The sequence below is a fragment of the Bidens hawaiensis genome, unplaced genomic scaffold, assembly GCF_021521415.1.
Source record: "Bidens hawaiensis isolate Kalapana, Puna unplaced genomic scaffold, B.hawaiensis_p1.1 tig00037132_1, whole genome shotgun sequence".
NCBI lineage: Eukaryota > Viridiplantae > Streptophyta > Magnoliopsida > Asterales > Asteraceae > Bidens > Bidens hawaiensis.
In genome coordinates, this window is record NW_027496466.1 from 126303 (window position 1) to 187439 (window position 61137).

The following is a 61137-nucleotide window of genomic DNA, read 5'->3' on the forward strand; positions in this document are numbered from 1 at the left end:
ATTTAGTACTCAACTGGGAAAAATGCCACTTTATGGTCAAAGAAGGCATCGTTCTAGGTCATAAGATATCCCAAGCAGGACTAGAAGTTGATAGAGCAAAAATAGAAACCATATCCAAACTTCCACCACCAACTTCAGTTAGAGCCATTAGAAGTTTTCTAGGTCACGCAGGATTCTACCGCCGTTTCATAAAAGACTTTTTCAAAATTTATAGACCTATGACCAAACTTCTGGAGAAAGACGCACCCTTCTTCTTCTCCAAAGAAGGTGTTGAACCATTCAACATATTAAAAGACAAACTTGTCAATGCACCAATCATGACTACACCCGATTGGACCCTTCCATTCGAAATCATGTGCGATGCGAGTGACTTTGCAGTTGGAGCCGTACTCGGACAATGCAAAGAAAAACATTTTCACCCAATTCACTATGCTAGTAAAACTCTTAATGATGCACAAGAAAATTACACCACAACTAGAAAAAGAGTTACTAGCAGTAGTCTTTGCCTTTGAGAAATTTAGATCATACCTCGTTCTTTCCAAAACTATAATTTACACCGACCATGCCGCCATACGTTACCCCTTCAACAAGCAGGATGCCATACCCAGACTTATCAGATGGATTCTACTACTCCAAGAATTCGACATAGAAGTCAAAGACAAAAAAGGAGCAGTCTATATAGCCGCAGACCATCTCTCACGCTTAGAATGCCCAGATTCAGAGGAACTTCACAAAGAAATTATCGATGATAATTTTCCACACGAAATTCTCATGCATATCCAAGCAATCATGCAGGAAAAGGATGAAAGTCCTTGGTTTGCTGACTTCACAAACTATCTGGCTTGTAGAATCCTAAGAAAAGGGCTAACTCATCAACAACGGAAGAAATTCTTCTCCGACCTTAAGTTCTACTTCTGGGAAGATCCATACTTGTTTAGGATAGGGGCCGATCAGGTTATTCGTAGGTGTGTATCAGGAAAGGAAGCCTTAGATATTCTCAAACACTGCCATGAAGGACCTACTCACGGTACCGCCACTACGGTAAGAAAAGTGTTTGATGTAGGATTTTTCTAGCCCACCATATATAAAGACACACATGCTTTGATCCAAGCATGCGATGCTTGTCAAAGAGCCGGAAACATCTCAGCCAAAAATGAGATGTCTCAAAAAGGCATTCAATTTTTTGAGGTTTTTGATGTATGGGGAATAGATTTCATCGGCCCATTTCCTAACTCGTTCGGAAATAAGTACATCCTAGTAGCAGTCGAATACGTGTCTAAATGGGTAGAGGCTCAAGCTCTTCCCACTAATGATGCTCGGGTTGTAGTAAGATATCTGAAAAAGTTATTTTCACGATTCGGTACTCCGAAAGCCCTAATCAGCGACATAGGTACCCACTTCTGTAACGCTCTGATGGATAAAGTCTTAGCACGATATGGGGTTCACCACCGACTGGCAACACCATATCACCCTCAGACCAGTGGGCAAGTAGAGGTCTCGAATTGAGGAATTAAAAGGATTTTAGAAAGAACTATAGGAATGAATCGCAAAAATTATACAGAAAAGATAGATGACGCTTTGTGGGGACCTCAGGACGGCTTACAAAACCCCCATAGGAACAACACCATTCAAACTTGTTTATGGGAAGGCATGTCATCTACCCGTAGAATTAAAACACAAAGCTTATTAGGCTCTGAGAGCAGTGAATTTTGATCTAATGCCCGCCGGTAAAAACCGAGAAGATCAAATTAACGTGCTCGAAGAACTAAGAGCACTGGCGTATGAAAATTCCTAGTCTTACAAAGAAAAGACTAAACGTTTACACGACGCCCATTTAAAAGGAACCAAGAAATTTCAAGTTGGCGACCGTGTACTGTTATATAACACACGTTTACGTCTTTTCCCAGGAAAGTTGAAATCTAGTTGGACAGGTCCACACATAGTTGAATCAGTTTTTGATTATGGGGCAGTCGAGATTTCAAATTCTGAAGGCCAGAAGTTCAAAATTAATGGACATCGATTGAAACCATACATCGATGGACCATTCGAGACCGTCTCGGAGGTACTAATCCTCCACCCAGATCAATGAACATTTTGGAAGTAGGGTCTGGCCAAGACCCTGACTAAACTAGGCATTGAAATAAGGTTAAAAATATATAATAAATGAATAAAATAATAATAATAATAATAATAATAATAATAATAGTAATAATTTTAAGTATTATTATGCTTGTTGGTCGTACGCAGTTTTTTATATAGGTACACTACAGGAAAACGGACGAACAACAGGGGACGCTCTGTCAAAATTTCGTTGGCCCGTAGGGAAGTTGTTTCCATTTTGCCCTCCATACTTCATATGAATCTTATTATTAATCTTTTATGAATCTTTTCACATTGAGGACAATGTGAGATTCAAGTGTGGGGAGGGGAATTACTTGACCAATTGCTTGTTCAACTAATTATAAGAGTCTCTAATAAACAAAATTTTTGTAGCAAACAAAGACTATTTTTATAACAAAACCAAAAGCATATCCAGGAAATGTTTTTGCAAATAACCAACTACAAATCTATTATAACAAAAAAAAGTGAAAAAGTAAAAAGAAGTTTTGTAATATTGAGAAAAAATTTATGCAAAATATGTCGTTTATACCCAATTCCTCCGTTACTGTGAGATAAACCTCATGCCATATAAATATTTTTTCGGAAGCTTTGAGTGAGTCGCATGTTTCGTGTGATTTAGAACTTGTCGCATTTATTCATTTCAAGACCGCATGAAGCGTTGTATAAGGAAGAAGGTAACATTGTCACAATCCCATTAAACCATTCTTCAAATCACAAAACCAAAAACCTTACAAAACCTTACCATACCACTTTATCCCTCTCACCGGTAAAATACAACACTGGTCTTTTACCGGCAGACCCTAATGAACTGGAAATGCATTCTTTCGATTTCAATTTCCTTTGCTGCATACATTTCACAAAACCTAGGTGGCCTCGAGAACTTAGGAAGAGAATCTTTTTCTTTAGCAATGAGGTGACGAAAAAGTGGCGCCAAGACGAACAGAGGCCATCATTTTGTGGAGTTTCCAAAAGCTCATTAAAAGAAGAGCAAAAATATATAAACGATGCTTAGGATACGGAAACTGATCCCACGAAGGAAGATGTAGAAAAAGTAAAACTCAGTCTCACATGAATATACCGAACTAATAAGGATGGGGGCTATTAGGCTCAAAGACGAACGATCCATTAGAGTTGGGAGTTATGTTCATAGCAGGATTGAGGAAGAACTGATCCACATCCTCGATAAAACTGGTCTTTACAATCTGACATTAAAAGAGTCACTAAAAAAAATGGCAATCGGGAGGAGGGAGCTAATCGTTGAAGACATCTTAAGACTCCCGACAATCAGCAGAAGTTGTATTTACCGTCCTCATCCTCATTAACCTAAAACCTTGAACCACCACGAAATACCAAATCCCTACTCAAAACCAACCCATATTACCTTCTAATCTATGTAACCCTTCACAAAGGTGGAGATTTGAAATTGCTACAAGCTTATTTTTCACATGTTGCATTTTTACTAAGAGTGTTCACATACATACATCACAGGTATGATCATATATAAAACCGAGTGTGAGTGAACATTGTGAGAACGTGACGTTTTGCATAAACGGAAACTCATAAAAACAAAATCACCTTTTTATATATCACTACATATATTCCTATGATTTAAGGTTGGTTATTTTGTTCCCATTTTCTTGGAACTCTTTTGGGGATGTTTAAGCTATGGTCCTAAATTGCTATTTTTAGAGAATATTTATAAGTAGCTTGCTTGAGGACAAGCAAGGTTCAAGTGTGGGGATGTTTGATCTACAATCCAAATGAACATAAACTGTTTATAGCTCGCAAGGCTAAGTTCTTGGAAAGAAGGTTCCTTATGGAAGGAACTGATAGAACTATGGAACTCGAGAAGGATCGAGAACCACAAGCTGATACATGTTTGGTTGACACTAGCAATCTACAAGAGGTTGTTGATGATGATCAATTGGTTGATCTAAACACACAAAGCGTTCACAAGTCTGGTAGAATTAGCACCCCACCTGAAAGATATGGATTTTTCATGGATGGATGCTACGTGGTAGAATGAACCCACCACATACCGAGATGCAATGTCGCAATCTGATTGTGATAAATGGCTGGAAGCCATGAACGTTGAGATGCAATTGATGTATATAAAAATATACATCTTTTTAGCATCAAGTAATCTCTAAAAACTGCAACTTCTATCGTATAATATAGTTAAAATAACTACTTATCATGTTAAAATATATTTTCAGGTGAATCCAATCCTCAAACGAAGAAATGAATGAAAAGCCAAAGAAAAACCAAAGAAAACAGCAAAACATGGGGCTGTGCTTCAGGAAACATGGGGCTGTGCTTTTAGGAAACACGGAGCCGTGCTTTTGGAAGCACGGGGCCGTGCTCACCTTTCAGAAATGACAAAAAGAATTAGCACATGTCACTAAAAAGCACGGGGGCGTGCCTCAAGAAGCACGGGGCCATGCTTACCTTCCAGAAACGACAAAAAGAATTAGCACATGTCACTAAAAAGCACGGAGGCGTTCTCATCAAGCACGGGGCCGTGCTTCACACTCCAGATTGCCTATAAATAGTGGCTCTTTTGCCATTTGAAGAGTGTGCCTTGAAAAGAGTTCTATCCGGTTTTCAATTATAAAAACACACACTAACACTCACATAGAAGGTTTAGTGAAGAGTTTGAAGGCTTGGAGATCACCACCATCATCAACAATCATCACCATCATTAAGAAGGAAGATTCATCTACATTTGGTTAGATCATTCCAAGTTTAATCATGTATTTGTTATCATCATTCATCTTAATGTTTATTATTATGCTCATTATGAGCTAAACTCCTTTTACCAACTAAAATCTATGAAGAAGCATTGTTTTACTTGATAATTATATAAAACATGTGGTGTAGTCTAGTAAAGTACATGGTTATATTACAATTATCTTTTGATGAGAAAGGTTTCACCACCTTAAATCACTAATTCAAAGTTGGTGGTTGTCAATTCCATTGGCAATTGTTCATGATCGATTCATGTTCTTGAAAGATAGAAATACTTTGATACATTATCGAAACATGGATCCTTATATTGTACTTAGAAATGATGAGATATAAGTTATGATGTATTTTTCTAAACCTTGGTAATCCGAAAATGGCATTGCTTAGGATATCAAATTAGTTAAAGAAATCATATGTTAATGGAATGTGTAATTATAACCAACATAAATCAACCAAGGGGAGGTTGTGTGACTAAACTACAACCACCCGAAGTTGTTAGTATTTATGACAAACTGAAAATTTTTCTTACTTTTTCAGACACTCATCACGACTTGACTCAAATTTTCGGGACGAAAATTCTTTAACATGGGAATGATGTGACAATCGTCAATTTCAGGTTAACTCCGTTAACGCAACTCCGTCAATTCAAACTTTAGATTTATTGAATCTATAACGCAAACTTCATTACATTTAAACTAGGGTTTAAATGACGCTTAACACTTACTACATGTGTAGTAGTCTTTCGGGATTTGCACCGAAACGCAAACGATTGATGAATAAATGAAACACACTAAAACACTAATGTTGTGATAATTATGTGTTAGGATTATGTGTTATGTGATAATATTATTGTCATGTTAATTTAATGTGCAAGTTATGATAGAATGTTCTTGAAAAAAGGAAATACTTAATGTTAACTTAATGTGCAAGTTATGATTGAATGTTCTAGAAAAAGTAATACTTAGGAGTTGAGGGGCCAAGGTGTAACATATTAGTCTATAAATACATGATAAACCTAAACCCTAACTCCCATCCCTTTTCCCTAACCCCAAATCGGCCAGCCATCCCCTCTCCCTCTCCTTGTGATCGATCAATATACACACACACACACTCAAGATCTTTCAAGTTTGATTGAAGAATAAGGTGCTAGGAAGGTATAAACAACTATTCTATGCATCCTCTATGTTTAATTGTTAGTTTTATTGGGTGTAATTGATATGCATGGATATTGTTTATGGAGTCTAGAGTGTTATGTGAATGCATGATAGTTCATAGATTGTTAAATTGTTGAGTTTGGATGCAAACAGTTTCTGGACAGATTGTGTTGTTGATGTTTGAATGACTGTAACGGGATGTTAAAGTGGAATTTGATTGAGATAATTGATATTACAGTAAACTAGGTTGAGTCTACTTTCTAAAGAATATAAATTTGTAATTTTTCGACGTGTGAAAGTTAACTTTTATGATTTTACAAAAACGTGGTGCAAAGCTGAATTGTTAGACCTGCTGTTAGGTTGTTTTGTAAATGTTATATCTCATAATCTACGAGGCCAATTGGGTTGGTTCCACTTCTGGAAGTTGACTTATTGAGTTAGAAACCTAACCCAAGTGGTCTTGCATTTATTGGATTTTTCGTTTAACGGGAATTGGAAATAACATTCTGTTGCGCATGAATCTGACTGATATGAGTTTGCTGTAGTGTTTTGATTATTATGAGAAATCTATGTGGAATAAAAATAAAATAAAATATGTTCTGGAAACTTAAGACATGTATGCTTCAGTGATGATTTTTGGTGAATTAATTGAGATGTTTAGATCGGTGAAATAGTACAATCTTTCAAGTAGAAAATTCTGTCTCGATGAAATTAGCTGCTGATTGTTGTGAAATTGCATGAAATATGATAGTTGTTAATTGATTGTCATAAATTGACCAAGATGCCCTTGTGGGGAGTAATTGCTAATTAATTGTCGTATTTTGACTAAATTGCCCTTACGGGGAGTATTTGCTGGTGATGTACATTGTTTATACATGACACGAAAGTAATTGCTCACACACGTATTGTATCACAAGTGTACTTGTTTAAGTCACACACGATCCACAAAACGAAACACGACACATGTTATGTGCATAGGTATTATGTGCCGAGTCTAGAGACTCGTTAAACGTTCCGACACTTAGAAAATCTCTTTGTTAATTTAGAACGCTAGAGAGAGTTCTACGACGCGCATCACTTGGTGATCTAATTTGGGAAATTCTTCGCAAACAGTGAGTTTCACTAACCCCGCTCTTTGAACTGTTTTCAAACGCTTTTCACTTGGGGGAGATAACATACTCCGATAAACGCATTTTTGAGATAAACGCATTTTTGAGATTTTGTTAATAAATTATATATCACTTGTAAAGGCTAAGCGGCAAACGTAACACTTGAAGTCCCACACATCGAACCGGTTAATATTGGATAATAGCGAGTCACTGTTGAGTAGTACTACTGGGTTTGACAAACCCCACCCGACGCTAAGCTCAACTGGAGGTTGAATGGGTGTAATTTTGGCTAACACTTACCATGGTCTGGATTGACCTGGTGACGGGCACTTGATAAACAGTCAGCTTCGGTTTCGAACCACTTAGTAATACTTGTTGTATAGATTAGCTACCTATCGATATATAATTTGACATAACACTATCTGGTAATGCAAAACGCTTAAACGCCGTAACGTGGTTACGCAAAACGCTTAAACGCCGTAACGTGGTTACGCAAAACGCTTAAACGCCGTAACGTGGTTACGCAAAACGCTTAAACGCCGTAACGTGGTTACGCAAGACCCTTAACGTAAAACGCTGAACGCAAACGCTAAACGATTTATTTTTATATAACTTGTGAACTCACCAACCTCGTGTTGACCCTTTTAGTATGTTATTCTCAGGTAGCCGAGGCGGGCGCGCGGTCTAGGAACATGCATTGTTTGAATCATCTTTATTTATATGGTTTACGCTTCCGCACTTATTTGCATTTAAACGTTTTTATGGTTTGATTATAACTAATGATTCCGATCCTGTTAGTTCACACCCTCTGACGGTAAAACTCCGTTAGTGGATTTTGAGGGTGTGACAGATTGGTATCAGAGCCATTGGTTATAGCGAACTAGAAGCTGCATGCATACTAGACTATAACCGCGACGACCCATTAGTTATAATGATACGCACTGCATAGGTTTGTGTAGTCTTTGTTGTCTTATCTCTTTACCTCTTTCACTCATACGCGCGCATACACGGCATACCTGTAGAGATGTCGACGCCATCCTCATCATCGTCCGATCCGATGACTCATGCTCACGGGAAGGAACCGCAATTACCTACCGCATTGCCACCCCGAGTAGTCCCGGAACTCGAAACACCCGCACCAAAGAGGTACCGCCTATCCGGAGGCATTTATGAAAACGACGTTAGCTGGGATTGGTACCCTAACATGATCAGACGTATGGTCTATCGCGAACAAGTTCCCCCGTTACCTCACCCGAACCACCCTGCTTATCCCAACACCCTACCACCCATAATCGAACCTGTAGAGAGAGTTCTCGCAGTTGTTGTCTCATACTTGGAACGTGACGTGGGTTACATGCGCTATACGAGGGAGAACGTTTCCAGAATGTTAAAAGACGAAACCGAGACTAAGGAGGAGATTTCCCGCATGGCAGCGGCAATGAAGGAAATGCGAGAGGCTAGTGATCAGCAAACGAAGGTTATGATGAAGATGCAAGCCGAGATGATAGACTTGCAAGAGCAACTCCAAGAAGCAAGGACCCGAACCGAGATATCTCGAGAGCGTTGCGATGTCTTACAAATGCAAATTGCTCAGAACGCAGCCGAACCTGAGGCAGAGCCTGAGGCCGAGCCTGAGGCAGATCCCGAAGAGGAGCCTGAGGAGGAACCTGAGGAAGATCCCGAGGAGGAACCCGAAGAGGAACCGGAGGAAGAACCGGATGAGCCAGAGGCACACTCAGAGGTGTCCCCAGACGATGTGCAGATGTGCAAATTCTTGGATTGGAACTGGCTAACGCGATGAACTGGGAGGAGTTCAAGAACATGATGCGAGAGGAGTACTGTCCGAGAGAGGAGATGTCGAAGTTGGAGTCAGAATTTTGGTCGTTGAAGATGGTGGGTTCGGAAATCGAAGCCTACACTACTCGTTCGCACGGGTTAGCTGTGATGTGTCCGCGGATGGTGGATCCGCCGAGCAAGAGAATAGAAATGTACATTGATGGATTAGCACCGCAGATTCAGGGCATGGTGACGTCTTCCAGGCCAGCCACGATCCAACAAGCGATCCGTTTAGCTCACAAACTGACGGATCAAGCTGTGACCCAAGGTGCGTTACCACCTAGGGGTTCAACCACTAAAGCCCGTGACAACCCGAGTACTGATAGCAACAACAACAGCAACCCGAGCAGCGGAAAGAGAAAGTTCGACAACACCAGATCCTCATTCTAGAACCCCCCACAGCAGCAACACTACCGAAAGCCCGATTTCACCCGGAGCTTCAACAATCAAGGTCACAACAACAATAACAACGGTAGCGGGCAGGGTTCGAACGGCTATGCTGGGAAGCACCCGAAGTGCAACAAGTGCAACTATCATCATGCTGACCCGTGTGACCGAGTCAAGTGTCTAAAATGCGGAAAGAGGGGTCACCAAGCAAAGGAATGTAGAGGAGACCTTGTGGCAAAGGATGCTCCTAAACCACCTGCGACGACTAAGGGATGTTAGGAATGTGGTCAAGAGGGACATTTTATGAAAGACTGCCCTAAGCTGAAACAGAATAACAACAATGGAGGTAATGGAAATGGCAGTGATGGTGCAAATAATGGGGAAGGAAGAGCTTTTGTGATTGGGTCAGGTCAAGCCCGCAATAAGTAGCTTTTGAACTTGTTTAAACTTGTTTAATACCATAAAAACATGTCTTGGTTAATAAAAATCATTCCTTACACGGTAAGGAACCTGTTAAGTTCCCTGTAAACGATTGTTTTGCTTCTGTGTGGTTTGATACTAGAGCTAATAGGAGTTTTGTGTCGAAAGCCTTTAGCCAACTCTTAGACCTAACTCCAACCCCGTTAGACGCTAAGTTTCCTGTTGAACTAGCTAACGGTAAAACTATAGTAACGACTCATGTACTTGCGGGATGTAAGTTAAAACTGTCAGGTCATGTCTTTGATATCGACCTTATTCCTTTTACGCTTAGTAGTTTCGATGTCGTCGTCGGCATGGACTAGTTATCCGAGAACCGAGCGGAGATTATATGCCACGATAAGATAGTCCATATTTCCACCCCTTCCGGTGAGAACATTTCGGTCCGAGGCGAGAGAAGCGGCATGACCACAAGCGTCATTACCCTTATGAAGGCGCAAAAGTATCTACGAAAGGGTCATACGGCAATTTTGGCGCATATTACTGAGAAACCCGCAGATGAGAAGCGAATCGAAGATATACCGGTTGTGCGAGATTTTCCGGAAGTTTTCCCGGAGGATTCGCCCGGACTCCCTCCTATTCGTCAAGTCGAATTTCAAATCGAGTTGACACCCGGTGCAGCACCCATAGCCCGAGCCCCGTATCGGCTCGCACCGGCGGAGCTTCAGGAACTGTCCACGCAGTTGCAAGATTTGTTGGATAAGGGTTTTATCCGACCTAGCTCATCGCCATGGGGAGCCCCTGTCTTGTTTGTCCGAAAGAAGGACGGGACTTTCCGAATGTGTATCGACTACCGGGAGTTGAACAAGGTGACGGTCAAGAACCGTTATCCTTTACCCCGAATCGATGATTTGTTTGACCAGCTTTAAGGATCGAGTTACTACTCGAAGATCGATCTACGATCTGGTTACCATCAGCTAAGAGTGCACGAAGAAGATATCTCTAAGACGGCTTTCAGAACACGGTATGGTCACTACGAGTTTTCGGTTATGCCTTTTGGCCTAACCAACGCACCAGCCGTATTTATGGATCTCATGAATCGAGTATGCAAGGCGTACCTCGACAAGTTTGTGATTGTTTTCATCGATGATATTCTCGTCTACTACAAGAACGAGACTAACCACGAAGATCACTTAAGGGTAATTTTGGAACTATTGAAGAAGGAACAACTGTATGCTAAACTCTCGAAATGTGAATTTTGGCTTCGCGAGGTTCACTTTTTAGGACATGTGATCAACGAGAATGGTATCCATGTCGATCCCGGTAAGGTAGAGGCCATCAAAAACTGGGAAGCACCTAAGACTCCGACTGAGGTGCGGCAATTCCTAGGACTGGCCGGCTACTACCGGCGTTTCATCGAGGGATTTTCAAAGATTGCTCAACCCCTCACTGCTTTGACTCACAAAAGGCACTAAGTACAATTGGGGTGACACGCAAAAATCCGCTTTTCAACTGTTGCAAACCAAACTCTGTAGCGTCCCCATTCTAGCCCTCCCCGAGGGAACGGAAAATTTTGAGGTACACTGTGACGCATCTATACAAGGTCTCGGTTGTGTGCTGATGCAACTCGAGAAGGTTATAGCCTATGCCTCTCGACAACTACGGATTCACGAGAAGAACTACACGACTCATGATTTGGAACTTGGAGCTGTGGTGTTTGCCCTTAAGATATGGAGGCATTACTTGTACGGTACCAAGTTTACCATATACACCGACCACAAGAGTCTCCAGCATATCTTCGATCAAAGGGAGCTGAACATGCGACAGCGTCGTTGGGTCGAGTTGCTTAAGGATTATGATTGTGCCATCAAGTACCACCCTGGCAAGGCCAATGTAGTGGCCGACATTCTCAGTAGAAAAGAAACCGATAAACCCAGACGAGTGTGAGCATTGCAACTCACAATTCATGCTAGCTTACCCGACCAGATTCGCGATGCACAACTTGAAACTTTGAAAGATGATAATCTTCCATCAGAACTCATGCGGGGCATGGACAAACAACTTGAAACCAAATCGGACGGCGTCCGATATTTTGAGAACCGGATTTGGGTTCCACAATACGGAGAGTTGAGAACTCTAGTGATGGACGAAGCACACAAGTCTCGACATTCTATCCACCCTGGCTCAGATAAAATGTACCACGACATAAAGGCACTTTACTGGTGGCCGAACATGAAAGCCGACATCGCCACCTACGTGAGCAAATGCTTGACTTGCGCCCAAGTCAAGATAGAATATCAGAAACCATCTGGTTTGCTGCAACAACCAGAACTTCCCATGTGGAAATGGGAAAAAATTTCAATGGATTTTTATCACGGGATTACCTAAGACACCAACGGGATGCGATACCATCTGGGTGATCGTTGACCGGTTGACTAAGTCCGCGCACTTCCTAGCGATTAAGGATTCGGACAAAATGGAAATACTGACTCGCGTTTACATGAAAGAAGTAGTGTCTAGACACGGAGTGCCTGTCTTAATCATTTCTGATCGAGATTCTCGTTTCACTTCGCACTTTTGGAAGTCACTACAAAGTGCCCTAGGCACACGCCTTGATATGAGCACAGCCTACCATCCTCAGACGGATGGGCAAAGTGAACGAACTATTCAGACCTTAGAGGACATGTTGCGTGCATGCGTGTTGGATTTCGGAAAAAGTTGGGAACCCCACTTACCTTTGTTAGAGTTTTCGTATAATAACAGCTACCACGCAAGTATTAAAGCAGCGCCGTTAGAAGCACTGTACGGATGGAAGTGTCGATCACCACTCTGCTGGGCAGAGGTGGGTGACAGCCAAATCACTGGTCCAGAACTGGTACTCGAAACTTCGGAAAAGATTGTTCAAATCCGAAATCGCATGGCAGCAGCACGAGATCGCCAAAAGAGTTACGCTGACAAGCGCCGAAAACCTCTCGAATTTCAAGTAAACGATCGAGTGTTACTCAAAGTCTCACCTTGGAAAGGTGTGGTTCGCTTTGGAAAGCGAAACAAACTCAACCCACGATATGTTGGTCCTTATCGGATAACGGAACGCATTGGTCCAGTGGCGTACCGACTAGACTTACCAGCAGAACTCAGCGGTGTACACAACATTTTTCACGTATCGAATTTAAAGAAATGCCTATCCGATGAAACTCAAGTATTCCCTTTGAAGGAACTGCGAGTTGATGAACATTTACGCTTCATTGAAGAACCAGTTGAGGTTTTGGATTGGGAAACCAAAACGCTCAAGCACAGCAAAATTCCAATTGTTAAAGTTCATTGGAACTCAAGACGTGGACCGGAGTTCACGTGGGAACGCCAGAATCTAATGATGAAAAAGTATCCTCACCTTTTTGAAGGGCTGACCAAACACAGAAAACCGCGAAACCCGGCAAACCGTCAGAAATCACCGGAAGTATGAATTAAATTTCGGGACGAAATTTCTTTCTACTAGGGGATGATATGACAAACTGAAAATTTTTCTTACTTTTTCAGACACTCATCACGACTTGACTCAAATTTTCGGGACAAAAATTCTTTAACATGGGAATGATGTGACAATCGTCAAGTTCAGGTTAACTCCGTTAACGCAACTCCGTCAATTCAAACTTTAGATTTATTGAATCTATAACGCAAACTTCATTACATTTAAACTAGGGTTTAAATGACGCTTAACAGTTACTACATGTGTAGTAGTCTTTCGGGATTTGCACCGAAACGCAAACGATTGATGAATAAATGAAACACACTAAAACACTAATGATGTGATAATTATGTGTTAGGATTATGTGTTATGTGATAATATTATTGTCATGTTAATTTAATGTGCAAGTTATGATAGAATGTTCTAGAAAAAGGAAATACTTAATGTGCAAGTTATGATAGAATGTTCTAGAAAAAGTAATACTTAGGAGTTGAGGGGCCAAGGTGTAACATATTAGTCTATAAATACATGATAAACCTAAACCCTAACTCCCATCCCTTTTCCCTAACCCCAAATCGGCCAGCCATCCCCTCTCCCCTCTCCTTGTGATCGATCAATTTACACACACACACACTCAAGATCTTTCAAGTTTGATTGAAGATTAAGGTGCTAGGAAGATATAAACAACTATTCTATGCATCCTCTATGTTTAATTGTTAGTTTTATTGGGTGTAATTGATATGCATGGATATTGTTTATGGAGTCTAGAGTGTTATGTGAATGCATGATAGTTCATAGATTGTTAAATTGTTGAGTTTGGATGCAAACAGTTTCTAGACAGATTGTGTTGTTGATGTTTGAATGACTGTAACGGGATGTTAATGTGGAATTTGATTGAGATAATTGATATTACAGTAAACTAGGTTGAGTCTACTTTCTAAAGAATATAAATTTGTAATTTTTTGACGTGTGAAAGTTAACTCTTATGATTTTAAAAAAACATGGTGCAAAGCTGAATTGTTAGACCTTCTGTTAGGTTGTTTTGTAAATGTTATATCTCATAATCTACGAGGCCAATTGGATTGGTTCCACTTCTGGAAGTTGACTTATTGAGTTAGAAACCTAACCCAAGTGGTCTTGCATTTATTGGATTTTTCGTTTAACGGGAATTGCAAATAACATTCTGTTGCGCATGAATCTGACTGATATGAGTTTGCTGTAGTGTTTTGATCATTATGAGAAATCTATGTGGAATAAAAATAAAATAAAATATGTTCTGGAAACCTAAGACATGTATGCTTCAGTGATGATTTTTGGTGAATTAATTGAGATGTTATGATCGGTGAAATAGTACAATCTTTCAAGTAGAAATTCTGTCTCGATGAAATTAGCTGCTGATTGTTGTGAAATTGCATGAAATATGATAGTTGTTAATTGATTGTCATAAATTGACCAAGATGCCCTTGTGGGGAGTAATTGCTAATTAATTGTCGTATTTTGACTAAATTGCCCTTACGGGGAGTATTTTCTAGTGATGTACATTGTTTATACATGACACGAAAGTAATTGCTCACACACGTATTGTATCACAAGTGTACTTGTTTAAGTCACACACGATCCACAAAACGAAACACGACACATGTTATGTGCATAGGTATTATGTGCCGAGTCTAGAGACTCGTTAAACGTTCCGACACTTATAAAATCTCTTTGTTAATTTAGAACGCTAGAGAGAGTTCTACGAATCGCATCACTTGGTGATCTAATTTGGGAAATTCTTCGCAAACAGTGAGTTTCACTTACCCCGCTCTTTGAACTGTTTTCAAACGCTTTTCACTTGGGGGAGATAACATACTCCGATAAACGCATTTTTGAGATAAACGCATTTTTGAGATTTTGTTAATAAATTATATATCACTTGTAAAGGCTAAGCGGCAAACGTAACACTTGAAGTCCCACACATCGAACCGGTTAATATTGGATAATAGCGAGTCACTGTTGAGTAGTACTACTGGGTTTGACAAACCCCACCCGACGCTAAGCTCAACTGGAGGTTGAATGAGTGTAATTTTGGCTAACACTTACCATGGTCTGGATTGACCTGGTGACGGGCACTTGATAAACAGTCAGCTTCGGTTTCGAACCACTTAGTAATACTTGTTGTATAGATTAGCTACCTATCGATATATAATTTGACATAACACTATCTGGTAATGCAAAACGCTTAAACGCCGTAACGTGGTTACGCAAAACGCTTAAACGCCGTAACGTGGTTACGCAAAACGCTTAAACGCCGTAACGTGGTTACGCAAAACGCTTAAACGCCGTAACGTGGTTACGTAAGACACTTAACGTAAAACGCTGAACGCAAACGCTAAACGATTTATTTTTATATAACTTGTGAACTCACCAACCTCGTGTTGACCCTTTTAGTATGTTATTCTCAGGTAGCCGAGGCGGGCGCGCGGTGTAGGAACATGCATTGTTTGAATCATCTTTATTTATATGGTTTACGCTTCCGCATTTATTTGCATTTAAACATTTTTATGGTTTGATTATAACTAATGATTCCGATCCTGTTAGTTCACACCCTCTGACGGTAAAACTCCGTTAGTGGATTTTGAGGGTGTGACAGTATTGGTATTTGAGATTCGTGAACTTTGTTCTTCGCTAAGCTAGTTCGTGTATGCTCTTAATGAATTGAACACGAAACAGTTTCAATTCTCTAAGGATAACGAATGGTCTAATAATCAGACTTAATCTTTGACTCGCCTTGTCAAGGTTAAAATTAAGGTGAACATCAATAGTCAACAATATAAACCCGAAATCAACTTGTCCATAACTATCGTTGAATCATCAGAATAATGAGCGTATTGAACTTGGAAACATTCTCGTAGGCTTATGGTGCTGAGATTGAGGCTCAACACCCAGATACACTTAGGTTAACCGAGGCAAACGCAACCACCGAGACCAAACATATATAATCAACCCGGTAAACTATAATCAAACATCGATTAAAGTCCACCAAGGGTATCGGAATCTCATTCCGATTTCATTGAAACATAAATAATAAAGTTTAGCAATACAAATCATACATAAAATGAGTTTGTTAAACTCGGAAAACCCTTAAACTACAGAAAAAATCTAGAATTTATCTATGAAAGCACAATCATTTTTTATGAAAATCACATCGCCTTAATCGTCTATACCTTAGACACACAGAGATATCTTTGAAATGTCAAAATGTGAAGGCCGAAATTTTCACAGAAAATTTGAATAGGGTATCTTTAGTGTGAAGGAAAAGAAGAACAGTGAAGGACTGTTCGCTTTCCTGTCTTAAATAGCGAGACAAGCAACCCGAGGTACAAGTTGTACGAATCAAGCGATTCGTATGGATTATAAATAAACGAATTAGATCATTCGCTAACTTAGTTCGTTACCTTAAGGGTAGCGAACAAGACATGATTCGTGTCTTGATTCGTTAAATATGTATAACGAAGAGGGATGATTCGTTACAGAGTGCGGAAGTGAATTAGGTGAGCGAACTGGAAGTCAGTTCGCTAAAGAATCACCTAGTTCGTTATCCATAATTAACGAAAAAATATTTTTTTTAACGAATTAAAACTTTATTTAATTTTAACTTAAATAAATAAATGAATTAAATAATCTTTTAACTTAAAAACATTACCAAGAACCGTTTTATCCCGATAACTAAACACCTTAAAAATTATTTAAATAATATATAAAACAAGAGAAAAAAATAAAAAAATAAAATAAAATCTATTTGGTATTTTTGTAAAAATTTTAAAGAATGTATGTACAAAGAAATATCCGAGCATTTAAAAAAAATCTGAACAATCTTTTTGTGTTTTTCTATGATTTTAATAAAAGCAATACATATTTTTGTGTTTTTGTTGAGTTTGAGCAAAGAATCATATTGACCAAATTGCCCTTCCATCACAGTTTTATATTTCAGCGATATTATGACTGGCGTTAAGTCGGTCATTGGTATTGTTGTCCACTTAAATCTAGTAACAAATTTTCAAGTGTTTTTGTGATATGATTAATTGGTTGAATTATAGCACATAATATCATAAACTATCAGCCTCTAATCTCGGTTCAAGCTTAATTTGATTTTTGCCAAACCACCCCAACTTGACTTAAACCATTATAGTGTTGATCAAAATTTTTGATACCAATTATTGAAATTTGGAGCAATGCATCAAGTTTATTTTACTATGAGTGAGTATGCACGAGTTCATCTGTCGGCTTACATACATTGTATCCCCTAGGGTCCGTTTCTTAATGGTATTAAGACGCGCGCAAGGGAGGAAAAAATGTATGACTAACAGCGGATTTTGATCAAGTCAGTAATTTGGAAGTTTGTACGAGGTACAACAGTGATCAAGTTTAATGACTTTGGGTTTGCTCTAAAAGCGAGTGAAATATTCATGCATATGAATATCCAGATGATTAAGCCGCATAAAGACTCACAGTGTCAAGAATCCTAACGCTTGTTATTTTCATTATTATATTTTTGTTGATCAACAACTATAAGGCTTGAGTATGTCTGGTTATACATTTCTGTCATCCTCACCGAGGCTTTTGCTAGAGACTAACACCCCTTTCAATTTGGCGTTTCTTTATGTTTATATCACATACTTTACTCTACTAGGTTGTTTTAAGACCTACCAATGCACCAATACAATTAAGCACACAGTCTTTTAAGCTTACTTCTTGCTGGACTTGGAGTCAAGATAATCAATGTATTATCATTTTCTATTTTTGCTTCAAAAACTCAAAATTTTGAGGAGCATAAAACGAAATAAAGATAAATTTAATCGCCCCAGTTAACTTAAGTCTATAATTAAATGGCTATTCTATCAATTCAACAAGTGAATAATAGGACCAAGACATGCAAGCATGCTTCACAAACATAAATACCGACATAATTTTCAGCGAGAAAATAATCTAAAAACATATAACGAACGCCCAAACTATTTTCCATTATCAGGTAAATGGCTAACCTGAACATTTACAAGTAAATGTCAGAAAAAAACATATACACGTACATGTCATTCAAATGTAGATAATTGACATAATTTTCAGCGAACGTATGCAAAAATCTTTTTGGTTTTTCTCTTTACATACTTTAAAAACACAATATTTTTGTCTTTTTCAATATTCTTATAAACAAAATAAACTTCACATTCTTTTTGGATTTTCGGATTTTTCTGTACAAACTGAAAAGTACATTCTTTTTGGTTTTTCAAATTTTAACGGAAAACAATAAAGAAAAGAAAAACAATCTTAACATTAAAGAAAAGAAAAGTAATCTTTTTGTATGTTTAGGAATTTTTTAATGTTTTTGGATTTTATCTATACAAACGAGAATCACAATCTTTTTGTATTTTCTAGATTTTCACCCCCTAAAACCAAAATAAATTTTAAAAGAAAAATTAAAAGAAAATAAAAATAGTCATCCTTGTTTAAGGATATCAGCGAGGGTCTTCAATCCGTTTAAACCAAGCAAAAATTTAAAACGTGTTTTGTCAAAAGCTTTGGTAAACAGATCGGCTTTCTGAAAGTCAGTATGTACTTTCTCAAAGTCAATCAACTTCTTCTCAAAGCAATCCCGTATAAAGTGATATTGAATTTTGATATGTTTTGTTTTCGAATGCTGTACGGGATTCTTTGTGATAGAAATTGCAGCAGAATTACCAATCAGAATAGGAGTAGTAAGAAACTTCAAACCGTAGTTGCGGAGATGTTGTTGTATCCACAAAACCTGGGAACAGCAACTTGAGGCTGCAACATACTCAGCTTCGGCGGTTGAAGTGGAGACCGTTGTCTGCTTCTTACACTGCCAGGAAACAATCCGGTTTCCTAAAAATTGACATCCTGCAGTCGTTGATTTGAACTTGATCTTGCAACCTCCATAGTCCGAGTCTGAATAAGCAGTAAGATCAAAAATATCATCCTTGGGATACCACAACCCGATGTCTGGATTTCCCCTCAAATACTGAAAAATTCTCTTGACCGCAGCTAGGTGAGTCACTCGTGGACTTGCTTGGTACCTAGCACAAAGACAATCAGCAAACATAATATCAGGGCGATAAGCCGATAGATACATCAACGAACCGATCATGGCACGATAGAGGGTAGGATCAACGGTATCCTCCAATTCATCCGGTGATAAATTGTGACCCACGGGGAAAGGAGTAGAAGGGATTTTTTCGACATAAATCTTGAATCGGCTCAAGACGTCGTTCACATACTTAGTCTGATGAATGAATATTCCGTTTGCAGACTGGTGAACCTGCAGCCCTAAAAAGAAATTCATCTCTCCCATCGAACTCATCTCGAACTTTGTTTGCATGGACTTCTCGAACTCCTTACATAATGTGTCGTTAGTAGACCCAAAAATAATATAATCAACATAAATCTGGACTAGGAGAAGATCATCACCAACAGTTTTATGAAATAGAGTGCAGTCGACAGTCCCTCTTTTGAAGCCAGTATCAGTCAGATGGTCGGCAAGCGTTCCATACCAAGCTCTCGGGGCTTGATGTAGACCATACAAGGCCTTGTTTAATCGGTAAACACGGTCCGGATACTCAGGATCTACAAAACCAGGTGGTTGTTGGACAAACACTTCTTCGTGTAGTTCACCATTGAGGAAAGCACTCTTAACATCCATTTGGTAGACCTTTATATTCTTGTAAGCTGCATATGCTAGGAAGATTCGAATCGACTCTAATCTTGCAACTGGAGCATTTACCTCTGTGTAATCGATACCCTCTTTTTGATGAAACCCTTGCACCACTAGACGTGCCTTGTTTCTGACAATCACACCTCGATCATCTTTCTTACACTTAAATACCCACTTAGTCGGAATCGCTTTCTTGACTCTAGCAGGCTTGTCTATTAAATCCCAAACACCCAATCGTGCAAATTGCTGTAATTCTTCTTGCATAGCTTCTACCCAAGAAGGATCTTCAAGTGCCTTTCGAGCCGTCGTTGGCTCAACTTGAGATAGAAAGCAATTGAGTTTAGCAAGATTCACAATTCCCGATGAATGTAAATCAGTGTAAGCACACAATATGTTACTATCACTTGACGAAGCAACTTGATGACGTGTACGAACTCCCGCATCAAGTTCTCCAATGATGTTTTCCTGTGGATGATATCCATGAATCCGAAGAGTGGGATTTTCAGGAACAACAACATTATCAAATAAATTAGTATAATGTTCACCAAGTTCAGGAGATGAAACATTATTGATAGCCTCTGAAGAAGCAACTTGAGGTTCCTCAGTTGGAGCATCAGGTTGAGATGCAACATCATTAGAACTTGAAAATCGTGGAATTGCCAAATGATCTTCAAAGTATGCTCGAACCAAGTCTTCGTCAATGTGTTCAGTTGATGGAGTAAATGAATTAAATAAACTATCGTAGTCAAACATCCAATCGGGACCTTTTCCTTGAGAAGGAGTTGTGTACTTTTGACAGTCCACATGAAACCATTCTTCAACACAATCGGATGTAAAGTTGAATACCCTTTTCTTTGGAGATGCATATCCCAAGAAATACCCTTCGATAGCTTTTTCTTCAAATTTACCCGCCTCCTTCTTCAACATAGTACACAGACACCCAAAAGGTTCCAAATACTTTAAGTTAGGTTTTCGATTATTCAATAACTCATAGCTTGTCTTTTTGAGTCTTTTAACTGTTAGAACCCGATTAAGAGTATAGCAAGCTGTATTCACCACCTCATTCCAGAATTGGACGGGAAGCTTAGAATCAGCGAGCATTGTACGTGCAGCTTCAATCAAGGTTCGATTCTTTCGTTCGGCAACACCATTTTGTTGAGGCACATAAGGTGCACTGTATTCTCGATGAATTCCTTTTAGAACACAAAAGAAATCCAATACAGTTTTTTTGAATTCTGTACCATTATCCCTTCGAATTCTCCTCACTTTTTTTTGTACAGTGACTCGATCTTGGTGATAAGATTTTGTACCAGAACCGGTGTTTGATCTTTCGAACTCATAAATAACACCATGAGTATCGCGAATAATCATCAGTCACCACAAGACAATACCAATCCCCTGAAATACTCGCACGATTCACAGGACCAAACAAATCCATATGAAGTCATTCAAGAGGGGTATTAATGGAATTCAATAATTTAGAAGGATGTGTCTTCTTCTGCTTGCCCTTTTTACATGCAACGCAGTGATCGGATAATTTAAAATTCTTTAAGGAGACACCTTCCACTAAATCATTAGTCATCAAATAATTCATCTTTCCCACATGTATGTGACCCATTCTACGATGCCATAGAATCGAGTCTTTCTCGGTTGCCTTCGAGACAAAACATGTTTTGATTTATGTGGATATCTTAGAGCTCATGTTCAAGACATAAATATCATTCGATCGTGGTGACCGCATGACAACCATGTCCTCGGGAATAACATAACCCGGTTTTAAGATAAGACACTCTTTGTCAGTGAATATCGTTGTGTATTTTTTATCACAAATCTGCGATACACTTAATAAGTTATGATCTACTTTATCACAATAATTTACTTTCTCAAACATAATGTGACCATTTGAAACTTCACCCTCTTGTGTGATCATGCCCCCAGAATTCCCAGCAAATGCTACATAACCCCCTTGAATATTTCTCACGTTGGTTAATAGATTGAGATTCCCAGTGATATGACGAGAACATCCACTATCCATTATCCAGTTTTCACCAGACACAGTCCTAGATGTACCCTACACACAAAAAGAAGATGATTAGTTCAAAAAGGCAGCCCAGGCCTCAGTCTTGGGCACCTTTTGGTTTTCTTTTTGATCATTAACTTTAACAGAGTTCAAATATTGTTCTGCCACTTGTGAATAAGTTATTGGCTTCCTAGACTTTCGTCTTAAGTAAGCTGCTTGAACAATGTTTGAATTCGTGTTCCTACAAATTGGCTCATGCGGGACAAACTTTGGTTTAACCTGACCGTGTGTCTCATTAACATGAATAACCTTCTGTGGATTCACATTAGAGAACATAATATGAGTATCATCAGCATATGATGCAGGCCGTTTCAGAATCTCCTTTACCAGTGGAATTGGTTTAGAGTTGTCCTTGATAAAAGGATGAAGATTCTGATAGTTCTTCTGATTACAATCTCTCACAACATGACCAAGTTGACCGCAAAGAAAACAACTTGGCATGTCTACACGATGTTGTTGTGAGGTAGTTGGAATGAATGACGTTGAAGTTTGATGATGACTCACATTATTGGTCATGCTCTTAGCAAACTCATCAGTTAATTCAGATTTCTTTTTCAAGTAAAAATCCAAATTAGAACAATTTGAAAAACTTTTCAATGTGTCTGTCCCAGTTGACTTCACAAAGTTGATTTTCTTAGCTTGTTTTAAAACTTGCTTTGCCTTAGTCAATGGGTCAGATTTAACTGGTGTTTTCTCTTGAGCATATCGACGTTCAAGATCTTGAATTTTTGACGTTTCATTGATAAAGACACTCTCAATAAGTTCAGGTTTAATGATACTTATTGGAATATCTTTTTCTGTGAACATCGTGTCCATCCCTTTTAATTTAAAAACTCTAACAGGTGAAGACTTAGAACTAGGAGGATTAACGAATCGCATTAAGTCCTCATCAGAAATCTTTGGTTTATCTAACTTCTTTGCCTTTACTGATTTAGTTTGTACCGGTTCTTCCTTTTTCATGTGAGATTTGAATGAACCATACACAGCTTCCTCAAATTCTTGAGGTTCGCAAAGAATATGATTAGAACTTGGGATGTTCTTATTCTTGTATATTATCTCAGGTTCAAACACGTCTTCGATAATCACTTTGTCATCATTCTCAACAAAGACCTTTTTACTTTGAACATGAGGTTTTTGAGGAGCAACCTGGGTCTTAACAGTTTCTGTTTTAACTGGTTTTACTGAGTTAACTGGTTTAGGTTTTTCAGAAATCACAGTTTCTTTTTCAATTAAATCTTCTTCTTTTCTAGCAAAAGGATTAATTTTGTAATCATTGTGAAATGGAGGTGGAATTTCAACAAAACCAATACCTTTCTTTGAGTCCTTTTGTTTATCAGATACTTCAATAATTTCATTCAACGGAAAAGAAGAATTTCTAAACTTTCCCAGTTTGTTCTTCAACTCAAGAACCTCATTCTCAAGCTCGGTTATCTTTGAACGATGTTTCAGAATTTCTTGAAACTTTTGGTCATTAATCGTCATTTTCACAGATAACTTAGCTTTGAGATCGTGGTTACTTGTCGACAATGCTTCAATCTTTTCTCGAGATCTCATTTGAGATTCAAGAGATTGTCGATAAGTATCCTTTAGAGAGGCAATTTCTCTTACCAGATTATCATTTTGAATTTTCAAAGCTTCTAACTTAGGTTTGTTAGATTCAAAATCAACACATGATACTTTAACAGATGAAGTAGCAGAGATAGAATGACTAACCTCATTGATTTTGGCCATGCAAGCAAATACTGTTGGAGGCTTGTCGCAAGAGTCATCAGAATCAGATCCAGAATCATTATCAGAAGACATCTCACTCCCACTTGTATCTTGACAATCTTTATGTAACCCGAATATAGCCAAATTTGCTTGAGCATCATTACATAGTAACCGTTGTGACCAATCATTACCATCTGCTAACATTGCTTGTGTTGTTGAAGAGGATGGTTTCTTTTCAGCATCACTACCTCGTGGTGTAGAAGTATTTTGATGTTGACCACGAGAACCATTGTATTCTTTCTTTGGTTTGTCACATTCCTTTGCAAAATGCCCAAATTCTTGACAATTATAACATTTTACTTTCAATTTGTCAAAGCCCAATTTCTTGTTTAAAGCTGGAAGATCTTTACCAGTTCTCTGCATGAATCTTTTAACCTTACGGACAATCATAGCCATGTTCCACTTTAAATCCATGATTTCCAAATCATCAGGATCTATCTGATCATAATCCTCATCGGTTAAATCACTTGTGGCAATTTTACTACTCACCAAGTTTTCATATGAAGACATGAAAGCTGTCAGAAAAGCAAAGTTTTGTTCAGCTTCTTTCATATTAACACTAGGTTGTGAAGCAAATGGATTAGTAGTAGTTGAACTTCCAGAACCACCAAACAATCCAGAATTACCAGCAGAATAGAAACAAACTTTTGGATCGTTGAACATAGTTGATTCTTTTTCACTTGCAGCTTGGGTAAGAAAAGCATTGATTGGAGAAATTGATGAACTAAGAGGCATACTTCCACCATAGAAAGCTGGATTTTGATTTTCATTTGAAGATTTTTGACACTTAAGATCATATTCTCTAGCTTCGATCTTTTGTAAAAATTCAAGTGCAGTCAAGTCTTCGTTCAAGAGGTAATCATTCTCTTTTAAGACCATGAGAAATGTTGAATAAGAACTTGAAAGCACACTCTTAATAGTGTCAATTTTATCTGTTTCAGAAATTTCCAATTTCATCCTGCCCATTTCAGCAATTAAATGAATAAACCTTGTGATCATCTCTTCAACTGTTTCTCCCTTCAATAGATTAAAGTTTCGAAACTGAAACTTGAGCATTACTTTCTTACTCTGAGCAGTGTTCCCCATACTTCTCATACGAAGATGTTGAAATAGAAAAGCACATCTCTTTATGTTACCCACTTGATGAAAGATATTTTCTGGCAATGCCATAGTGAGAGTGGAATAAGCTTTTGTTTCGATTTCTAAAGCTTTCTTTTCTTCTTGAGAGTATTGAGAAACAGCTTTAGGAACAAAACCAATAGTATCATCACCAATTAACGGTTCCTTATAAACTTCATCGAGATAATAGGAGAAATCAGGGTGAACAGATCCCAAATGAGCACGAAACCGAGGTTCCCACATGGCAAAGTCACTAAACTTCATCAATCTTGGACATTTAGAATGTGAACCTATCTCGGTATCAAGTTGCAACATTTGTTGCATCAACATATTTTGAGATGCCAATGCATACATACCGGCCATTTTTGAAAATTCAAGGGTTTAACGAATCAAATAGCGATTAAGGTTAACGAATCTGTGAACAATTATAACGAACTGTAAACAGTAGAATAACGAATCAAGTCTTAACGAAGTTAAGATTGATAGTTAACGAATCAGTCTACGAATCACAACTGAACTTAACTAATCAATCAACAAATCAGAAAATTAACGAATTAACCAAGCGAATCACCAAGAATCAATCTTAGCGAATCAATTGATAAACAGTAACGAATCACTAAGGAATGCTTAGCGAATAAAATAACGAATTGACTACAGTTGATAACGAATCAAACTATAGCGAATCAGTTACAGTTGATTTAGCGAATCAACTATAACGAATCAAGTTGTTATAACCGTTTGTAACAAACTTTGATTCCCTATGCCACGTGGCAAAAGTTTTTATAACACAAATCCCAATGTGGACACGTATCACACGAATTTTTTATCCAAGTAGCAAATCAAATGACACGAATTAACAAATAACACGAACTGGTAAACGAATCACTTTAAAGTTATGACGAATCAGCTAATTTAGATAACGAATCAAAGTGAATACTAACACGAAACACCATGAAGATGATAACGAATCAGATTCATCTTCAAATCTTCAAAGAAGATTTCCAGAAATATGGAAAATGAAGAACACTAAACCCAGAAACCCAGAATATTTAAATCCGTAATACAACCTCAATTCGTGACCAAATTGCACAATTAACCTATCAAACAACTCGCAAACCAATCGCGAATCCAAAACACTAATCCTCGATACCAAATACCTCTTATTACCAATCCAATTTAACCACAATACAAACTCTGTTTCGGACTTAAACCGAAAACAGTTCCAATCCACTCAAAAACCCAACCAAAACTCAATTCCAACTCACAATTCCTTCCAATACCTTAATCAACCTCAAATTCATTCCAAATCTTCCATAAAACAATCAATTCAACGATAAATTGATTCAAAATGACCCAAAACAGAAAATTAACCAAAACGAAAACTAATTAAACACCAAATCAAGTGTAATTGAGCAACCAACAGCTCTGATACCACTTGTTGGAACTCGATTAAACAATCAATAACAGTAACTATAACAGATCTCAGATCTGTGTTTAACCAATTAATACATTTATATAGATCTGGCTCATAATTACCATAGATTAGGTGTTTATGTGTTTATATATTAGCAGTATATTTATAATCGTAATTCGTATAAGGTTAGGTTGAAGATCGAGAATCGTATTCCAAATTGATATTAATATTATAAGGACTCGAAAACCCAACTAGAGGTAAGTGAGTGTCTCCAACCACATTAAAATCACTCAAAAGGTTTTCAAATTATAACATTAGGCGTGTACCTAAGTTTCCCAGTGTGCACACGCCTCGATGGTGATAGGCCACCTATACGCTCGAACAAACTCACATGACGTAAGAATATGGCGACTTCACTTTCATAAAAATTTGACCCATATAACATTTCCAAAGTTTGTCATATCTGTGTGTAATCATGCTACCTATGTTACAAAGTTACCCAAAAGGGGTAGACGGTGAACTGTCTTCAACAAGCCATTTATATATAAAACTCAAAAATGGGTGATGCTAATGTTATCTAAAACTTGTAAACAATCCAACACTAAGTGTTGACTTCTTCTGCATTCACTCGTTCTAATTCCATATCAAACATTCAACGTTAAAACTTAGTCTCCGGGTATCATTTTCACCAAAGATGGTGTCGCGCCACCGATCCCTCGGAATTAAAAACAAAAAAATTGGATAATTCATTTATTGAAAACTAATCTATTAACCCTTACATTGGGAATGCAAACCCAACCCTAGGAGTTGTTTTGTCTTTTCCTTACTCTATGTTTAAAATATGTTCCTTTATTATTATATCTCTATAACTATTTAAAAAAAAAGAATTTTCTACTTTAACCATTAGATGGTAGTTAGGAACCTTTCCCATATACCGTATCCTTTCTAAATTCTTTGCATCTAATAATTATGTAAATGACCCTTACGAACACCTCATGAACCTCATGACACACTACAACCTTGTAGGTTTGAATGTTGAAATCTTAAATTACCATTTTGTCATAGCAAGATTTATTGATTAACCTATAGTGGTGAGGTAATTGGTATGCCATGATATATTATAGGAGTCAGGAACTTGCTAGCTAGTATCCAAAACCTAAACTAAGGATCATTCCAACTTGCATTATTTGCATCCTTAACATTGGAAATCTTAACTCTTCTTAAGTACATTCTAGCTCTACTTTATTTCTAAGAGTTTAGCTTCATATCCTTATAGGGCCATTATAATCATCTTGATATGTCTTTATGTTAACAACTTTGATTGTAAACTATTTTGATTCTTCGAATTTTGTTAGAGATAACTAAGTTTTTCTTAAAATCTATAAACCATATATAAATATTTATTAACGTTGACCAAAACTTTAATGAAATGATTATAGAAGTTCTTTCTAAATTTTGTTAAAATAAAGTAAATTATTCGAAGTATTTACAAATTTAGTGCCGAAGTTTAAATTAACAAAAAGTCTTGTTCTTCTTAAACACTTTCCACATTGAAGTTATCTATTAACTTTTTAATGAAAATGACTTAATGTCTAACCTGAATTTTTTTTCCGAGATGATCCCTTGATGACCGTGTCATCATACATTCCAAATTAAAATGATTTAACATTATAGACTTTCTATAAAAATAAGGCACACAAATTATTTTCATAACTTATGTATCCATACATACTTACTTTATATAAATTCATATTACCATAGTATGTCTAACAATTATATTTAAACTATTAAACCTGTTAAACCGGTAGTATAACCATTTATTGTTATTCTTCAGAAAAATATTGATTTCTGTCAACTCCTTGAATTTTCTTACTCTTTGTAAGAATCCAATCCATTGTGTAGACCACTCCTAATTTTTCCAAATTCTTCAAAATAAAATTTTTAGAGAAATTGATAGTTTCCACAACGTGAGATGATAGATCTTTAGTTAAGGTGCTAGAATATAAACTTCTTCTTACGTATATTTGTAAATCCAAAAATACTATCTACTGGATGATTCTAGTAAGAGACAAGATCAATCTTTGAACCTATCAAGTTACCCCTCGATAAAACTCTAATAATAAACACGATATGGGAACCCACACGCCAACATAAGTTTGCCTACCTGCATATTGCCACGTCATGCTAATCCTATATTGAGGAATATAGAGAATAGGATGTCCTTTTGGTTGATATTCAATAATTTTCGAAACCTCCTTCGTGACAACAGAGTCCTCCAGAGACTAATTATGACCTTCATAACTAAATCGTTATGTCCTTGAGTAATCCGACTACTACATCATCACCTCATATTGAAGTCCCTTGTTTTCTTATAAGCCAGGATGGCTAATCATATTCACTTTGTAAATATTAAACACTTGGTGGACGTCAATAATTTATTTGGTCTTGTGGTCAATTCCTAATCCTAATATCGTAGTCGATCATTCACAATTTTTCATCATCATAGCCTGTGCACCGCCTGCGAATTGGTTAAATTACGGTAACACTGATGTGATGTATAAATTGAAAAAAAACACAGATTACCATCGGGTATATAACCTACGTTGAATTTCGAGGACGAAATTCCTGTAAGTTGGGAAGATGTAACAACCCAAAAATGGGGCTATAATTTTTTTATTTTGAAATGGAAAACTTATCGTTAGACGCCGAGTGTGATTTTGGTCGGATAGTTGAAGCGAACTATACATTAATGGGCTTGTGTTGAACTGTTGAGATGATAACTGATTGGCTCGGCCCGATGATTATGTAGAACCTGATAGAAATAGAGATGAGCAACAATAATACCACGTTTTATAAAATTGCGACCCGAATAATCAAATGAAACAAAATTTCAAAAATGATACGAACCATTTAATAATTATATTACTAAACAATATTAGTAACTTATAAAATTTAAAGAAGTTAACATGTCGACTCACGTACATGGTTAACACCTCGGTATTACCATTATTAGGACGAGTTAAATATTATATAAATAATACGCTGACATAGTTCAAACCGGGCTAAATAACTAAATATTAACTAAGGGCTTTGAGCCGAAGTCGGTTAACAAATTCCCAAAAACCGTTCAATGTTTAAACAATAAACAGGCACGACCCGTTATCCCTAATATCCACCTGAATCCAATGATAACTCGAGATGTATAATAAATATTTAAATCTTACCCTATATCCAAAATATATACAATTAATCACACCGTTTAATCGTTTACTCTGAACCTACCCTACCGCACCAATATTTAACGAACTCGCTTAAACCCAAACTATCCGAGAATTATATATAATAATATTCAACAATCCACAACTTATGTTTTATATACAAAATCTAGTATATTTATTCTATAAAATAAGTACTTGAAGTTTAATGAAATTTAGATGAGATTAGTTGATTTTATGAAGATACTCCTAATTACCCAATCCTTTGCACCTCCTCTTCTGGTATGTTCTCTTCCCTGTACCCTCTCTGATCTTGCAGCCAATTCACCCAATCACTATCGTTGCAGCAAAATTAACCACTCATCCTTCATGCAAACAGGTGAACCAATGAATCTTGCTTTCTCATCCCAATAAAAATCCGACCCATTAATCCTTGTTTACACTTTCAATCAACTAAAATCTCTGCTGAATTGATGTTGTTCAGCTGCTATAACTGAACCCAAATGACCCAGCTTTAAGTCGAAGAAAACCGGTAACATGTCGTGTTCTAACCAATATCTATTCCATTCTTTGACAAACCTTCTACTGATTTTAATGTTGGTACAAAAATGGCATCCTAAATATGTCCTTGCTTTCGGATTGTTCTCGGAAAACCGAAGGGACCAGCCCCTGTAAATTCTCCAATCGTTCAAGGTATTCGTCTTTCCTTTCGTTTTATTTCACATAATCGTAACCCATATGTTAAATGACCGGCACCTATACACGAAGAATCACACTCATGTAAAGGTGACAAATATATTCCAGAACCCTAACCTGTCACCAGTTACAAATTACTTTTACAAATGGAAAACCTGAACCGAAAACTCAGTCTTTAATCCTACCAAACGGGGGTGTAAACTGAACCATTAAACTTGATTAAACTTTCCAGAATATAGCAAGAATATAGCATGTTTTTGGAACTTCAAATCTACCCAAAACCTATAGTAAAGTTGTAACCAAACTGTAACTGTGATGGCTGCCAAATTCATGTGAAAGACTCTACAAAAAAACGAACCAAACCGAGACCATGTAATATCTAGACATTTTTCACAATGTCCAGAAGTTAAACACATCTATTTGGAGCTCTAAATATCTAAGCCTGAGTGTCGGATATTAATAGAGTGAACACCCTTGCTATTTTACTTAAAAGTCATTACTTTAATAACCCGTAAAGACAAGAAACAATCATAAGCTCTAACCATCTTACATGGCATCTCTTTTATGTAAAAGAATAATATTAATAGCGGGTTAGAGCAAATAAACAAGCTGTCCAAAAATTGTTAAGAACTTGTAATTGTTTTTAAAACCGAACCAAAAGGTGCTAGCGGGTCCAAAACGAACCGAAACCACTATTTAGGTTATGAGAACCTTAATACCAATATGAAACTTTAAACAAGTCACTATTGTGTATTAAAACAATTCACGACATGTTTCATTAACTGAAAACAAGTTCAAAATATATATATAAGAACGAAAGGGCATTTTCGGTAATAAAGTAAGCAAGGTATAAACTTATAAATTGAAAACAAAAATGTATAAAATTATAACAGAAAACTTTGACCATGAACCCCTAAAAGTAACACAAATTTCAGCCCTTAAAACCGTAGTCAATTTATAGCCATTCGGAGACTCGTCTAAGTGGAAACTAGCTCGAAAACCAACCCGACAATGTGACCTTGTTAACTTCTGTACATTTAACAAAATTTCGGGAAGTTATACATGCATATTTAGGTCCTTGAAATTGTATAAATCAGCCCCAAGGGATAATACTAAAATCGGGCTATAAAAACGTTTAAAATGACAATTTTGTAACTCGCTTAACTAAGAAATAAGCACTGTACTTATACTTTAACTTATTTTTACAGCCCTAAACATAATATATGATGAGTTATAGCGTGACCTAGAACTGCTTTACATGAATTATCATTATTAAAACCGAACTAAGACTCGAAAGAGGCAAAACCGGGCCCGTTAGCGAAAATTCAGCAAGGAGCATCTTTTAAAACCCACGAGATGTAAAAACAACATCTTTTTATTTATTATAACAGGTTATAACTCGTAGGTGACGAAAAGTGAGTTTTTGTTAAAAAGATAACGAAATGGTATTTTTGGAAACCGGTTATTTCTCAAAAACTGAAAGTATAAGATTGTGTTTTTGAAACAAAGGCTTATGAGTTCAAATGGCTAGATAAGACCTATAAATGTTTAAGAGAAAATGTATTTACAAAATGGGCCCGTTTGCATGCTTAAACTCATTGTTTCGTTTGAAACCGACAACGAGCCGGCTTTTAAAGACTAAAAGACTTCAGAAATATAAAATTAATATTTTCCAGGAGTTATAAAATTAAAAAGATTTATTATAATGTTATAAACCATTTTCAATATTTACAACACCCCTTTTTTATTAAGAAATAGAGTTTTAACGCGAGTTACGGTAAAAACGGCATAACCCGGACGAGCATTTGAAAAATATAAAGTTTTCAATTTTCTGAATTTTAATAGTACATATAAGTTAATAAAACCATGATTTTAGTGTTTACTTATTTTACCAAATTTAATCAAGTCCTTAACCCAATTTTTGCCTAAACGAACATTAAACGAAAGTGTGGGTACTAAACCCGTACGACACCAAACTTTCTGAATAATCAGACCTGAAAATAGCATATTTTAGTATACTATATGGTTATGGAAAATTAGAACTTTTAGTTATAAGAGCATTCGTTTATTTAAACTATTCTTTCAAGACATCGTTAAAAACCGACAACACCGGTTAACTAATATTGTCAACTTTTGCAAACACAAGGCATGGTTGTTTAAATAAAAATCATTAAACTTTTGATATCAATGAAATGTATAGAACTTCTATAGTCATATGGTAACCCGAAACCTAACCGAAAACCCGAACTTTCCAAAAAAAAATAGAAACTTTATCGAAAGCCGACAAATGAACCAAAGTAACTAAAACTCCCGAAAGTTGAATTATATACCTAAACACAAAACATCAATCTTATTAAGTTATTTAAGTACAAACTTCCAATCAAAGGAAAATTTACTCATCGAGAACCAAATGCGTTGGAAAACACTTAGAATTAACTAGTACAAAATACCATAGTGAATTGTACATTGTTCTTCGATAACTTATTGTTGATTAATATATATACTAGGCGTACTTGGTGATTTCTAGCATAGTGAAGGCTCATTGATTATCTTTCATATACATATTGCATACGGACTGAGATGAGTTTCTTGCTGCCATTTTAACTTAAACTTTTGGGCTGGATACATGTTGGTTTTACTTATGGTGTGATGTTTATCAAGACTTGTTTTCTGCCATGTTTTTTGTGCCGCTTTAAATTACACAATCATTAACTCAAGGAATGAGCCTATGGCTCGTATAGGTATTACTATTTGGGAGACTCCCACGCACAGTGACCTTATGCCAGGTAAACCACACTGAGGTATGCGTACCGTTGCGGCTTATGTCCTAACGTTTGGATTATGACTTGGTAGAGTAATAATCGGGGACGGGTGCCATTCGGGTGTAAGTAGAGGGGAGGCTTATAATTGAATGAAGGTATGATTGTGGACTTGATTGATGTGCACCATGCTTTATACTTACATACACGCAAACTTGTGCGCTTTTATAAATGAACTATTTTATGTGTATGTGAGTTAAACTCACGAACTCACCAACTTTTTAGTTGACACTTTTTAGCATGTATTCAGGTACTATCAGGATTAGCAATTTGGATTAGCCTTGTAATGAGAATGATTAAGGATATAGGCGTATGCCGAACATGAACAGTGAAGATTAGATGCCAAGAAGATTAGTAGAACCAACTTCGGGATTGTAGCGGTGTCAGAGAAGAGATAGTTGTGTTGCCTCACCTTGTCATAAATACTTAGTGCAAACTTTGTATCTTATTTTTCTCAATAATATTCCGCTGCTTACACATGGTACCAATTTGTCCTTGAAACTCCCAGGCCCCCCTATTGGCAGGGTGTGACAATACCCCCCCCCCCTCCATGTCTCTTGAATTCAAAGAGAAGAGATCAGTTTCCTATCATGTGCCTAGAGTCTCCACTATCCACATACCATAAGTTTTCCATGCATGTGAAATCTCTCTGCACATATAAAGGTAATTAGTTAGAAGGATTAACCCAAGCCCTATTGGTTTTCGGTTACTCATCAGAAGATATAATTCATTTTCTGTGAAGTTATTTACACGATTCATCAACTGTTTTTTAATTTTCAATTAACATTTTGATCTCAACATTTTGTGAAACTGTTGATGGATTGTTTGTTACAATTGTTTCCTGTGGTAAGATCCTTGTTGGTGGAGCATTTGTTACTTGAAGAAATCTTGAACTTGGAATGTTCTATAAGGCCATAGTAACAGGTGTTTCAACAGTTTCAAGCTGAACTTTCTTCATGGGAGTAGGACTTTGACTTTTGATGAACAACTTTTAAAAATTTACAATCTTCAGTTAGATGATTGTTTTTCTTGCATACGTCACATAGATTTGGATACAAAGGTTTCTTTTGTCAATTTTTTAGCTTTCATTTTCTTAGTCACACCCATTCTATCAACAACTATTGTTCCTGGTGACGTGTATCCAGGTACAGAGGTTAGATGAATTTCCTTTTGATTAATCTTTGAATCATTTCACTTAACATATGTAACAACTGATCTAGGAATAAATAAAGGTGCAGTTGCAACTAGTCTTTTGATTTCAATTATCTTTGAACTTCTGATGTTTTTGGGATATCAGATGTTTGAGTTGAAACGACTATTGTGGTATTCATAATTGTTTTTTTATTCAATTATCAGTTGTTATTGGAACTTTTGAATGATTGTAGTCATCTTTTGACTTATGACCATCTAATGTTGTGATAGTAATCTCTTTGACTCCATTGAGTGAATCAGTTCTTCGATGCCAATTTGCAATTTCATCTAAAGACTATATCTCCAATAATCTAATTCAATCTTCCTGTATGTTATAACTTTACCAATTCCCTGAAATATGGGGGTGGATACGTCCGCACATAGCCGGTGAATGACACTGACTATGTTGTAAACTCTTTTCATTACCATTGTGAAATCAACAATAATACCTTTGTGACTACTCATTAGAAACCCAACTCAGCGGGTTGTAATTACCCCAAGTACATGTACGATTAAACATACAAACAAAACTATTACTCTAAACAGCCCATTAGGCTTCCATAGGCGTGTCGATGATTTGCATGGTCTCAGGAAATGTTGAGTTGCTATGTATGAATGGATCTAGACACATGTATAATTTTAAGTAGAGTGTCCGTTTCTTGTTATTGCACGAAATAAATGAAATATTATTGTCACTTCAATAGTGTCTTCGAGCTATGAATAATCAATGTGCCTCCTCAATGTATAATCCGCCTAAAGTTGAGGTGTTACATGCGTTGTGGTGGTGAACGTTGTAGACACAACGTTTGTTTTGGAACTAGTTTCGAAAAATGGCCAATAGCAATGACTACAATTAAAAAAACTTCAATAGTTTTTACATAAATACTTAACCAATCTCATATTTTTAAAACACAACAAATCTTCTACATTCTCTTCAACAAATATTCAAAAACAATTTATCAAACTACCCAACCAAGATGTATCCATAAAACCCTTCAAGCTTCGGTTGTCACACCCCAACCTACGGCGGAAATGCCAAGGCGCGAACTGATTGTCACAGCTCTCAAGGTACTATCATGCAATATTTAAATGACAATATCTATTAATTTTATTCAATAAATCAAATACAAAATACAACTCATTAAACAAACAATAAACACAAATTTAATTCTTAATTTTATTTTTTCTAACATAATTCTTCACTAAATCTTCACAAAGTCTTGCAACTAATTCAAGCAATAACCTGCATATGCGTATAAAATAGAATATTGTCAACAACACATGTTGAGTGAGCAACACACCAGTTTAGTTGTACATATAGTATATATATAACAAAATACGTAGCAGCAACAAGTCATATGAGAATAACAAAATAACCAAATGAGCAAGTATAACTGAGATGTCGAGAAGCACAAAGGCTAACGACTGGCGTATGATCATACTAGACTGAGATTATGTTGGACCTCTCCGAATGCGGAAGCATACAAAGCACATAAACAAGTAAGGTATAAGTTGATAACACTTAAGACAATAGTTGCAGTTTTTAGTATAAGTATATATGAGAAATATATTTATCCATATGTCCCCAAAACGTGAAAAAAAATGAGTAAAAATATGGGAATGTGGTACTCACCTCGATAGACGAACAATAGTGAAAAGGGAAGTATTAAGAATGACGATTCGCGGAAATCACGTGTTGACGATAAGGCCTGATAAGGAAAATAGAATATGGATAGACTAAGTTAATGGTCTAGATCGAATAAGCGAGTTGGATATTTATAGAGCTATTAAGTCATATTATATTCTTTTTAATCATACCTTAAATAGTATTTTATTATATATAAAGATATTATATGAAAACAATTATTAGTTTGTTAAATTATATAAGGTATATTATAATGATTTATTATCTATAAAAATACTATATAAATAAAACACATTCTAAAAATATTATTAGTTTATTATGATATAATATTTTATTATGTAGAATTATTATTTAAGTAAATTACATCTTTAAAAGTATTTATTAGTTGTTGAAACATTTAACAAGTTTGTCCACATATATATATATATATATATATATAAAACCAAAACATTAGTTTACGTGGTATTATTTATACATATACGGACGAGAGACACGAGAACACAAGTATTATATAATCGGTTTTTAGAAAAATAGCTTATTTAGTTATTCTTATACTTATTATATTGATTAAAATATAATTTAAAAAAAGTTACCAAAAATATATATGAAAACGGGGTGACAGGGCTTCGAACACGCAACCTCTGCCCCGACTTTCACAAGAATTAACCAGCTGGGCTTAACCAGCATATGTGTCAAAAACCAGTTCTTGTATTTTTAAAATAATAACAGAAATAAAAATAATTAGATCAAAACCCTAGAATAATCAATTGCGTAAATCAGTAACTGTTAATCGAAATATTGTTAGGGCTTTTGATCTTGTAGATATCGCGATCAAAACCATATAAATCATTACCTTAATTAATGACGATTAGAGGGTTAAATTGAACGAGGTATAGCCGGCGACGTATTGATCCAGATTGGAGTCTTGCAGGTCAAGAAAACATAATTAACCATGGGGGTTTGCTTAGAGTTGGGCAGGGGATGATGCAAGAGTGTCTAATTAGATTATAATGATCGATAGATGGTATATTGATAAACGAGTTATGACGGTGTGAACATAAGATCAATCGTAAATTGTTTGATTTTGTTTTCTTAATTAAAAGCGTCGGTAGACCTAATTAGGCATGATGAATCATAATATTGATCTAATTCCAATTATAGAACGACAATTGTGGCTCAAGAAATCAAATGGATATACGGTTTGCGGGTTTGGATCTTGAATATGAGTTGGGTAAATGGGTTAGGATATATTAGTTGCAGATCAGCCCCTGAACTAATGAGGTGGATTCAAAACAGTTTAAAACCATTGTTTAGGGTTAACTTTTGTATATTTTTCAAAGTTAAGTTTATATAATAATAATAATAGTAGTAGTAGTAATAAATATAATTATAATAAACCATATAATAATTAAGAAAAAGATAAATAATATTTTTACATTGATTTAAATTTCCTGAAAAATGAAATCGGGTCGGGTAATTTGGTATTTGTTTATTATCGAACGATCCGAGTTGTTACATCGGTTTTGCCCGATTCTCCAGGAAATACGAGTCGAATAATCCACAACTGAATACCACCCAACCGATGCTACTAAACCCTCAATACCCATATCCGATTGGTATAAAATTTGATACCAACTTGGTGATATACATGCATATGTTAGGTGCCGGTGCTCAAGGCTGGTGTTTATAATCCGAGCATGATAGTCGGTGTTCATCAAACGAGCATGATGGTCGGTTCTCAATTCGAGGAAGATGAGACTAGGGGTGTTTCATAGTTCGGTTAATGATTTATTCAATTTGTTCTGTTTTTGTTATTTGTTTGGTTATGAGATTTTTATAATGATTTAACTTAATTGTAATTGAGCCGAATTTAATTTGGTTCGGGTTTGATTAAAACCGAGCAAATCAATTCAACTTTATTAATAGTTCTTCCAAACCAACAATTTGCCTTGAATTTAATATATGTTTGTGTTCTAGATTCGAACAGTTGTTATATGCCATAATAACTAAACACAACATATAAATGCTAAAACCAAAAGTTAAAGGCTATAATAAAACATCTAAACCGTTAAATAGTCAACCAGTAACCACAGAAAACCATCCTAACTATAAAAGTCATAAACATATTAAAATATAAAAGATTTGGTAGCGGTGTTAGGGTTTGTACCATGGAACCGTCAATGACTGATTAGAAAAATATATAATTTAGTATTGTGGTCTAGATTAGATATGGATATGGACATTGGGATACATATTATAAATGAGCTTAAAAAAGAATGAGTCATATACGAAATACAAAATAATTAATATAGTGTATATTTTATTCATTTAATTTGTTAACTGAATAAATCAAACTAATCTCTTAAAAAAATTAACGTATCTGTAAATTGAACCATAAACCGAATTCGGAATTTGGTTTTAGGTTATAATCAAATCGAAATTCGAATTGTGAATTCACATTCGATTTTTTCGATAATAGGAACAATTTGGTTTTTGGTTTTTGGTTTTTGTCAAAATGGACCGATATAAACAGCAAACGCCAACTTTGTCAAACGGTTTACTCTCAAAATAAAAAGGCGTGAGGTATCGGCACGTTGATTCCGAGATCATTGAAAACACGTTGATAGAGTTTCAATCCATCAATGAGAACTTCCTTTACATTAGTTGTTGGAATCATACGAAGGATCACCTTATGTGGGGCCTCGTAACCGACGTTCAACCCAAAAGTCAAAACGCATCAAAGGTCTAAAACCTCGTCTTCTATTGGTCCAGAAATTCAAGCATGTCGATGACAACTTTTTCGATATGCCTCGAACAGGGAGTAGAAGAAGCAGTAAGGGAAGGGGAAAAGGGGCGGGGTCATCGGCTGGTGTGAGTGCCGACATAAAAATCAATTTGAGGAAATAACCGTCGACTCCAAGGAATACAAGACATCGGGTATGAACGTGTTCAAGTCCATAAGGAAATTGCATGTGTCCTTAAAGCGAGGCAAATTGACGTAAATCTTGAAGTTTTAAGGAGAGTGTTCCCATAAACCAACCTCGAAAATCGAGCATCTGGCCAAGTACCGAATAAATAAAATTTATAAAAAATACAACCTTGAGTAATTTTTTTTAGGCTTTTTGGATTTTAATACTGCCAACTTTTACCCGTTGGATTTTAATACGCCTCTCCCAAAATTTTACCCTGCTTGTTTTTGTCACTCCGTCGCTAATAGAAGGCTAACGTCGTTAGTGAAGATGCTGAGGTGAAAGTTTTAATAATTGAGCTCGCAAGCCTACATGAAAGATACACTTTAAAGAAAGTTCATAATTTCTTGTATTTAGACACCACCTTGCCACCTCTATCTCCACCCCCACAACCCACCCACCCTCTTGCCTTCAACAACCACGACTAAAACAACCGCCGCAGCATCACCGTCTACACTCGTGCAAAAAGTCTAAATTCCCCAATCGGCTTTCCCACTAAAACGACTTCATTTTCTCTCAAGACATTTTCCTGGCCATTCATCACCGCATCACCTCACCTGAACTAAAATGACGCTATATATATACGAATTTCTTAAGTCATACATAAAAAACTAAATTTTGTAATCTATAATTATTCCAATCAAACTTGTATTCTAATTGAGTAATCAACTAATACGAAGGAGACAAGACCAGAGGTGGGATGCTTTGTTCATTGCGGAAATAATTAGCTGGATCAACCACACCTTTCACCATTGCCAACCTCTTAAAATTCCCTTTAAAATACTTCCTTCCCCATCTCACTGCTTCCTCGTACCTTGTATTACTACTTGTGCCCAGATCCAAATCCCTAAAGTTGACATAAGCTCCCCTGGGATTCTTGGACACATATGGTGTCATCTTCTCATATACCCTTGTTGTTGAAGCAACACGCTTCTCAGTTAACTCTTGATCATCCCATCTCGTAATATATTGTATGATGTACAAATTCCCTTTCCTATGCGGGTACGGAATCGCGGTGTCATCGATCTCGCTCATCTTCCCACCGTGCGGCTCCATCGCTAGAATCAAATTCTCTTCCAAACACCACTTCCATATCTTTTCAAGTACTTGTTCGGGCATCGGTTTCTTGACGTAATCTGATTTAAACTTGTAGTAACTTTTAGGCCACGGAGGTCTTTGTATGAGGGTGTCAACGCTTTGGCCTCTTAAATAAACCGAATAATAAACCACTGATTCAATCCAACTCATCTCGACGCAATCCTTTTCCTGTAATCCCAGTTCAGGAAACCCGTCGCTAACTATTTTCATAAGCTCGTCGGCCGTCCCCAGGAACAAAGAATTAATGGTTACAATCATCGTACCATTAACCGGTGTTACAAGAAGATTAATGAACAAATCTTCAGTTATGTTGGGTGCAATATGTTGCCACTTGTAAACAAGCCTCGTAGCATCGTGATCTAGCGTTTTAGAAAGACTGAAAACGGTAACAACTGGTGGAACATAAATAAGATTGATCTTCCAAGATAGTACGACTCCAAAACTAGCTCCACCACCTCCTCTGATGGCCCAAAACAAATCTTCACCCATCGTATCACGATCCAGGATTTCCCCATTAATATCTACAATAAGTGCATCGATCACGTTATCCGAAGACAAGCCGTACTTCCTTGCCATGGTGCCGAACCCGCCTCCGGTTAGCTGCCCACCAACACCAACCGATGTGCACTCTCCTGTTGGGAACCCAAGGAGGTTACTTTTTCTAGACACCCAATATGCTAGCTCCCCGAGAGTGGCACCCGATTCGACCCATGCGGTGTTATTATCCGAATCAACATGAGTTACTGATCGGAGTTGGTTGAGATCAACGACGACGAAAGGCGTGCCATCAAACGAGGCGTACGAAAGGCCTTCGTAGTCATGCCCGCCGCTTCGGATTCGGATGTTGAGTCCGAATTTAACGCCGCAAATGACGGTGGATTGGACATGGGAATACGACAAGGGTGTGATTATTGCTAGTGGTTTTGGGGTTGCGGTGGTGTCAAATCTAAGGTTTTGGATTGTTGATTGAAGAACGGCGGAGTATGAACAAGTGTTGTTAGGAGTGAAGATAATGTTTGATGAAATTGTGTGAGAGATGCAATCTAGAAATTCATTAGAGCTTCTTGATATGGAAAAACAAAGGACAAGGGTAAAGAAAAAAAATGATACATGTTTGGAATTAAAGAGATTGAACTTCATTTTCGTCTCTTATTTATCTATGTTGTATTGTCACCTCCTTCCTTATTTATAAGCAATCTTTTAATATGTTTGTTGTTCTCCGGTCGTCTTTAATAGTAACTAGGTTATTGACACGTTTACGACACGAGTGGAATATAGAAATCGTCAACTAAAGACATACTTAAAATGATAAAAGTTTGTTTTATATGTTTATTGAAAGAATTATTTGATATACTTGTAATTCATATTCCTATGTAAACAAAGTAAACAAAAACTTACTAAAAAAATAATATTCTTAAAACATTATCATTATAAAGTTGCAGCGTTAATCGTTGGTGATATCGGTGACACAATAGACTAACGCGATATAATTGTAACGACTCAGAGCAGATCTCTAGCAAGAGCTGGAATATATATGAGAGACCCATTTTCTACCTATGGTCAACAATATGTTGCTTTATCAAGATTGAATAGTAGATATTGTATTAAAATACATATTTTGAAAAAGTAAAGTAAAGTTTAAAACAAGACAACAAATATGATTTATAAGAAATATATTTATCGGTTTATGAATGTTTAATTTTTAAAGTTTTAAATTATATTTTCAAACAATATTTTATGAATATTTTTTTTTAATAATAAGACCCGTGATGGTTTTGAACTTTGAAGGACAAACGTGGCAATATGTAAGAAAACCAGTCTATTATTAGGTTTCATCCTTGAAATATGTGGAATGAAAGCAGCTCCTTTAAGTGGTGGTCATCGTAGGGCCTTGAACCTTGACCAAAATCATTGCAGTTTTCTTTAACGGCTAGCGAATCTGAAGAGGTATGTACCCGCCTCAACACCGAGCAAGGCGTTTCAACCCACAAGATATAGACAAGAAGCTTGAAATCAAGACATTATGAAGGCACAAAGCCAAAACCTACGCGCATGGCGCATATCACATATGCTCACGCATATCACATATGTTCATGCATCACATGCTCAGGCATCATATGCCCAGGCACCACACATGCTCAGGCATCATATGCCCAGGCACACATATGCTCGCGCATCACATATGCTCACGCATATCACATATGCGCGTGGCGCATCAGCGCGTGGCGCATATCACATCTGCGCATGAAACATCTGCGCGTGAGAATAAAGAGAAGACCTCGCGCAACCTCAGGATTGGCGCATATCACACATGCACATAATCAACCTCGTCCTTATCCAAATCAGGATTAGGGCAACCTTGATTGTGCACGTCAGACAACCTTCCAGAAGGTATCTTTTTAAGGAATAAGAATATGCTGATGTTGACAGCTGCCAAATGAAAGGTGGACAACTCAGCATAAACCATGTGCTACCACGTGATTACAACCAATGAAAAAGCACCAGGTGTCCCCAAGGACACGTGGCGCAGAGCAATTGGAGGAGGCCAACAAGGCTGAGCCCAATCAGTGGAAACCCTAGCACTATAAATACAGCATCAACTCCACAAGGAGAGACATTCATTCATTCACATTCAAGCAGATTCAATTACATTCACTCACAGACAGTTACAGTCAGTAACACTCACAATCACAGCAAATTACAGAGTATTCAGCTATTAAGCAATACTCTTCAGATTTCCTTACTCTCATAACATTATCTTCTCCTACAAATACTTATTCTCACACCGGAGGGTTACCCCAAAGAGGACCCCCCTGTCCCTTTCTGAGGGGTAAGATGACGGTGCTGTTCATTTTGTAGGTGGAAGAGCCCAGATCCAAGAAAACCATCGGTGAAATAGTATAATCACACCCGAGGAAAGTAGATCGTCTACCAGTGAGTCGATCCACGCTTCTTCATTGGCGCCATCCACTGTTACAACGGCAATCAGATCTCATCAGATCTATATATAAAAAAAAAATCACCATGGTTTCTGGCGTTCATAACGTTGATCAAGTTCTGGAGGATATTGAACATGAGGATGTTAATGAGGGACAGCAGTTTCTGAGGGGGCCGCGTGATTCTACGCGCACCACCAGTAACCGTCCCTTCATCACAACTCCTCACGGCCAGACTGAAACTCCTCCAGACGATCTCACGTTACAAAATCTTGCCGGCGCGAAACAAAAAGGACCAATGGGTCCAGAAGATGAAAAAAATGATCCTAAAGAATGGCTCATAAACTAGCAGCGGCGTCTAATGGACAAGTACAATGAGATGGTCAAACAGAAAAAGCTAGCCGACTTAACACAAAGGCAAGCGCTTGATAAGCAAACTGTTCATGGAACAAAAAGGCCGCGCGCGCCGGAAGAAGGACATTCTGTTCACACTGCACACACTGAGTTCAGTGATGAAGAAGTGCACAGCATGAGGAAGACGCGAGATACTCATGCAGGAGGCTCACAGCTACGCGCGCCTGTGAACATGGCGCCTGGAGCCAGAGCCGATCTGGATCTGCACATGCCGTACAGCCCACCAGTTAGAGGGCAAGTGGACGTAACCACACCGTATAGACCAGCCATCTTGGTGAAACATTCAAAGTTCACTGCGCGCATCGCGCAGGCTCCCATCCAGCACAAAACCAAGATGCCAAGTGGTTTGGGTAAATATGACGGCACAACAGATCCAGACGTTTTCTTGCAAGGTTTTTACAACACGGGAAACCTAGAGAGCTGGACGATGCCAACATGGTGTCACATGTTTGCTCGTTGCCTCACGGGCGCGGCGCGTGTCTGGTTCGAGAGCTTGCCGACTGGGCAAATTGATGGGTTCGAGGAACTATTGGAAAAGTTCCAAGCCCACTTCGTACAGCAGCGCAGACACACGCGCGACCCTGATGACATCATGCACTGCGTGCGCAGGAATGATGAAACGATTGAAGACTACATCACTCGTTTCAATCAGGAGTCTCTGGCAATCGGAGGTATAACTGAGCAACTCCTGCGCGTGGCCTTTATACAAGGCGCGCGCAGTGATCAACTCCGCCAAGCTCTCGTAAGCAGAGATGGCATGCCCACCACGTGGGCCAAGTTAATGGAAGCATCGCGAGTTTTCGCGAGGAATGAAAAACAAATTGCCCAAGATAGGGCAAGAGAAAGAGCGCATCAAGCTGAGTCACCGCGCAGCAAAGAAAAGAGGGGCAAGCAGAACTCTGTATGGTCCAGGTTGCAACCAACCAGTTTTTCTTCCGCAGAAAAGCAGGCGCAACCAAGCTCAACCCAGCCCCAAAAAGATGTTCGTAATCGTGGGGAGGGTGACAGGAGGGAGGGCGGCAGAGATCCTAACAGACCTCTGCCAAGAATATGGACTCCCCTCACTAAAACGCCTTCACAGGTGTTAAGCACTGAGAACGTCCAGTTCAAAAGCCCCAAGCCACTACATTACAAGGGACCATCAGACAGTGGCAAGTACTGTTAGTTTCACAAGTCCACAGGACACAATACTGATGCATGCCACCACTTGAAGGATGCAATTGAAAAGGATGTGAAATCAGGCAAGCTGGCTCACCTGGTAAAAAACTCAAGACCAGAAAATGAACAACCAGAAGGAGCCTCTGCCAGCAAAAAGTACAAAAGAATCTGTGTAGCCGAGGGAGGAAGGCAAGGGCAAATATCAAGAAAGAGAAGCGCGCAAATCCAAGGAGATTGGCGCGAGCAACAAGTCATCTTCCCGAGAATCAGGGGAGGCCCTTCCATCAGCAGTCCTCTTGTCATCACTACACACATTGCTCATTACGATGTGTCAAAAGTCCTGGTGGACACTGGCAGCGAATCAGACATAATGTATGAGCAATGTTTCAGGAAACTGGATCCGGCAGACCAAGCAAGGCTTGAAATTGTGAATGCACCAAACTCTGGTGTTTCCAATGAAATCATTCATCCCCTAGGTCAAATACAATTTGAACTAACCATGGGGGATGAGAAACACAAGCGAGCCGAAGTTGTCAACTTCTTGGTCTTGCCCACCACTTCTTGCCACAATATGATCTTGGGTAGAGGAACGATTGCCCAATTTAACGCCATACCGTCGCCAGCGCACGGCGCGTTGGGGTTCCCAACACCAACAGGTGTAACTTTTGTATACCGGGATCATTTGTGTGCAGTGACAAGTACTCCGCGGGAGGGGAGAATGAAACTTCCAATGGCAGACAACGCGCCAGAGGAATGGATTCTCAACCCAAAATTCCCGGAGCAGAAAATCACAATTGGCGCAACGATATCAGACGACACGAGGTTGAGAATGAAAAGGTTGCTCACAGCATATATGTCGGTCTTCGCGTGGCAACACTCTGATATGACTGGGGTTCCGCGAGATCTGGCGCAGCATTCTCTAAACACCTTCAAGATTGTAGAGCCAATTGCTCAAAAGAAGAGAATCATGGGGGATGAAAAGGTGAGGGCCATGAATGAACAGGTTGAGGATCTATTGCGCGCAAACATCATCCGCCCGATACGATACCAGACATGGGTAGCCAATCCTGTGATGGTAAAGAAAAGTAACGGGTCATGGAGGATGTGCATTGACTTCAAGGACCTCAACAAAGCGTGCCCAAAGGATTGTTACCCCCTACCAAACATCGATGCAAAGGTGGACTCCGTGGCGCCATTCAAGCTAAAATGTTTCCTGGATGCATACAAAGGCTATCACCAGATTCAAATGGCACCACAAGATGAGGACAAGACCGCCTTCAGAACCGACAAGGGTGTTTTTTGTTACACAAAAATGCCCTTTGGTTTGAAGAATGCGGGCGCCACCTACCAAAGACTTATGGATGCCGTTTTCAGCGAGCAAATCGGAAGAAACCTAGAAGTCTATGTGGATGATTTGGTGATCAAGAGCAGGGAGGAAAAGAAAATGCTCAAAGACATCGAAGAAACCCTTGGGCGCCTAAAGGAAGTTAACATGAAGCTCAATCCGAGCAAATGTACTTTCGGCGTGCTTGAGGGAAAATTTCTAGGTGTAATGGTCACCAAGGATGGTTTCAAGGTAAACCCTGAGAAGGTGGAGGCCATCCTTGACATGACCTCGCCATCCACCATGAAAGAAGTCCAGAAGCTGAATGGTATATTGGTTTCAATCAACAGGTTCCTAGCGAACCATGCAAGCAAATCTACCCCGTTTATCAACACATTGAGGAATTGCTTAAAGAAAAGCCAATTCAAATGGACTCCTGAGGCCGAGCAAGCTTTCAGGGAGATAAAAGAATGTTTGATAAATCTACCCGCGCTCACAGCTCCTCTTCCTGGTGAAACTTTGACATTATACCTATCAGCAGGAGAGCGCGCCATCGGCGCAGTATTATTGGTGGATCGCAAGGGAATCCAAACGCCAATATACTATGTGAGTCGGGTGCTGACAGATCCTGAGACGCGCTACTCCATCATGGAGAAGTTAGTTTTATCACTAACACACGCGTCGCGCAAGCTTCATAGATATTTCAATGGTCATCCCATTGAAGTTCTGACTGGTTACAACATCCAGCAAGTCTTGCGGCGCCCCGCGCTCTCAGGAAGGCTGACAAAGTGGGCGCTGGAATTAGGAGAGCACACGATCTCCTATAAGCCCCGTCCAGCAATAAAGGGACAAGTCTTGGCTGATTTCATTGCAGAAGTCCCAGAAGGAAAAATTGAAGAGGCTCAGCGCGAGGTAGACCCTCCGCGAGCCAATGATGAAGAAAATGTTTGGAGATTGTTCACTGACGGAGCTTCAAACAATGAAGGGTCCGGCGCAGGCCTCAAACTGGTGGATCCAGAGAATCATGAATATACTTACGCCATCAGGTTGGACTTCAAGAGCACCAACAATTAGGCTGAGTATGAAGCCCTGCTGGCTGGCCTGCGCATCGCGCAAAAATTCGGAGTTAAAAATCTAGAGGCCCATGTTGATTCATACTTGGTAGCAGCACAGGTCAATGGCCTTTATGATGCCAAGGAGAACACCATGCCTCTATATCTAGAGCAGGCGAAAAAGCTCATCGAGCAATTTGACTGCTTCAGAATCATTCATATTCCGCGCAGTGAAAACAAATCTGCAGACGCGCTGAGTAAGATGGCATCAACCAGTTTTGATCACTTTGGCAAAGATGTCAGGGTAGAAGTTATGAGCAACCCGTCGGTGGTAGCGAAGTCTGTCCTGGTAACTCATACAACCCCTTCATCATGGATAACTCCAATAATGGAATTCTTGAAGGAGGGAAAGGTACCAGATGATCGCGCACAAGCGAGGAAGATAAGACACAAGGCGCAGAACTATGAACTGCTTGATGGTACATTATATCGACGTTCTTATCTTGGGCCGCTCATGAAATGCCTAGATGCTGAGGAAGCAAGCTATGTGATCAGAGAGATACATGAAGGAATCTGTGGAATACATGCTGGCCCACGCATGGTGGTTGCCAAGGCAATGAGCGCAGGTTACTATTGGCCTGGCATGTACTTGGACGCTCTAAAAGAGATCCAAAAATGCAAAGCATGTCAGAGCTATGCGCCAAACACCATGCGGCCAAAGAACAACTTGATTCCGGTGACCTCCGCATGGCCTTTCCACAAATGGGCAATCGATATTGTGGGTCCCCTACCGCAAGCGCCTGGGCGAGTAAAATTTTTGTAGTGGCAGTAGACTATTTTACAAAATGGGTCGAAGCCAAGCCACTAGCAAAAATCACAGCCGAAGCGATGAAGCAGTTTATCTGGAGCCACATCATATGCCGTTTTGGCTTGCCCATGGAAATTGTGAGCGATAATGGCAAGCAATTCACTGACAAGAAGATATCCAGCTGGCTCAAGGAATTGCGCATCAACCAAATTTTCACTTCAGTTTATCACCCTCAGGGGAATGGACAAGTGGAACGCGCTAATCAAAGCTTGCTGAATGGACTGAAGAAAAGGTTAGAGGGAGAATCCCATTCTTGGGTTGAAGAGCTACCTAATGTCCTGTGGGCACACAGGACATTAAGCAAAACCAGCAATGGCGAATCCCCGTTCAGCCTAACCTATGGAACAGAGGCAATGATTCCAGCAGAAATTGGGTGCCCATCCCATAGAGTGCTCATGATGAGCAAGATTGATAACGAGCGCGAAAGAAGGTTGGATCTCAACTTACTTGAAGGGCGCAGAGAGGCGGCTATCATCAGTGAGGCCAAATACAAGAAAAAACTGGAAAAATATTATAACCAGCGTGTGAAAGAATGCCACTTTAAGAAAAATGATTTTGTCCTTCGCAACAATGAAGCTAGCCGTGCGATACCCCCGGGAAAAATGTCCCCCAATTGGGAGGGACCTTATCAAATCTCAGAAGAATTGGGGAAAGGCGCATATGCTTTAAAAGATTTGAATGGAAAGAAGATCCCGCGCGCATGGAACGCGGCACAGCTTAGAAAATGTTTCATGTAAATGTCAAGTTTGTAATCAAGGCTTTTTAAGCCATTATGAATAATGATACGCGCTATCTTCTCTTAATGTGGATTCTATTACCTTTTGCATACATGTTTCACACTTCCCTTTATTAATTTTGAGCAATACGACAACATTGTATTGACATCAAAACGAAATAAAAACGAAGTAAAACATACATGCGCGAGCTTCAAGCTCAAACGCGTTAAGGAGTCTTAACTCTAAAGCGTCAGGGCCTTAGCCCAATTCTATTACCTTTTGCATACATGTTTCACACTTCCCTTTATTAATTTTGAGCAATATGACAACATTATATTGACATCAAAACAAAATAAAACGAAGTAAAACATACATGCGCAAACGCGTTAAAGAGTCTTAACTCTAAAACGTCAGGGCCTTAGCCCAAAATTATGAGCCTTAGCTGAGGGCCTTAGCCCAATAATGTGAGCCTTAGCTCAAATCACTCACAACATCCATCCTGCATGCTGCGCAGCCTGACCATAAAATACCTAAACACAACTAAGGCAAAGCAAACGCCAAAACATAGTTGTTAAGGTCTCAGGTCGAGGTCGCGCATAAAATTGTAATGGATATCTGAGTAACACACTGACGCGTAAGGCTAAAAAACTCATAATTCCATAAACGCCCGATAACGTCGCGCAAAAGAGGAATAATGAAAGCGCCAAGACACGTGTCAACATAATCAAGATATGGCAAAATCACTTACAATATGACAAGGGTTAAGTATAATAAATTCCTTACAACCTTGTTCTTATTCCAACGTGCAAGCATATCTTATATAAAGAGATGAATGGGAATGCGCAAGATGCGAAGAAGGGAAAAACAAAATTTCATTCCAAAGCATCGAAATTTACAAGTTTACAAGATGAGATACAAACTACAAAAAAAAAAAAAAAAAAAAAAAAAAAAAACATGAAGGGCTTCTCAAGTCTCCACGTTGACATCAGCCTCTTCATCATCCTCATCATCGCCCTCGGCATCTGGCGCATCCTGCTCCTCATCTCCAAACTGACCATAGTCAAGTTCTTCGTCTTGAATGGAGTCTTCTAGCACAACAGTGTCAGGAGCGGATCCTTTGGCCACGCCAGAGCCGCTAGCAACGCCAGCATTCGCCGCGCCATCATCGTCGCCGCCAGCCCTCTTGCACTCCTCAAGTAATTTCTTTAGCGCGACGAGATCGGGCTGGTCAGCAAGCGCGGATATCTGCAAATCATAAGCAAAAATATGAGTACAAAGATACTTGGAAAATAAATCAAAGTAATCTCATTAAAGTTAAAATACCTGCGCAAGGATGGGAATGGGAGTATTCATATACTTCTCCCCCATCGCGGCCATGTCCGCGCAGGCAACGGAGCTCTGATAAGGGTACTCGGATGGGTTCTTCTTCAGCATGCCATATTCATAGCCATCCGTAAACCCTTCAGCTCGCCCCACCAAGCGCGCGGCAGCGTTGCAGTCCATCACAAGGGCCTGAAACTCGTCTGAGTATTTCATCGCGAAAGCACAACGAGTCATGCCCTGTGAGACTAGCCAGTGGCAATCCTGCGCGAGGCCAGCAACAGACGTCTCGAGGGCAGGAACCTGAGAGTTTAATAACTCAACAGTTTCCTTAGTCTTTTTTAGCTCCTCTTTGTCGGACGCTGCTGCCGCCAAGATTTCTTCTTTTTCCGCCCGCGCAGCATCAAGTGCTTCCTGGCTAGACGCTGCCGTCGCCAGGGCTTCATCTTTATCGGCCTGCGCGGCCGCCAGTTCCCTCTTCAGGCGCGCAACCTCACTCTCCAGTGATGATTTTTCAGTGATAGACTGGATAAGAGCTTGGTCACGCGCCTCCGCCTCCAGCTCCAAGTCGCGCGCTCTGCGCGCGTACTTGGCCGCATCCGCCTCCGCCGCCTGCAGCTTCTCCCGCGCCGCATGAAGCTCATGCCCGCGCTTCACGAAGGCGTTGTTGGCACTTGCTCTGTTCTCACTGAGCTCGGCTTGGAGCTTTTCAGCTCTCTCGCGAGCATCAGAAAGATGCCAAGCAGACACCTTAGCCTCTTGCTTGGCTTCCGCAAGAGCATCACGTACATTTACGTAATCAGAGCGAAGCTCTTGGGAGGCAGCAATGAAGGCCGACCCAGCAAACATATGATCATTGAGCAGGTCGTCGCGAGCGCGGTCCTCCTGGAACCTCCTTTCAGATGGAGGCACAGCATGAGCCCAGAATTCCGCACACACCCCCATGGACTGAAATGTGCTATCTTCAGTAATATTCCATCTCGGGCGGTAAGTGTGATCGGCTTCCTGCAAAAATAAAGAAATTATCTAAGTCATCAAAACATTAAGATGGAAGTCCGCGCAGCGAAGCAAAAAAGAACCTATACCTGTGGGGATGAAGCAGAAAAGTCAGCGCCAGCCCCACGAGAAGGCTCCGCCGCGAAACCTCGTGGCGCTGCAGGGCTGGCGCGGGCGGCATCGGAGTCTTCAACTGCAAACTCCTCATCCTCCTCTGAAATAGGCCTCTTCTCCTGCGACCTAGAATCAAAATCGGTCTCGCGAGGAGGGCTGTGCGCAGGAGGAGGTGAGGGAGGTCTCGGCGCCGCCAGGTCGGCGCGCAAAACGGCCTCCTGCTCCTTAGTAATCCCAATGAGGGGAGATTCATCACTTGCAGGAGCAGGAGCAGAGCCAGCGGCGCTGGCGCCAGCGCCAGGAGTGCCGCCAGAAGCTTGTACGCCAGCTACGGCTTCTATGAAAAAATCAACAACAACAAATGGTTCATGACTTGATCTAAAAGAAAGTCAGAAAAAAAGAGCGCAATACGTACCTTGGCGCAACTCCGTTCTCGAAGCAAACATCGCCATGAAGTCCATTCTACCCTTCTTTGAGGGTAAAACAGGGGACTTCGAAGCGACCTCCGGCGCAGCCTCGGCATCTTGTTGCGCGGTTGCCGGCTCTACAAACATTTGAGTGAGCAAAGATTCATTAGTAATTCTATCAGAATAGCGCTCATAGAACCATAAAGATAAGCAAAAGATAAGGAAAGTATACCTGTCGAGGGCGCAACACCGCTTCCCTTTTCCGCCGCGGGAAGGGAGGAGGTAGCGCCACCATACCTCAAGTGGACAGGAGGTCTGCCCACTTTTTGAGGCAGGGAAGCCAAGGAAACCTTGGTGGTAAATTCCTGGGTTTTCCCAAATCCCCCCGCCTGAGTAGGAGGATCCTGAACAACAGGGGCAACATCTTTTTTCTTTTTCTTGCTGGCCCCTGCGCCAGTTTTCCCCTTAGCTTTACGCTTTAGTTGGGGCGCCTCCTCTTCCTCCTCCTCTTCCGCGAGCTCCAGCTCGTAATTTTCAAGCGCATCTACAATACATGCAACAGAAGTGTTAGCCAAATTTGGTATTATAAAGGCAAATGCATAAGTACAAAGGCTTACCAGGCGCATCGCTGTCAAACAGAAATCCCAGATCAACAGGGATGAACATGTCATCAAAGCGATCGGGGAAGCCAACCTCCCCAGCGCCCAGCGCGACGGATCCACCCTCCATGTGCTCATCATAGGCGGCATGGATATACTCCTTGGTGACTGCACAAAACAAGTCAAATGATATCAGCAAAAAGAATTATATTCGCGCAGAAGTAAAGCGATGAGATTAACTTACATAACCCGTCGACTTGGATAACGGGCTCAAGTGCGCTGTCCGCCCACCTCTTGCTCATACCAACCCCCACCAGCGCCTCCTCACAAATGTTCTTGGCGGGGGATGGTTCAGCGGTCAGCTTATTAACCCAGGCGCCAGTTGGGTTCTTGAGGACACCCACATCCGCAGGCGCAGATGTGATCGCGCGCATGGTCATACGGATGGGGATCACGCCAGCCCTGATATAAAAAAACCTCTCAGACCAGTCATGAAGGCTCTTGAATGAAACAGTGGAGCACTTCACCTTCTGACTGCGAGGAATGAAGGAGAACCAAGAATCTTGGATCTTGGGCTTATAAAAAAATTGAAAGCGCCGAGGGGTGGGCTCCTCGCGCTGAGATTTGCACATGAACTCAAAATGAGTCATGCGCACAAGTCCAAACGGATGGACTTGGGATATATGAATCCCATAGAACCGAAGCAGCGCACCCACAAACCTTGTCATCGGGAGACGAAGGTTGCAGTGGGTGAAAAAATGGCAATACAATGATATGTAGCCGGTAGGCGGGTCCGCCGCCGTTTGCCCGGACCCAGGCATCATGCAGCCAAACAGGGGGGGAAAACCCTGAGAGGCGATGAGGCTGTCAAGATCCGCCTGCCTCAGTTTGCAGGGGATTTCATTCCACCTCTTCACGGCCTTGGTCCTCCCTACCTCCTCCGATGAGCCCTCAGCAGCCTTCTTCCCCTTGCCGGTCTTCTTCAATGTAGACATTACTAACGATTTTCTACGGCAATGGATGGGGGAGATTGTGTTGTCTGAACTATCAGACATACAATTGTAAAATCGAACAGGGGAAACTTCTGAAGAACAGATAGCTGGAAGCAGAACAAAGGTAATCGTAAGACAAAGACAGAAAGAAAGAGCTCTGAATGATAAACAAAAAGATGAAGGATAAAAAAACTCTAAGGGCTGGCTTTTATAGGCCCAGGAGAGAGAAATATGGGTGCTGATCGGACTTCACGCGCCCCCACTCACAGGTGTAAGCCAACGCGAGCGCGACACGTGTCCCTGACACTGTGTGAGGGGACACGAAAAGAAACTCAACAGCTGTTGCCAGAGTTCACGCGCCGCCACTCGCAGGAATGACCAATGCGAGCGCGACACGTGTTCCTGACACTCTGTGAGGGGACATGAAAGGCAACTGTAGCACCTCGAGCACACGAAAGGTCTGACACGTCTCCATCACGTACATAGACGATTCGTTTTCAACCAAAAGGATAGAATTCCGCGCAATGACGAGTAATAAGAAGAAAAGGACAAAACCCCTACTAAAAGACCAAACTGTTAAGTCTAATATCTATCTTGCCTCGCTCGCGAGAGACAAGACACACATTAGACTGGGGGGGCTTGAAGAGGTATTACCCGCCTCAACACCGAGCAAGGCGTTTCAACCCACAAGATATAGACAAGAAGCTTGAAATCAAGACATTATGAAGGCACAAAGCCAAAACCTACGCGCATGGCGCATATCACATATGCTCACGCATATCACATATGTTCATGCATCACATGCTCAGGCATCATATGCCCAGGCACCACACATGCTCAGGCATCATATGCCCAGGCACCACACATGCTCAGGCATCATATGCCCAGGCACACATATGCTCGCGCATCACATATGCTCACGCATATCACATATGCGCGTGGCGCATATCACATCTGCGCATGAAACATCTGCGCGTGAGAATAAAGAGAAGACTTCGCGCAACCTCAGGATTGGCGCATATCACACATGCACATAATCAACCTCGTCCTTATCCAAATCAGGATTAGGGAAACCTTGATTGTGCACGTCAGACAACCTTCCAGAAGGTATCTTTTTAAGGAATAAGAATATGCTGATGTTGACAGCTGCCAAATGAAAGGTGGACAACTCAGCATAAACCATGTGCTACCACGTGATTACAACCAATGAAAAAGCACCAGGTGTCCCCAAGGACACGTGGCGCAGAGCAATTGGAGGAGGCCAACAAGGCTGAGCCCAATCAGTGGAAACCCTAGCACTATAAATACAGCATCAACTCCACAAGGAGAGACATTCATTCATTCACATTCAAGCAGATTCAATTACATTCACTCACAGACAGTTACAGTCAGTAACACTCACAATCACAGCAAATTACAGAGTATTCAGCTATTAAGCAATACTCTTCAGATTTCCTTACTCTCATAACATTATCTTCTCCTACAAATACTTATTCTCACACCGGAGGGTTACCCCAAAGAGGACCCGTCTGTCCCTTTCTGAGGGGTAAGATGACGGTGCTGTTCATTTTGTAGGTGGAAGAGCCCAGATCCAAGAAAACCATCGGTGAAATAGTATAATCACACCCGAGGAAAGTAGATCGTCTACCAGTGAGTCGATCCACGCTTCTTCAGAATCTTTTAATTAAATTTGGAGGTGCTTGTTTTTCAGAAAATCTCCTCCTGACCAATGGTTAGTGTTTGGGTAAAAAAAATTATGGCTTTCTGTGGGGTGGTATTTTAGCGATGACATAGAAAGTGAAACAAAAGTAAAAAGTGTGAAAAAGTTAACAACATAGTCATGTCAAAATGGGGCAACGGGACTCTCCAAATATGAAAAGTGCGATAGCCTAAATGCAAAAAAGTAATCATTTTAAAAAAATAGATGGTCCCATATGGTGCCGTCGCGTGTCAGTAAGGGAATATGGTTGGATCTAGCCATCTTAAATGGTTGATCCAGTCACCATGCACTTCCACATTGTTGCTTACGTGAATTGCCATTATAAGAGAGGAATCTAATTCAGTCATCTCAGATTGACGGACACCTAAATCCTATTTACTTCTTTATCAAATACCTAAAAATCATTATTTTTTTATATTAAAGCTACTATTTTAGAAAAATAAATCACGCACTATGACCTCATTTTGATTACAAAAACAGGGTGGTGTGCGCTTCCATGCGTAGATGGGTGGTGGTTGTAGGTTCGAAGTTGATCTTATGCATTTAAATTTACCCTTTGATTCCAATGATAAATCTTGTTTTATTTTAATCTTTAATGGTAGTTAACATACAATATTTTTTTGTGTAATATATCAGTGGCAAATGAATTTTAGATAGCCTAAGAGCTTATGATTACTGTGGTGGATAAAGGACATTGAATAAAGTCAAAGGAGGTTTTTGGATAATAGTTCAATTTATTTTATTTTTTTTTTATTTTAGAAATTGAATTGCTAAATGTTTGTATAAATTGATTAGTTTGCATAATAGTTTATTTGTTATAGGTTTTTTTTTATAGAAATTGTTGTTAGTTTTTGCATAGTTGATTTGTTAAAGGTTTTTTAGATCAATTATTAGTTTGCATAATAGTTTAATTGTTATCAGTTTATTTCAGAAGTCAGTAGACGTTAAAAAACAAATAATCTTTTTCTTGCATACTGCAAAGGTTTGTTCCACCTCTTTTGCTACAGATGCGGTCCGCAGACTGCAGACATTTGACCTTTGAAAAAACAAACAACACCTCACTAAGTAACTCCTTTTAATACAGGGAAAACCTTCATCTGAGACCAACGTCTGTGAACACTCGGCCGAAGTCACAACAGTGCGGTGAGATAAAGCTTGTTTAGTCAATGATTCAAATAGTGAAGGTCACCTACTCTCCTAGTCTCTCATCATCACCTGGTGCCGTTGAAAATAAATAATGATGTAGAAATCAAACCTGGATCATATGAAACACAAGTCTCTCACTTAACACTCCATTACCAGCTCATTAGCTACTAATTTATATAATTGGGTCAAGGTCCCATGACGCTAAAGTATATAAAAAATATTTTAGAGACCGTAAGTTAATTTTTCAAAGAGCCTGTAGAAATAAATAGATAAAACCATAATATTAAGATTAAGTTTGGTGTATTGATAGATTTGTTGTCATTTATTCAAAGAGGTCATTGGTCTTGGTAAGGATAAATAAAACCATTTAAAAACATGTGTAGTTAACTATCATATCATAAAAATAAAATTATTCAAAAACACTGAAATGCCACACAATATAAATTTCTTATGTAGGCATGTTAAGGGGCAACATTGTTGAGAAGAATGTGGGGTTTGCATTTTTTTTTTCTCTCTGAAATACACACACATCTTTCTTTTTTCTCTTTGACATACACACGCATACTACGTATTTTTAAGGGTTTTGCGTCTATGTTTAGGCAAGACCATTTCTAAGAATTCAAAGGCTCTCATAGACCCTGTACGAGTATAAAAAATAGGCTCCTAAATATAAAATTGTTTTTAATAAGAACAAGAAAATGACCCTTAATTTGTATATTTGGATTAAAAAACAAATATATTTTATTTATAAATTAGTTGAGACCAAATAAGCTTTTATAAATTTTAGTTGGGTTTTATATTTAATAATTATATTATTCTGGTTATAAAATAAAAATTATGTATAAAAATATGATAAAATCTTAATATAAACTAAGAATTCAATTACGTAAAAAAAAGAATAAAACAAAACAACTTGATGTTGTCCATCATGTAGTCCAAGAAACTAAAAAATATAAAAAAAATAAAAAGTTGGCAAAGGGAAATGAAGAATCGAACCTCAAACCCTGAGTCAAATAATAAATAGATAACAAAACAGCCAACTATGTGAGCTAACAGGCAATATTGTTAAATTAGCATGTGCGTTTTATTTAACTGTATCAATAACGAACGACAATTTCTTTATTTGGGCCCTAGATTTTTTGGGCACAGCCTTTGGGCCGGCCTGTCTTAGAGGTATGACAACACCATATTCACTCTTTTCCATATTTAATGGGAAAACAAAGGGGCGATAAACCACAATACGACGTTATAAAAAACAGTTTTGAAACCCCACTTCCTACCCTAATAGTGACATGACACTTTGAAAGACAACGTTACCCCTCCATAAAGAATAGCCTACAAAATTCTAAAAATACACAAACATTACCACATCAACACTAGAAACAATTATTATATATTTCGTTCAACACCCAACCCCTCCACTTGAACCCCACCTTCAAAAAGCAAAGTTTTATTTGTTAATGTAAAATACATTTTTAAAAAATGAATCATAAAAATCACAATCACAATAGGTTAAAACTATTTAGGTGGACATACACCCAAAATAATATTTAAAACTCTTATTGTGGATGGTATAAACCTCTTTTCGATTATTTTTTTTCAATTTGTTTTAAATTCCGGAAAGAGTATATACAGTTCACATTTCCTTCACCAAAACCTTCTTGTCTCTAAACATTTGAAATGGAAAAACAAATTTTGTACGAAGAAAATAAAACATTACATAATTGAGAAAATTGAAAACATTATATACATAGTTTTTTTGAACGGCCAACTAAGTAACGCCGGGTACCCCGTACATGGCCTCCATTGGCTAAAGGTAGCCCGAGCCGGCCACTATTCCGGACGGACAGAGACCCTAGCGGTCCACCTGTTGAGGGATTCACCGGATAAAACCCGACCCCACGCCCGCCAAACGGCACGACAGCGAGGAGCCGGTAAAATCGGGTGAGATCAGGACTCGAACCATCCCTTATATCTCTCATATAAGTTGGTGGTAGTGAGGTTTGATCCCCCTACCTCTCACTTGTAAAGTAAGTGCTCTAGCATTGAGCCACAACCAACTTTTTCATTATATACATAGTTGAAGAACAAAAACTAGCAAAATTGAAAACATTACATAAACTGAGAAAATTGGAAAACATTATATACATTGAAAAACTAAGTTGAAGGACAAAAACTAGCAAATATTTCACATAACCAAATTGAAGAACAAAAACCAATAAAGCAAGACTGCAAGAGTAGCAACTTGTGAAATTTTTGTTTCAATCTACATAATTAAATACATAGTTCTTGATTTCTTTTAACATTATCGAATTAAGATTCTTCGGTTATCTCAAAATTAATTCCAGAACCATAACTTGCGAACAAGAAGAATGATATTTTGCATTTGTTATATTGAAAAAGATCTTCTTGCAACGTATCGGTAGAAGATGTAATGGTGTGTTTCAAATTTTAAATTGTATTTTTGTTGTATGTTTTTGGATGAGTAATTATCATATTTATACTATAACATTGAATTTTGTTATGTTTCTTGTCCCGCTCATCCCGACCCAAACAACGAACGAATCAAAGATTTTAATATTTTGCTGTGAAAAATCTGAACACTTGAAGAAATGGACCCACTGAAAAAATATATATAGGGTGCGCTACTAAAAAACTAAATAATTATACACAAGGCCGGCCTTTAGGGAGGGCTGGGTGGTTGACGGCCCCCGGCCAGACAACACACTAGGTCCGAATTTTTTTTTTTTTAAAAAAATATATGTATATTTATGAAAACAATATGTATATTTAATGTTTTAACTCAATTACATAACAACTAACTTGATTTTGAGGGTGTTTGGGATTCCTGATTTTACCTATTTATAACTTTTCATTAAGTTAATAGGTTACAAAAGTGTAACTTAAGGAACTTTTCCTCTCACAATATAAGTAATCCCAAACACCTTATTACTTTTTAAAAAGTTTATAAGTTATAAGTTGGTAAAAATAAGCAATCCCAATTCCTAACCCCAAAGGTTGTGATTCTCTCATTTAAGACATATTTAAGTTTATTTTTATACAAAAGGTATTTACAAAACCCATATAATAACTAAGTATGTACATCTACCTATTCTAATAAAGTAAAATAACTGTGAGCACATGTCAGTTTGTGGTTAATCCTCACAATTTTATTCCCTCCAAAACTAATATATGTCATAAATCAATAATTATTCACTTTTCATTTACACTCCATTTACATTACATCCATGATTAAATTATTCAATTTTCTTTAAACTCTATTTATATTATATCTATACACTTTTATAATTATAAATATTTACATATTATACTATTATACATTGTTAGAATATATTCAACAACATACTTGATGAAATCCAAAAATCAATAACAAACCGTGTTTGTTAAATATTGAAAAGAATATAATTTTAAAGGTTATCATTAACTTATTATACTATGTATATTGTTGAAGATTATAAATGAAAATAAAAAAAAAACTCTAATATGCTTTCAATTTATGAAGTAATTTTTTTAACCATAAATTAAATATATGCTTAAAAGTTGATTCATTTTTTTAAATATGAATCCATTTATCTATTTGTTTTTTCGTACATTGTCATATAAATTTATAAATTATAAATATATGGTTTAAATCTATCTATTTATTTTTCGGTTAATTTAGTATACTATACATATATATGTTAAATTGTAAGGATAATATATACCAATCATTTTCAAATATAATAAAGTTTATCGTATTTAGTTTTTCTTGGGTTTTTTTATCAATGATTGCTTCGAGTTTTTTTTGTGGAACTTAAATTTTATTGTTATGGGTTAAAAGTTAGTATATAGATCGTTTGTTACAAATTAACTACATTTGGCTCAAATTTGCTACGGTTAAAAAGGTGTAATTTGAATATTTTTAAAATTTTGAGAATGCAAATAGATATCGTCAAACTTGTTACGGGCTCAAAGTTTTGACCTAAAAATGTAAAACAAATAAAAGTTAGAATTTTAAATGTGATTAGGTTTCAAATTTATTTTTAAGGACATTTTTGGAAATAGTCAAAAGATTCAGGATTTTGCACATTGAATATTTTTCACACGACTATTAAAATTTAAGAAAAAATGACAAAACACTTCCGACATGCCACCTCCAGACCTATCAATGCTTCTAACATTTATCAGATTTGAAACAATTATGTCAGCATTGAATTTTCGTTGAATAGTGATCAGAATGTTATATGTGAAGCATGTCGTACAAAATTATGTTCAGGTGAATCAAAATATTCACAAAATAGAACGGGTTAACCTGTTATTTTTTTGTAAATTGACAAAGTCGAGAAACTTCTCAAACTTATCAAAATCTTTTTCATGGTGTAGCTCAAACTATTATTATATGAGAAGTATTCCTAGAAATTGATTCACAACCAAATTTCTTTCAATTATACATATATCATACTGAGAATAAATTTTCAATAGATGGAATGTTCTTGGGTATGTTTTGCATGCACACTTTATATTTATTTTTAAGTTCATTTTTTTGGAATTTGTTTTTTGTGATATAACTAAAAACAATTTATGTATAATGATACAAGTATAGATATAATAAATTTTTCTATATATTATGTATTGCTTTATGTGTAACTTAATTATTTATATCATCTCGTGTTTTACACGGGCTCTAAAATTAATTTAAGAATAAAATTGTTTAAATCCAAAAAAATACTTAATTTACTTGAGACTCATAATATTTTTCGTTTTTTTGGAGCCGGCCCTGATTATACGTACCCAAACAAGAATGTTTCTCTTTTTATTTTTTTAAATTAATCCTATATATTAATATGTATGTGAACACAAAATACTAATAATATCTTTCTCACAAACCATTCGTGCATCTCTTTTCTTTTTCTTGCACTCCATCTCCCACCGTAATTGTAGATCTGTAGGCGCCTTAAACCTTGACAAAAATCCTTGATTTAAAAAAATATATATTTAAAATATATATATGACATCAAAAAATACATTAGATACTCATTAACAGAAAAACAGTATGACATTCATTTGGAAGTTAACACTCGATAGTCGATAGACAATAGTCCAATGGTGAGAACATTCATATTATTGTCCATCATATTTAGTGAGTGATATTTTTATAATATAAAGAGTAGTTTTGAGTGTTGTAAGATAAATAGAGAGTAATACAGTGGTTTATAACTTTTAATTTTTGTTGAAAGTGCTTATAAGTGAATGAGAGAGAAAATAAATAATAAAAATATCAAACAATATTATTTAATTAAAAATAAGAGATATTATATGGTGTTTGTTAGTAAAATTTTGAATTTGAAAATATATAAATTGATGAGAATGCTATAATGGTTATTTCCTTCCCGAATCCGACTCATCCCTCTA

The 61137-nt window shown here is 38.2% G+C and overlaps 1 pseudogene; it reads right to left on the reverse strand.

Annotated features, from left to right (window-relative positions):
- Nucleotides 1–39513: 39513 nt before the first annotated feature.
- On the reverse strand, nucleotides 39514–41196 carry LOC143588991 (tetrahydroberberine oxidase pseudogene; annotated as a pseudogene).
- Between the last annotated feature and the right edge of the window lie 19941 nt (nucleotides 41197–61137).